This window comes from Columba livia, chromosome 1, assembly GCF_036013475.1.
Source record: "Columba livia isolate bColLiv1 breed racing homer chromosome 1, bColLiv1.pat.W.v2, whole genome shotgun sequence".
Classification (NCBI taxonomy): Eukaryota; Metazoa; Chordata; class Aves; order Columbiformes; family Columbidae; genus Columba; species Columba livia.
In genome coordinates, this window is record NC_088602.1 from 178,137,283 (window position 1) to 178,207,541 (window position 70,259).

The following is a 70,259-nucleotide window of genomic DNA, read 5'->3' on the forward strand; positions in this document are numbered from 1 at the left end:
AGGGCCCACTGGCCTCTGCGTCCCGCCTCCAGAGGAGCCGGGGAAGGCTGCAAGAGCCCACACGTGCGCCCGCCGTGCTGCGAGGCGGCCCGTCGGCTGCCCCTCGGGGCGGGCAGGGGGCCCGGGGGGCCGCCGCAGCGCCCTGGCAGCAACCGGGCGCAACGCCAGCGCAACCCCGCCCCAGCCCGCCATCCTGCACCCCCAGCCCCACAGGACCACGCCGGCTGCCCCAGGACTGCGGCGGGGCGGGCGGGGGTTAGGCTGTCACATGGCAGGGGGAGGGGGCTGCGGCGGGGCGGGCCGCGCTCGGGGCTCCCCCGGCCGGGTGGAGGCGGGCTGAGGCGGCGGAAAGTTTGCCGAGTGGCTGGCGGCGGGCGGCGCTGCGAGCCCCCCCGTCCCGCTTTCTCTCGTTACTTTTTGCTACACCCCCCCCCCTTTCCACCCCCTTCCCCCCTTGGCGGCGGCTTCGGGGCATGAGCTGGACCCGCCACCCGCGCTGAGAGGCGGGAGGTCGCGTCGCGCCCGGCTCTGTCAGTGAGGGAGCGCCCGGGACGGGAGCGCGGCAGCGGCTCCGAGCCCGCCATGCCCCTCCAGCCCCGCGCGGCGCCCGCCGCCGTTCTAGCACTGCTGCTCCTGCCGCTGCTGCTGGGGGCCCGCGCCGCCGCCCCCTGCCCCGCGCCCTGCCGCTGCGCCGGGCACCTCGTCGCCTGCAGCCGCCTGGAGCTCAGCCGGCTGCCCGAGCGGCTGCCGCGGGGGGCGGTGCAGCTGTGAGTATCGGGGCGGCGGGCAGTACGGGGGGCTGGGGGTGCCGGCCTGCGCCCATCCGCCATCTTCTGTCCCTGGGGGCCGAGGTGCCCGCCGGAGGCCGCGGGCCGGACCGCCGGCGCGTTTTGGGGAGGGAAACGCGGGTTTCGTGGCGGTAGCGAGGCGGGCGGTGCGTGGGGCGGGAGGGGCAGCGCCGGGGGCCGGCGGCCGAGCTGTCAGCGAGCGCGGGGGCGGCGGCGGCCGCAGCGTCCCTGGGGCGGGCTGCGGGCCCGGAGTGACGGCGATACCGGCCGGGCCGAAAGCGGGCCCGAGACCGCTGCTCGGCGTTCCAACAGGTGGAGGGAGAAAGTTCCGATGACTTACTGGAAAACGTGCGATAATCGTCAAGTTAATACTGATTCGTGTGTCGGGAAAACCTGTTCTCGGTTTTGTGTAGTTCTTGTCTTGATTCCCTGATGGTTTTGGGTTTAATGGTTTCGTTAACACCGGAGCTTGCCCCACTCGGGCCGGTGGCACGGATTCACTGGATCCGTAATAACGCGTACCGAAATGCCATCTGTAGAAAATTTCTTTCAGTGACAAACTTTTATGGACAAAGCATAAATTATGGATCTTTCTAAAAGCCTGAAAATAGTTGAGGGACTTTTCACATTTGTTTTTAATCCCTTGTCACTTAAAGATCTTCTGTATTAGTCGTATTAATTTTCTGTTACATTTCCAAAGCAGATTGAGATAAGGACTTTAAAGTAAACAGGAAGACTTTCAATTAGTTGTGGCTAATTCTGTTCAATTGCCTCGTCTGGAGGTCATGCTGCTTTACTCATGAAATGTGGATGGTTGTATTGACACCATATGGAACTGAACACAAGCATGGCTCTGGGAGGTGAATATTTGCAGGAGTGGTATAGGAAAGTGTGAGGGAAAAGAAACTTTTTTTAATGCGATTGAAGCATAAGAATCAAATATCGAATCTGCTTTACATTCAACAACTGGCTTTGCTTCCTATTAAATTCCATCCCTTCTGTTCTTTTGAACTATTTCAGTTCTCTAACTTAAGTTTTCTGACAAGACCTAAGGCTTTTTTGACACTAAGCTAAGCTTCAGAGCCTAGTTTCTTAGTTTAGCTTACTTTAGTGCTGTTAAGTTAAAATTCAGGTGTGACAGCATGCTAAACAAAAAACAAGGGTAGAAATCTTAGAACTTTCATTTTAAGAGCTGCTTTTCAAAGCAGCTCTAAATTAGCAGTAATCAAAATTTGTCTTTTCCACTTAAGTTACTGAGAGACAATAAAACACATTGCAGTGCTTTTTTTGTTAGCACAGGGGAGGTTTTTCTAATTAGAATTCCCTTGGTAGTGTAAATTGTCCTTATGTAAGTTCACATTCCTTTAAAAGTGTGAGAAAATAAGTTCCACTTGAATAAATAAGCTTTGGTCTGTTGTAAGAGGCCCTGCTGTGATTACTCATTGGACAGCTGTGTCACTCGCTCTTAAACTCACAGGAGTACAGCTTTGTAGGTGTCACCAAACCATGTGGTCTGGTCGCTTTTGTGTAAATATTCCTTTTGTTTGTGTCAAATGCCTCAGAAGTACCCTGCTCTTTCTTCCTTCCCCTCTTAATAAGAGGACAAGGAAGAGTGTGGGTTGTCTGTCTCCAGCTGCCCCAGTACTTGGAGCTGGGATTGCGCAGTCTGCAAGATTATAAGGCGTTTCAGTTTTACATATACAAAAAAGGCTTGAATAGCCTGGATTATTGTTGCAACAAGCTGTGCAGTTACAAATTGTAAAAGACTGTTTATGAATTTTATTGGTATATGTTTGCTGTGTTTTCTGATGAAGTCCATGGCAGATATAGCCAAAGGCTAGTAGTTTAATTGTAGGCTTTCCAACCCTCTTTAGAAAACAACAGCTATTACACCATGTTACTAACATATGCAGGCGAGGTCTCCCAAGCAGAAGGGAAGCTCTTGTCCCTAAGAAGGTCTAGGCCTGCATTAGGCTTCACACCTTCTGCCCATATGTCTGCTCACCCGTATGGAGAATGGGTCAGATGAAGATGGCTTTCTGAAGCTCCATTTTACACTTGCATTCCTTTTGTGTTCAAATCCCCTGGTGAAATAAAATGAGGGTGTCTAATGTGGAAAGGCTGAGTGACCTCAGAGTGGAAAGGAGGGAAATAAGAAAATGAGCCAACGAACTGAGTTGTGTCCCCTTCTTCTTAGTGGCAAGTGTGAGGGTACTGTTTTGTATGGAAATGGCTTCAGAGGATGGAGTGTAAACAGGGTATAATTGCCAGCTTTACTGTGATTTTAGCCAAAAATACCGTCTTCTGTAACCCTGACTTTATGGAAGATAACATTCCGCTGAAAACTGTTGAACATTTGTAATGCCTTTGTGTACAGATAGTTTTGAAGTTGGATTTCAGTTTCATTCTAGGATGTGTGTTCTGAGATTGGAAGAATGTGCGCCGGTTCGAGCTGGTGTAGCAGAGCTGGAGGCGGAGGGAGGGAGTGTGTTGAGCATGGGCCAGTGCCCTGTGTGTGTGCAGGCTCTGGTGGCACTGCCGTACGCCTCGCCAGGTTCACCAAGGAATGCTAAAACTGCTGGTCAGGGAGGAGGGAAAGTCTGAAAAATGGTTTTCACTTGTGTTTGTGTTACATCTTTAGTATTTACATTTTATAAATCCTCTAGTTCTCTACCAGAATTGCCAGAGAAAAAGGGCCGTATGGTTTTCACAGCTGTTTTTCAATATTTTCCAGACTAAAACTTGAACGTAGCAAGCTGATTTATGAGTCACTTTGGATCAGTGTCTTAAAACAGCTACAGCCTGGCTTTTTGTTTTTCGGCTCTCCTGATTTCTGCTGAATTAGCAGCTCTATAGGCCCCAGTGGGACTGATTAAGAAGCTGTTGCTGGATTTGCATTTTAAAATTTGACTTGGGGCTCAGGTTTCTGAGTTCTCTAAGGAAGAAGATGATAATTGTGACTAAGTGTTGTGAATTAAGTTTGAGTCTGAAAGTTATATTTATAAAATGTGTGAAGAAACGCTCTCCCTCTCCCTTTATGCATTAGACCTTCCTTTGAGTTTTTTATCACACAGACATTGATGTTCAGAGTTATGTTTCAGCTTTCTATGGCAGAGACTTGTGAGTTATGAAAGATGGCCATACAAACATAATGGAATATAGAAAATAGTTTCTTTCATAAAACAGGTTCTTAAAGGGCCTCTAAAACTATGGTATGCTTTTTCAAGTGTAGGCAATTCTACTTAAACACTCAATCACTTTTATTATAAATCTGAGGAACAGGTATACATACTTTTTATTGTTATAAAGAATTTCTTAGTATAAATCTGGTTTCTGAGTGTGTTCGCTGTTTTATCTTTCATGGCTTTTGAAATTCTAGTGGCAAAAGTAGTCACAGAGGAGATTCTCTCCCCACTTGTAACATGGTTTTAACAGACAAGGCAAATTCAGAATTGGAAGATGCATAGTAACAATCTTGGTGTTTTAATGTTGTCATTTGCATTGCTGTGAAGGAAGAACAACGATTCATTTTCAAAACTTTTATTCATACTTGTTTTAAAAGATGTTGAGAAATGCATTGGACTGAAATGTGCTTGTAGCTTTGCAACAGGGGTGATAGATTTTTATATTTAAAAAATGCCTCAGATCCAGTGTTTGTAAGTTTCAGAAACTTCTATAGGTTTAAGTTTCACTTAGGGTATTAGTAAAAGACAAATATTTTAACTGTTGGTTTGCTTCCAAACACTCTGATTTAATTTAAAAATGTAACTTGCAAGACTTTTTTCCTGAAGCTTCTCATGCCAGTAGTACTGAAATAAGGTTTAATAAAATATTTATGATTCATATTTTATCTAACAATTGGTAGACAAGTGTGCTTACAGCTGTGTGAAACAGGCGATTCAGTATTGTCTAGAAGGGGTTTTTTGTTGTTTTGCTTTCGGATTTTTTTTGCAACTTGTGTTTGGCAAGCTGCTGTAAATAAACCAGGAATGAGGAATTTGTACGTATGTATATACTTTTTACAGTAGGTGCTACGTGGAAAATCTGAGCGTATCTTTAGCGTTAAAAAACAAATACAAAAAAAAATGGTTTGAAACCTGGTGTAAGTTGTTACGCTCACGGTTGCCTTGATGGACTCCAGATGGATGTGAGCTTGAGCTATGAGTGAAAGTGTCTGGCTCCAGTGTGGTGATCATGCACAGCAGTGGTTGTAATTGTAGGATTTTTATAGTTTAAGGACTCTGCCAGATTTTTTTTTTTTTTTTTTTTTTTTTAACGTGTTATAACTTCAGCAGAACAAATCTGCTCACGTCTGTTACTGTCTGGTAGGTCCTTTAGGCAAACGTGTTTTAAATAAACCTTTTGCAGGGTTTTTAGATGAAATGAAGAAATGCAGGTTTTTAGCACTAATGTTGAAAGCTCTTTGTTGAAGTAATTACTGATTCCTAAGTCTTGTCTGAAGCATGAAGAACAGTAACATATTAGGCACTAACAGCCATAACTTCACTGAATTTTGGCTGTTTATTTGCATAGTTCTTATAATCCCTACAGACTAAAGCCAAATATTGAATTATGTTTAAGGGTAAAAATTGTCTCTACCCTGTCTGCTTTAAAGGACCAAGTTAGGTTTTCGTCTAGATCTTTGTAACAGTGTATTTTTTCAGTATTTACATTTAAGAATGCAGTATGAGGGTTTCAATTCTATGCAGCTAATGTCTTCAGATGTTAAACAAAGGGATTTTTCTCCAGTCTACAGCCAGACTAATGTTTGCACTAGATTTTTAAGCAGTGAAAGATGCAGCCCTCTAACTCAAGTGTGGTTAACCTCATTTACAGGAGGGCTCAAAATCATAATGCTGAAACTAACATTTGTGGGTTTTTGAAAATGTTAACACTGTATTGGTTTTCCATCTTTAAGAGAAAAATCTATAGGGGTTTAGACACTTGGAAGAATGTGTGGATATATATTAAGTGCTTGAGTCCAGAGTTGAGTCTTGGAAAACATCCCCTCCGTGGCTACCTGAAGATGTTGGAGTGTGTTCCCTTCTTCTCAGTGGCTCCCCCCAAGCCTCAACCCCCTTTTAAGTGTTGGAAGGTGCCTTTTGCACCTGTGAGTTTGCCCTGTGCAGGCTTCTGGGCAGCCCTGGCTTGGGAAGCGTGGTGCCCATCTCCTCCCTGTGCGTCGCCCTGAGCTGGCGCTGGTTGTGCCGCAGCTGTCCAGCCTGCTGAACCTGATCTGAGAACACCTTGTAACGGAGCACTGGTGGTACCCCTCGTAATGTCCATACCTGCCTGGGATTATTTTTAGTCATTGTTGTTTTTTTTTTTTTAACTGCAGTCCAAGGCAGGACAAAAGGAATGATGGTATTGACATGGCAATATTAGAGAAGTACTGCATAAAGCACCAAACATCTGGGGGAGGCTAAAACATGGTTTTACCATCCCTGTGTGCTGTTGAAGAAGCCTGGGTGCCTGGCTGGGTTGCAGTGTTATGCCCGTGTCCAAGGATTTGCAATGGTGGGTGCAGAGGAACTAGAGTGTTCTGGATCTGCAGTTCTTCAAGGTTTAGTTGCAGAACAGAACATGTAGCGCAGACCTTGAACCTGGCTTGATTAAGCCAGTTCTGGTGTGTGTGCAGCACAGATACACTGATCATCAGGCTTCTTCACTTCCAGAACTGTAGATGAAGAGTAGACATGTCCATGGCAGTCAGCCATGTTTGGCGTGCTCAATATAGGTGGCTGTACTGAGTCATCTAGAAAAAGTAAGCCATCCCGGAGTTTCCTCGTGGATTCAACTTGAAATATACTTCATGCCCATGTGGCTGGATAACTGTTCTGTGCTTAGTTAGCACAGGGAAAAGTGTCAGAAAGTGTGAGAAATTTCTTTGCTGTTACCCGATGCCACAGAAGCTCACCACTGACACATGCCAATGTAGTTTTTTTGTGTGTCTGCATTGCAAATACTCGCTGGAGTGAGTTGAAGAACTCCTTATAAATAGTGCAGTTTTTGGTTGTTGGCTTGGATAAGCCCAGTGTTACAATATCTAGCAAGTGTTTTGCAGGTGGCTGAATCGGTGCAGGTGAGGTGGTGACAGGCTGCAGTACCGGAGCAGGAAGGCCCACACTGTGGTGGGTATTTGGCCAAGAAGAGAGAGGTCTTGAACAGGGCTGGCCAAGGTGACAAGATCGGTTGTGAATGTGTACCACTTGTGCGGATCTCCATAGACATACGTATAAGTTTGAGTTTCTGTGTTTAACTTCTCTGCCTTCTATTGTATTGTCATTCCTTTATTTCTGTGATGTTTCCAGCACTTCTCAGGCTACGCAAAAGTTTCTTAAGACTCTATTTTATGGTGCTCTCAAATGTTTGAGAGGAGATATGGTGTCAGTAGGGAAAATAGTTTCTTGACAGTGATCAAGCTAATGTGTTGCATTCTTAATACCCTGGATTGTTTTGTTGCAAAGACATGAACAAGATTTCTTATAAACTGCATCAATATATATTTGGGGTCTTCATTACAGAGTGGCACAAGCAAAGTGCTTGAGCTATGTTTTCAGGTGTGACTAAGTGCAGTATTAATGTGACTAGTATCCAGACGTCTTGAAACTCAGAATAGAATTAGGCCTTCCTGTGTCTGTTTTCTTCTGATATTACTTGTTGAAGAGCCTCATTAGATTTGGTTATGCAGGAATGGAGTCCTGAATTGTGTGAAAGCATGAAAATAGAACCGAGTTTTATGGATGGTCCTCACTGTGTGCTTATGATCTGTCTGTTGCTTTAGAGAAGTGAGAAGAGTAAATGATACAAATATTATGATTGACTCAAAGAATGAGACAATATTGAGTATTGGTTTATGAATTTTCCTTGTAAGCAAGAGGTTGCTTTAGCCAGATCTTTTGTTGTGAAGGAGTAGGGGAGAGGGGTTGTTGTTGGTGTATATGAGTCAAAATCTTAAAATGTTTTTCATAGATCTTACACACACATCAGTGGACATTTCTAAATTGTTCAGAGGTATAGGAAATTCTTTGACACTGCTGGCAGTGATCAAGGTATTTACACTTAGTTTCTAACTCCTTTGAGTAGACAAGGTATAACTAAGTTTACTAATACAAAAACCAAACAAACTTTTTATGTACTTGGAAACAAATGATAACATCATTTGGATTGAAATTGTATTGCTTTACCCAATATTTTATGGCAAAACTGACAGGCTGTTTATTTTTCTAACCTCATAGGGACTTAAGTCACAACAAATTATCTTCAATCAACGCCAGTCTCCTGGATCACCTTCATAGTCTTCGGGAAGTGTAAGTTAATTTGCCTTAATTAACAAAGGAAAAAAAAAAATATCAACACCTCAAACCAAAAACCCAATGAGAAAAAAACCAACCAGTGTTTGTGTATGTGAATTGCATAGCTATTTCTCTAGGGGTAATTAGTTGAAAAAACAAAGATGTTTGCTGTTCTGATATTTTTTTACATTAAGTGAAACTGGAATTATTTTTGAATTTTTGGGGTGACACTGCTCAGCAATTTAGCAGACCCAGTGCACATACTTCTGATGAACATCAAAGCTGACTCTTTTTTTTTTTAATATTAATAGGAAGTTGAACAACAATGAACTGGAGATTATTCCGAATCTGGGGCCAGTCTCTGCAAATATAACTCTTCTGTCTTTGTAAGTAGATCTTACTCTTGTCCCTAGTTAGTGGAACTAACTCTATAGGGTTTGTGGAAATATGTGCATTACGGAGATTAAAGTGAAATAATTGGAAATAGAGCAGCTTGTGGTTAGGAAGTTGATTATGTCATATTATTTAGCAGGTTGTTTAAAATGTGTATAATTGAGCTTAATCCTTGTAGTTTTTATGCTTCCCTCAGATACAAAGACTGCATTAGAATTAATTTATGTTGTGGTAGTGCCCAGAAGCCTCAGCCCTTTTGAGCTAGGCACTGTACAAACATTAGTAAATGTTATACAAACTTGCACAATGCAGACTTTAAAATAAGAGTTAAACTCTGTCATTATGCATCTTGGATGAAATCCAACTTGTGTTAAATCATGGCAGAATTCTCTTATTTTCAGTGGACAGCATGGGGAAATCCCCTGGAGATGCAGCTTCAGAAGTATCTACGTTGGAAGATTTTTTGCCAATAGCTTTAAAATGTCTTTCTGAGCCCATTTTTATGGATGGCATGATTTTTTTTACAGCTGCAGTTAATACATATAATTGTGACACGTTATTATTTTGATGTTCATTGTTTTGTTTGGAATAAATCAGTAAGTTGCTTGATATGGCGTCCGTAATACGGGCATAAAGTTGTAAAAGGCAAATAAGGCCTGTAACCAAAACAGTTGATTTTAAAGGAAGTTTTTTTCTCCAGGTTTTCACTTGAAATCAGTTTGATTTTTTTTTTCCTGTTATTTAATTTCTCTAAAATGCTGAAGAACTGCTAACAAAAATAGTTACTACCATACTGTTAATTGGAAAAAAGAAAATACGTGTTTGGGATTTGGCTTTTATCAATGGGAATCTAAAGTGTCTAAAGCTAGTAATATGTAGCCCTCTGGCCAAATCCTGCCCTTGAATACAAATTGAAAGTTACCTGTATTGAAGAAGCCCTGAAGGGTTAAAACAATACAGTAAACTTTGGAAAGCTGTTCAGTTAATTAAATTGATCACTATTCAATTGCTTACATCTGGTGATTTATAGGGGTTTGTTTTTACTCTAGGCCCAGGTCAGCTAAGTCAGCTGGTGCAGCCGCTGTGTCTGGACTGCTCTGTTTGAATAAGAACTAAGTGACATTTGATACTGATGTGGTTCCTTACAGATCAAAATCAGAAAAGAATGAAAGAAAAAGCAGATGGTGTCTGACAAATAAGGGTCGCATTTAAGCATATCTTGTATTTTTTATTAATGGTGACTTTATTTTTACACTGGCATAGTATTCTGTAGTTTAAACTTCTAATTGATCTAAAATATATATATATATATATATATATATATATATATATATTACCTCGCTAAGGTTCTCTTTACTACAGAGTTGGAAATATTGACATAGTAAAGTGGTTTATATCTTCTTACCTTATTTCTGATTAATATAAAGTTGAGAATTTTTCTTAGCATCTCTAGTCCTTCTCATGGAAACTTTAACTAGTTTAGATGAACCTAAAATCATCACTTTGCAGCTGTACTAAGATTCTTGTATTCCTTTGAGAGAATACATGAAAATCAGTTGCTGCCGGATTGGTTGTTCCCTGTCCTTAGGTCACTAGCTTGGTTCATTTACTCAGGTGGTCAAACATGGAAAACCTTTGTTAGATCAGTGCTCTGCACTATGTGTACTGACACTCTGACATTTAAAAAGGAGAGGCGGGGGGAGAAGATTTCTAAAAGCTGTTACCATACTACCAGTGCAGTTAAGGTTGGTCTGGTTGGGTGCTAGCTTGTTCTTGTTCTAATTTCCATCATTTCTGTGTGGTGTGGGGAGATTATTGAATATAAGTGTGTTCCAGCTGAGATTTTAATATCTATTCTATGACCACAGCAGAGATTTTTTGAGATTAATATGGTAGAAATAATTTATTAAGTAATTGAAAGGTTTTAAGTTATGAATGTCAGTGTATAATAGTTAAGACAATGGTTTGCTCCATATCAAAACAGATGTACATGGAACATAAAATTTGAGAGTGGTGTTTCATTGTTCAAAAAATAAAGCATCTTGTTTCTTTTGCAAAAGTTTCTCTTTAAAATGTCTTACAGGCTGGAAGTTGTTTATGTATTTATGTTAAATCTCATTTTTTAAAAAAAGGATATAAATAAAGAGGAATAAACATACATGCCATGTCTGGCATAAAAATATATGTAATATAGTGGTAACATAGATGGACAAATATTCAATCCAATGATAATTTTTTTTAGAAGTAAAAAAATACATTCACTTATTTTTTCTGTGTTGGATGTTATTTGGAGGGGTTGAATTAAACTGAATTAATATGTATCTTAAGTCATGTGGGGAGAACACATATGGAACAATTGGAATATAATTTTTAGCATAGTCTTCAAAGAAAAACTGTGCTTAAAACATCTGATGGCTTTATTCAGAATTTTGAACTTTTATATGAAAGAAGCTTGTGGAGCCTTTCCAAAACAAGCCACTGTTTCCTTGTTGAGTCTTTGTTCTGACTTTCAAGTAATACCAAAAAAGAGGGTGCTAACATTCTGAAACTTGATTTGATTAAATTTCTTATGATGTACATATACGTTGGTTCGTTACTGTCTGTTGAAAAGCCAGGTGTTTTTTCCAGGGAGTCTTTAAGGAATGCTGTGGAAGTGGTGCCCTCCTTGCTTGCCAAAATGATCATTGTTGAAGAAACTCTCTCCTTGCAAAATGCTTTTTACTTTTGTCTCTCAGCTCTGGAGCCTTAGAATTGTACTTGTTTTGCAAGAATTTTCTTTCTCTGCAAAGGAAATTGCCCTGCTAGTATGTCTACAGTGAATAATAGTGTAGGTATCTCCATACAGTGCTGCATGTCTAAATTCTTTGAGCAGTGTAAACAAGCGTGGGTGGAGTATCATGTTAGTGTAGTTTCCATTTCTGGAGCTGCCTCATTTCTAACTATCTAATTGATATATATCTAGCTTAGTTATTTACATACTGTTGAATTATGCAGGGTAAACATACCCAGAGCAAGAGATGTTCCCAGTGTCACGGTCGTGGTCTGCCAGTAACGTGAAGCAACGATGCCAGCGTTTTGTTTTGATGGGTGCCAGTTGAGACTTGAACACCATGGGAGAGAAATTATCAGGCAGGTACACACCCCCTCCACCATGCAAAGACCTTGAGTCTGTGAAGGAGTGTACAGGCACATGCAGGTACACTCTTGCTAGATGGGTGGAGATGCATCTACGTTTTTATTCATGTGATGATTATGTATCTTGTCAGATGGCATAGGGCAGCTTCTGAGCCTCCTGGGAATCACGACACTGCTGTGAACTAAATGGGTGGTAGTTGGGGCTGAATTTGGTCCAGAGGCCTTAAGTTGTGAAGCTGTGATGAATTGCCTGACACTGACAGATATAATACATTCCAGAGGGAGCAAAGAGTAGCGTTCATCTTTCCTAACCTTAATTCTTGAAAGTCTGGCATCGTAAGTATGAGTTACTAACTGTAGATCCTGTTCAGGATGAGAGGAGAAAAGGCACTCTCTGAAGTGATTTCTCTCCCTACTCTCGACTTTCCTACTGAAGCCCATCTAGGTACCTATTTTAAACTAACTTTTAGATGTTTCAAGTTAGGTTCCTTTTGAAATGTCTAGCCAATGTGGGCATGCCTATCTTACAGTGACGCTACTTGTAAAGGTCTGGTAGCATCTTTCAGCATGTTTGACCATTTAAGTCATTTATTTGAAACTGAAATTGCAGGGTGTTCTTTGTGCTCAGCCACCCAGCACTTCTGTGAGAGAAGGCAAGAAGAGAGCAGTTTATCAAGGCAGAAAGAGAGTTCAGCCATCTGGCAGAGATTGCCACTTCTCTTGTCAGCACAGTAGTTCGAGGCTGGGTTCCCCAAGTGCTGGACAACATCAGCTTTTGAAGACAATACTGGATTTAACAACTGTTTTCCACAAATATATTATGTGCAGATTCCACACACGGTAATGTAGCTGCATTTATCCCTAAAAGTAGAATGTTAGATGTTTTTTAATTTGCATTCCTGACGTGCTTGTAAAAACAGTTAAATTAGTGTAGAATTGCTTTTGGTGGTTGTGGTAGAAAATTCTGCGGTTGTTGGAGAATAAACAAGTTACTTTTCGTTGTTTCTAGATAGGCGGATTGCTTTTGTGTTAGGTAAGGAAATGGACACTAATGCCCTCATACCAGGAGATCAGGCAAAGGTTCTGGGTTTGCTTCCCATTCTAATGGCATTCCTTATGCAACATGTACCAGTCCTCTCCTATTTATCATGAAAATCTGCTAGAATCTATGATGTTGATACATGAGAAGAAAACTAGTATTGCCTTTTCAGGTCTGTCATTGCTGTAAAGTTTTGTACCTAGTCTGAATCCAGAAATAGGTTGAAACCAAGTAATATAGGTACAGTAGCCTTGTGTAGAAGTCCTGCGTGGTGTTTAACTGTCAACTACCATTTGCATAGCGATTTTCCTTTAAAATTCTTCAGAAAACATTAACTACTTTTGTGTAATTAGTGCTTTGTAAGGAAGAAAGACACTGATTTGCAAATGGTGCAACATTATTTAAGGTTTTGTTTAAGGATGTACAGTTTAAATAAGAAACCTATCCTACCTTACTTGCAGAATTTTTAAAAATACAGAATTGTAGGCACCATCTGACATTATTGGTGCACTGCATCCTTGAGTGCTGTGGCAAATGGAAGGCAACAGTGACTATAAAGAGACAGAACAGCTTTGAATATTGATGTATCCTTCCTCCCCAACTAAATTTTACTGTTCGTATCAAAATATATTGGTGGAACTAGAATTCATAATAAAAAACATGTTTCTTATTACCTACATCCAGGATATGTTATATAGTAATCATCTTGCTGTCTGTAGGGACTAGAAAAGCTGTACGTGCCAAAGTGTCTAGTGCGTATTGTGAGATGCTAATGTTAGTTTAGGCTAGCTTTAAACAACGGAGTGTTTTAAATAAACTTGTGGTTTTACATTTTATTGAACAGAAATTACTTCGTTTAAAAGCTCTAGTACATATGGTGCAGGTAATTTAGATGGAAGTATCATTGTAGCTTATGTTGTGAAGACTGATCATGTTAGTCTAGAAAACAAACAAATAACTCGGTCCTACTAAATCCAGAGTAGAAAATACAAAGTTCATGGTGCTGAACTAAAAGGAGGATGGATGAATGATTCACAATCCAGTGATGCTTTTCAGGTTTTACACTGAGGTTTCCACTTCACTTTTTTCAGACTGTGAAATCTTCTGTTCGTAAGAGACATAGAATATGGACCAAGGTTTTACTCTGCTGTGCTGATGGGACCCTCCAACCCCATCGGAACAGGAAGCCTTTAAAGCAGTAAAAATGAGGAGTGGCCATTCACTTTTGAGTTCTGCGATGATGAAAAATGTTGCCAGTGTTGAGGAGGATTCTTGAAACGTTCCCAGTTGTTTGTTAGGTGCGGGACTGAATCCACAACTCACTTTTCTGAAGGCTTTCTACAGCCTTCGGTTTTTAATGTCTTCCTGTCAGTATATGCTGAGTTTAGATGCATCATCTTTGAAGGCACATGTCTTGTGTCCTGGATGTTTAAAAAGATAAATGAACAAAAAGTATTAAGAAAAAAGATTGGTCAGGAGATAAAAAACGTGGCAAAAGGACTGTAAAATAGCTAGTCTTAAGGGACTGCAGGGGTCACAAGTTTTCATAGTAAGCAAAATTGTTTCAACTTTAAATGTAGCTTTCTGATGAGCCCCTGCAAAATGACTCTGACTACTTGTTTATGTTTACTTGATTATTAATCTCAGACCTTTGGTGTTCAGTGAACACTTCTGTAAAAGCAAACCTAAAAGCTGGAAGTGAATTGCTATATGGAAAAAGTACAAAGTGATTCTCTTCAAAGGCAAAAAAAACCCCAAAACTAAAACAAAAAAAACACTCAACATTACTTAAACCGTCAACAATTATTTATTTTTTTTAAAAATATTATTTCACCGAAAACAAACAAAAACCCAGGGAATGCCTGTAAAGTTTTTTCAGGTCCAGATGGTAGTGCGTGCTCCGAATGGGAGGTTCTGCTTGCTGCTCATCTAACCCGCACAGATGCAGCAGGGAATTTGTTGGCGGTCAGCAGGTTTTATCATGAATAAGCTCTGAAAATTTAAAATTAAGTTATCAGAAGAGCCCAAGTTTAGCTTTGTGTCTTCCTATATTAGCTTCTTCCTGCTACCCTGCTTAGTTTCTCATTAATCCTGATTTCAGTCATCAGTAAAATCTCTTCAGTGGACAGCATGCTTTGCTCCAATCTGAATAAAATCCTGGTGATGAAAGACATGGTTATGACACGGTTATTTATTGAGATTGATAAAGCGTTGTGTTATCAGGCAGTGGAGACAGAGCTAGCTCTGATGTGATATAAACCTTTAGTATATGGAGCTTATGATACTGCAGTGTCATTTCATTATCTTTACTTATAGGGCTTTAGGGTGAATGGGATTGTTCATCCTACTTAAATTAAATATGTAATCTGAAAAGGGATTTTTCTTCTAGCTCTTAAAACTAAGTAAACTAACTCTTAAATTGAAATGGCTTGTCATAGATCTTTGCTAAACAAGATGCTGAGCTTGTGAATAAAGATTTCTAAATTCATCTATATTTTAAAGCAGCTTCATTCTAGCTTCTATTCTCATTACCAGGAAGAAAAAAAGTAGTCTGACCTTCTTTATGTGGGAGGGGGGGAATAATAAAGCATAAGAGTCACTGATTTTTTTCATTCTTGGTTTAAAAAATACCTTTGTTGCCAAAAAGATACTCTTCCAAAATTTGAGCGTGCACTTCTGCATCCTGGCTTTGATTAGTCAACATACAGCGTAAATGCCTATTTAACTTTATGCACAAAAGTAGTTGCTGGAGAGAAGTGGTGATTAATCTCTTATACTACTTAGAGGGGATTTATAATGGGCATCCCAGATCATGCTTCAGATAGTCATCTTGAGAAATAAAATTCAACTAATTGAAGCAAATGTGTAAAATAGGTCATACATTTGTCCCAGCTGGCAATGTGGAAACAAGAGTGGTAGTTTGCACTGTGTGGTAGTATTTTAATGAGGAAAACTCCTGTGAAGGGCTTTCTGTAATGATGAAAGGTTTTTTTCATAATCTTTGTTCACAAGATTGTTTGGAAGGGTGGGTATGAGAGATCTGCCTCTTTGTCATCTCACAGTTGGCTGGGAATGGAGGCTGTTTGTAATATCTAGGAGAACACTGTCTCAGTTTGCATTTGGAAAGCTGCAGTCACAAGAAAGAAGTTTAGACTCCACTCCTGAAAATGAAAGCTTACATTCAGTTGGAGTGGAAGCCTTTCCCTTCTACGCTTGCCAGAGAAAGTGGTATTGTGTGTTTATAAAGCTAGCATACTAAACTAAAGTCTGGCTCCCAATATTAAGAAAATGTTGGTCAAATATTTTACATCCTTGTCATCTCTTCAGCTACCACTTTATTATGGGAAGGATTAAGATTTGGATGCTGCCTGGAGGAGTTTGTTTTGAAGAAGGATTGAAAGAAAGGATAGAGGAATGCCAGACTGGGCTTCAGGCATAAGGCTACTTTGGAAAAAGTCCCAAAAATGAGAGTGGTGGTAAACCATGTGTCATTTGGGCTGAAGTTGTGAGCAAAATGCTAGAGCAAAGAAACTTACTGGAATTAGTTCTTGCAGTCTCCGACATTTGGTGCGGAGACTAAGAGGAAGTAAATGAAAGAATTTGAAAAGGAACCTGTCTTAGTCAGACTTGCAGACATGGAAACTAGATTTTTTTTATGGCAGCAATCTAGGCTGAATGATGGGAAAGGGAAGAAGTGTGTAGAAACCAAGAGTTTGTTGCAGCAAAAATACACTGAGAGCCTAGACAAATGCTTTTGCAATGAGAATGGAAAATGCAAATTTTATGAGCTATTTGCAGTGGAAAAAAATTGCATGATTTCTGATCAACAGTGTTAAAGAAAAAGGTGCATTTAAAAGAATCAGTAATGGATCAGAAAAATAGAGAAAACTTCCTGTGTGACAAAATGGAAGAATGGTAGGAGATTTTACCAAGGAGGAGGTGCCAAGTTGTAGGACATGCAGTAGAGAGAGTGAGGGAAGTGAGAATGAAGTTAAGAACTCAGGCATAAGTATGGGGTGATATCTTAAAGAAGTGGTAGGTGGTTATTGCAGTAGAGCAGTAAAATGCAATGACTCAGTGCCTTGAGTGAAATAGAAGTAGATAGAACTTTCCTGAATTCCTAATCTCAGTTGTTAGTACTAGATCTAGAAAGAGGTTGTGGTTTGAAGTGCCTGGACTGTGCCTTCCAAAAGGGAAGGTTGGCTCTGTGACAATAAAGGGTAGGTGTTTTTACTTAACAAGTCCATGTATAAGATTAGAAATACGATTTATAATGTTGGAGGGTGTTATATGCTGGATTTAACCTAGGTCATACTTACGAGATACATTCTACATCTTTCTCTTCACCTTTTTCCAGTTCATATTTGGTTTGGGAATTAATAAAACTTTGGTCTCAAGTTTTGGACAGAGTATCAGTCGCCTGCAGAGTTCTGAGTTTTCATTTTCAACTTTATGCCTGTATACCACAAGAAGCACGAAGTATAAGAGCAGAGACTTGCTGACATCTGGCTTCAAAAAGCAATGACAGGCATGGATTACAGAATGAAGGAGACCTTCAAAGGAAAGAACAACTGCTTGCAGCAAGGGATGTGAGAAGCCTGTGTGTGAAGGAAGCAACAAACTTGTAGACCTACCAGTATGACTGGAAGGGAGCCATAATCCTGGCTCTCTCTATTTTTGGCATCTTCATCTTGGAGAAAAACAGTTTCACTTGAAATATTTCTGTACCTAAGAGTGGCAAAGATGAGCAAAAAAAAATGGAGGTTCTTAATTCAGTGCAGTTGGATGTCTAATGGTGAGAAAAGCATGTAGTCCCATTAATATAATGGGATTTTTGTAAGGGTAGTGTGCAGCTTGAAACCATAATTACAATATTCATAATGACGTAATTGTTCATTACAGTCTGACTAATTTTAATAGTCAAATAAATAGAAGTTGAAGAAAAAAAATCTTTTTTCTCTCTTCTTATAGGAGTTACCAAGACATTTTTTTTCTGGTATATGCTCTTCAAAGTTGTCTAGCTTTATCATAAAAGTGCCAAAACATGAGTCTTCCAGCACTTCCTGAGGAAGTTTATTACAGTCTTGATCTTTCATCTTCAGTATCTATTATTTTTTTAAAAATTTTTTCCTCAAATTTTCTTTCTCTCAGTGTCTTGATGTTGTTTCTTACAAGAGCTCCAAAAGTCCAAAGGAGTTTGTGAGGGCAGGAAGAGGACTGCAAGAAACAATAGATGATATGCCAGAAGTCGTATTACTTCAGTGGGTGAGTGGAGGGAGGAACAGGTGAAGCAACCACAAATATTTGAGCAAATGTGAAAAGAGAGGCTGTGAGCTGTAGTGGCACATGCTCAGATGTGGACAGTCATGTTGGCTTTGCCCGTGCTCTGGCATGGCTGCCTCCAAGCCAGCTCTAATCTGGAAGCCATGTAAACACAAGATGGTTAAACTAAACATCTGTGAACCCCGGCGTCTTGGCTTCAGCACTGCTCAGAAAGAGATGTCTAGCCCTAGCAGAGTGCTTTTTTTCTCCTTACATATCCTCTTAGTCTTCAGCAAGAGACTTCACTATGATTTCGTTTGTCTACTTGTGAGGCAAATTCAGGACAGCCAGCCTCTCAGGGCTTAGTTCAGGGGCAGGAGATACTGTCCTAGTCCAGAATCACACAGATGTTAAGACAGTTATTTTGCATCTAAAGACTTCGGAGAACACGCTGCACAGACACAGGTCTCCAAAATTCTTTCTAGACATCTTGTTTTTTAATGGATTGTTCCACTTCTAGACTCCTATACATGATCCTTTTCAGGATCATGGTGTAAGATAAGATTAAGAGGTTCTCAGAACACAGCAGATCAAGATCTACCTGAAAGAAGGAGTTACGCTGGAGAAGAAAATGCAAGAATTTTGTTGTTGTTGTTTTTGTTGTTTTGTTTTTGTTTTGTTTTGTTCTGTTTTTTGAGTGCGCTGAGATTTTTGAATAGAAACAAAAGATAGGACTTGAAGTCCTAATCTGTTTTGGAGTTGGGATTTCCATGTTACAGGACCAGAGTTAAAGCTTGCATAGGTATTTCTCTTAGGTAGAAAACATAGCTCATTGACAATCTTTATCAAGAGATACTTAGTCATACTATCTCAGATCTTTAATTTTTTTTTTATTCTCCCCCAGCACATAAGAGCTATTATGTCTAAATGGTGTTAACTAGATTATTAACAAAATTAATATGGAAGTTGCTGTGGTTTATATTTCCCCAGAGGCACGGAAGGTACAAGTCAATAACATCAGACGTGTTGTAGCTGTTGCTAATACAGAATGAATCTTGAGAACATGATTGATAGAGCTATTATAGATGTTTTGGCCTAGTGGTGTGGTTAAAGCCATGAACGCTGAGAGGGAAAGCTAAGGGTTCTCATACCCATAATGGAAAACTGATATTCTCTCTTAAGCTGGTATTCACACAGGCTTATGTAAAAATAATTAAAGCAGTCTGCATGCACTCTTGGGTTGTTGGGGTTTTTTGCTGCAAGTCAGGGTGTAGACGCTCAAGTTGCAAAAGGCATGTTCAGATTCATGGATGTATTTTTGGTGGTTTTATCTGTGTTCCTTGATGCTCCTGCTGCTTTTGCCATAACAGGAGAAGTTGTAAGGAAGCTGCCATGTATTGCTGTTCCTCACACATGAAGAAATTGAGATCAAATTGCTGTAGGTCTGCTTCTGTGAGAACTTGATGTGCTGGTTCTCTTGTTGCAGGAGGTCTCTGTTGCTCTGATTTCCCCTTGAGAGTCTGTGAAATGAAACCAATGCACTGTGTGCAGCTCCTTTTGTCTGAGCACAGTAATAACAACACTTTGCTGGAAAGTTGTTTTTTTGGGGGGGAATTTTTTGTTTGCTTTGGTTGGTTGTTTGTGTTTTTTCTTTTCTCCACAGTGAACAAACTTGTATGTCATTGTGCCAACACAGAGGATAGTTTGGTTTTGCCTTGACAATTAGATGGTGATTTGGTGGTTATGAGGAAGCCAGTACATTGTTTTTATTTGATTTACTTAAGTGATGATTGTGAAGAAAAATCAAATTAGCATTGAAGTTTCTCATTTTAACTGAAATTATGCCTTAAAGTAGAACTGCATAGTCTTCCAGATGTGAATTATAGCACTTAAATTTTTTTGAAGGGAAAACTGGACTAGAACATTGGAGCAATAAGGAGCGAACCATTCAGGTATTTTGTATTTGAGTAGCTTCTACAAATATGAGTAACCAGGAAGGTGCAGTGAGGACTGGTTTGATTTGATTTCCGTTGTGAGATGGAATAGGATTGGATGTGTAACTCTGTTACAGTGAACAAAAGAAGTTACTTTCTCCGCACAATATGACCTTACCATCTCGAAAAAAGAAAAATGTTCCCCGAAACAAACAAGCTGAAGTTTTTTTGTTTGTTATTGCTATAACCTGGTCTGTGTCAGGTAATTTGCCAGTTAGTTTAAGTGCTAATCTAAAGGCTGCGTAAGAGTTTTATTCGGTTCCATTAGGTCCAACCAAACTTTGTAATACAGGGGCTATTATCCTGCCAGTTGTGAGGAATTTCTGTTTTAAGGAGCAGTGCTGACACAAAGACAGCACTGTGCGAGCCCTCTCTATAACTGAGCACTTTCACACTGCAATTTAGGAGGCGTGCAGTTCAGGAAATTGCTGGCTTCTGCTGGAGCACACTTTTACTGCAAGGAAAATTTTATTCGTCACTCAAGTAATTGGCAGTTTTAATACCTTGTTAGTAATTACCTTATAAACAAACTAATGCATAAAGGCAAAGCTCTATGACCTGTTATCTAACTCACAGTGTTATTTGGCCAGTGGAACTGACACATGGCGGTGGTGTTTGTTGTTGTTTTTTATTAAAGTAATTTGTTTTCATTTATTATAAATACTTACAGCTAAGAGTTAAAGAAATGCAGTGTACCTCTACCAGACAGCCTGAGGAATGAAACATGATACAAGCACAGCGTTGGAGGGGCTGCAGGATCACTTACCCATTCCCACATGTGGTCAGAAGGCCCATTAATCTAACTCCTGGTTCAGTTTTTGAGTCAGGACTTTTTTTTTGTCTCGAGCACTAATCCCCCCACACTCCTTCAGTGTAGGAGGGTTCTCCATGCTATCCAAAATGTGTGGCTTACTATTTGATCCAGAGCAAGTATTTTCAATAAAGGCAAACACCTTCCAGAATCAACATTCTTGTTGATAGTTTTACTGAAATTGCCTTTGCCTGCAATCTCTAGAAGCTGCAGAGAGCTCATAAATTTTGATTATTCATCATACTAGGTACAGAATGTACCACAGCCAGAACTGACTTGAATTTCCCAAGGTAACACGGATCGTTTTGGGCTACGTTCATTTAACTGGTCATGATGGGTTTTCCCCTGTGTACGATTAGTCCTAAACGAATAACCCTATTAATGTTGCTGATGTGCATGTATGATTCTATGCATGCAACTGGGATGGGAAAAACTGGTAGGTTGCTGGGTATGAACATGAAACATGATCTCTGAAGAAACTACATTTCATTGGAAGTGAAAGAAGGGGTGTTCCTTACAGTAGACTAGGATACCCGTGTCTTTAAGCAGTTCCAGTGTTTTTGTTGTGGACTTGGGTGTGATACTTAGCTGAAGCTTTACGAGACAAGAAGTATAGAACATCTGGAATAAGCAGAAATTTTATTCTTTGCTAACTCACAAGAAAAATCTCTTGGATGAAATACTAGGTCTAATTGCAAAATTCTAGAATGTCTTCCTGAGGAGGTGCGCTATCATACACAATTTCTAATCTAGCTCTGTTTTTCTGGAAATTCTGTCTGATTTTCACACTACAGGAGTCTTCAAAAAATGAAACACTTTATCTAGATACTATGATGTTTATTTGGTTAAAACAAAACAACTCTAATCTCATTTCATTACAATACTGTGAAATACTGTTCAATGCAAATAGTGGGTATTTCTGCTGTTCAGAAGTAGATGATCATAGAGTTTCACATCTTGTTTTGAAAGCCATGAATTGCAGTAATTGGATTATAATGTAATTTTTTTCATCCTGTGTGCTCAGAACATGTTCTAAGAAATGGTGATCAACATATTGACTTAGAGCATTCCAATTTGTGATTTGGGATGACTAGAAATGAAAATTGTGTCTAGATAAACACTTCATTGGTTTTCTTTAATTATAAATTATTTTCAAGTGGGGGAATTAAGAACTAACTCTCATCAGAGTCCTGTGTAGTTAACAAGTGTTTACTCTGGAAATGACAGTCTTTTGACCGCTGCCCTTAAATTTCAGGACTAGCAACAAGATTGCCAACATCTTGTCTGAACATCTGAAGCCATTTCAGAGTCTAGAAACTTTGGACCTGAGCAACAACAACATATCAGAGCTAAAAATATCATCTTTTCCATCATTACAGCTCAAGTATCTGTAAGTAAACATACTTTATTTCTTTCAGGTTACTTTCAGAAAACTTGTTGGAAAACTTATATGGGCTGCTGTTTATTAAGGTACTAAATCGTCTTTCAATTAGGCATGCATTAAATATTTATTCCTACTTTCAACTGTTGAGTTTAGCATAAGGTACTAACTTGAATACATGAGTTGTTGCAATGAGATGTTTTAGTTTATAAAAAGTGAAGGTCATTATCTTGAGATTATCTTTTGGGAGAAATAATTATGTAATGAAATGAACTGATGTTTCCCATGGCCGGGCTAATGTTGAGTTATGTGGTGTTTGGTGGACTTCTTTCAATCTACCTTAATTCTTATTCAGTAATACTACAATGCCTGACCTACACTGAATGAGAAGAAAGTAATGGGGTTGCGATGTGCTATCTTCTGCCAATAATACACTACTGCAGAGTGGAGCAAAATGTTGGTGGTGAAACACTATTTGACCATAGACTGATCTGTCAAGAGCTCTAATTAATATGATAAATGAAATTCCATATATCAAGGAGTAGGCAGCACAAGAGCTTTGTGTTTCACTACTTGGTATTGAGAATTTATTAAATAACTGTAAATTTAACCTTCTAGACGTTGTTTCAACAGGTACATTAACAGTAACCGAATAACCTCCATGGAGCCTGGTACCTTTGACAATTTGTCTACTACACTTCAAGTATTGAAACTGAACAGGAACAAAATTTCAGCAATCCCTCAAAAGATGTTTAAACTCTCCCATCTGCAGCACCTGTAAGTGCAACCTACAATTGACTAATTGTTTTCAGATTTTCCAAAGCACTGGCAGTGCTTGAACTTTAGCCTTTAATTTAACCAGAGGCAGAGTGAGACAGACACAAAAAACATATTACTACAACCCTTACTAACTGCAGCTTTGTACTGAACAAAACTAGTCTTATATATTGGTGAGATGTGAATTGTCTTTGTGTTTAAAATCATGTTTGCCTATTAAAAGAAAAAGTCTGGAGAAGGGGTAGTAGCAACATTCCTGCTAAAAAGCATTGGAAAAATGCTAATTGAAGTAAACTTACATAGTTCACTACAGCAGTCACTTATTTTGTGCTTTCATGGTGAAATGAGGAGAATTAATGTGCTTTTGAAAGATATGACAATAAGCAATATGCTTGAGTAAAAAGACCATCATCTTTACTGATACAATGCTGTCTTTAAATGTTTTACTGAATAAATAAAGTCATTTAGTATAGAAAATGCTGGAGAAATCTCTTTTTCAGGTATTGGGGTTTTTTTGGTGTCTTTTTTGGAAAACATAAAGAGTGCAGAAAGTTGACAAGATAATTATTTAATAAATATTAATAATTATTTTCCATATTAGATAATTAAGTAGAAATTATGAACTCTCTCAGATTAACCTTGAAAGTGAAAGGTCGTAAGAAAAATGAAGTCTTAGGATGCTTTACACATCTGGAAGCAGTGTCTATGTATTTTATATATAGAAATGTAGGAAGAGTTTGACTCAAGCTCCAGTAGAAGAGTGTGAGAACAGTCCTGCAAAGCTCAGGGTTTGTTGACAGTCTTAGCAGACTTTCGGATCTTCAGATTCAGCTGAAATGTTGGAAGTTGATGATATTCTTGCGTAAGGAAATTCTAGTCTTTCACAATTTAATCAGTAGGCTGACTTAGTTATGTTAGGTAGCTAATCTGCAATGAAGGCCAATAATTTGTGTTGCCACCTGAAAGAAGTATTCAGAGGGGAGGCAGAGGAGAACTGAAGGCTGTTCTTACTGAATGTTCTTCACTGCTTATGCACATTTAAACACAGGAGGAGTAGGGTTCTCTGTTAGGTATCTGCTACCAGGTACGGTTCATGTTAGGCTGCCAGAGAGGAAAGCTGAAACTCTGAAAAATAATTGTGGTATAACTACAAAGAGAGAATTATTTAGGCCTTTACTTCATATGGCGAAGTAAGTTTTAGAGGAGAGGATCCTTCTTAGTTTCGTAGGCTGCAGGCTGATAGATCTGAGACCTTTGTGAAGCGGCAGATGATTATGCATTGTATGAGGGCCTTTTCTTGGTTATTGTCTAATCCTGTCTCTTCATACTATATATCGGTTGTTGCTAATAAATAAACTTTTAATTTGGCAAATGATGGGTAGTTTAAAATTCACTGTTATAAAAACAGTTAACTTTGTGGCTGTGTGAGGCTAGTAGGCCTCCCTTTTCATGTAGCTTGGAAAGTCAGAAAGCTGCTTGAGGTTGGTGCAGGGTTTGGAGTTAAAAAGTATCAAAGCCAGGGAAGTGTTGTGGAGAGCAATGGACACGTTCCTGTGTAACCTCATCTAGGTGTTCCTGCTCCAGCAGGAGGACTGGACTAGCTGATCTTTCGAGGTCCCTTCCAATCCCTGACATTCTGTGATTCTGTGAAAATATTGAGTACTGCTGTCACTGCAGCTTGCACTCTTGTCTAGTTGTGCCTTACAACTCCCTTCCCAGATACACACAGGTCCCAGCTTCTGACCTACAAGAGGGTGTGTAGTGGCAGAAGGGGCGAGTGCCAAAACCAGTTCAGAAAGAGGGAAGGAACTATTTGTAACTAGTTGTGGAGAATGAGAGAGGAATGTGTAACGAATGTTTGGCTCTGGACTAAGAAAGAAGGATCATCCAGGATGTTTATTTTTGCCTAGTTATCACAATTGAAAGTTTTAACTTTTTGTTTCAGGCTGATTATTGATTGCAATTACAAGCTAACCTAGTGGCTCTAATGCTGGATAAACACAAGGAACTTACTTTCACTTTTGAATTTGTGAATTGGATTAACCGTGACATTCTAGGTCTACAGGGATTCTTTAAATCTGAAAATCAAGGAACTACCAAGTACTTGTCCTCAGTTTCAGAAATGCAGAACAATATTAATATGGTTAAACATAATGTATTACAGTACATTACAGTTTGATTTTTATTACATCTTGTCTCTGTTTTATGGGCAAGAAAAGCATTTAAAAAAGGTTTGTTTCCGGAGAGGAAAGAACGGTTGTTGGCATGCAGGTAAACTTACTCTGCTGTAACTGTAAATGTTATTGATGCAGGGAGCTGAGTCGCAACAAAATTAAAAAAATAGATGGGCTTACCTTCCAAGGACTTCCAGCTTTGAAATCATTAAAACTGCAGAGAAATGGAGTTACTAGACTCATGGATGGTGCTTTCTGGGGATTGACCAACATGGAAGTCTTGTAAGTATCAGCCTTTTTCTGAGAGATTCTGCTGCTAACATATTAAGTAGAATTGCACAAAATGAAGATAATTTCTTGGTAAAGTTTAAAGATGTTTTTGAATTAAATTGTGGTTTGAAGAGCAGCAGGCAGTCATTGGTGACGGTGTGTTACAGGACAGCACATTCTGAATGCATGCATACAACTCTAAATGTAAATAGAGGCTGCAGCTCTCTGGCCAGTATCATGAAGTCAGGTGTGGAGCCCTGGCAAAGTGTGCACACTGCTGAGTTTCTGAACCTTATGTCTTTTATCTGTTTGTGTGTGTTTGTAGGCAGCTGGACCATAACAACTTAACAGAGGTAACTAAAGGCTGGCTTTATGGCTTGCTGATGCTGCAGCAACTCCATCTCAGCCAAAATGCCATCAGCAGGATCAGTCCTGATGCCTGGGAATTTTGCCAAAAACTCAGTGAGCTGTGAGTAGCTTTTATTTTATTCCAGTTTTGAACGCTGGGTATGTGCCAAAGCATGAGCTTCTTACCACTCATGTGTGAATTTTTCATAACAAAGTTTCCAAGGTGACAATAACTTTTTTGTATGTGAGACAGTTATATTTTGTTGAAAGAAGTTGAAACCAACCATGTCTGCTTCATTTCACTGTGGCAGTTGTATTAAAGCTGTAACACAGTCATTTTCAAATGAAAGCAATTCATTCTGCACTAATTCGTGAATTGTTGGAAATTATATACAAGCTTTGTGGTCAAAAATGGTGTAGATTTTGTGATAGTTGTAAGGGGGAAAAATTTCTCCCCCCTGAAAATTCACTTTGTTGAACTGAGTAATAAGTGCTGCAGCATAAACATTCAAATACATTTTTTCCTTGAATTTGCAGAGATTTGACGTTCAATCACTTAGCAAGGTTAGATGATTCAAGCTTCGTTGGTTTAAGCATGCTGGTTGGACTGTACATTGGAAACAACAAAGTAAATTACATTGCTGATTGTGCCTTCCGGGGACTTTCCAGTCTACAGACTTTGTAAGTTGACAAACTCAATTTTTAAGGTCAAAAACCTTGTGAAAAACCCTCAGTGTTTATAGATTTTTTTTTTTTTTCTTAAGAAACCTTTTGTTAACTTCCCCAGATCAGCATATTTTTCTTACAGTAGGATTTTTTTTTCAGAAGAGTTGGGAGAGGGTGGGCTTCCTCTTTCATTAAGGCTGTGCACAATGGATAGTGGTAATTATGATAGGAAATTTCAGTAGCATTGTTATGTGAAAGGCATGTCACCATTTGAAGGCAGCAAGCAGCACTACTACCCGCAGCTTTAGGGATCTGGATCATAGTTGTGTCTTAACTGAATCAACATTTTCCCTCATGATAGAAATAAGAAGACAAAACACAAAACTGTGTGTTACTATGGATGCTGATGCTTGTCGTGACTGGGCAATTGCTTTAAGCATTCAAGCGAAATAGCATTTCTTGAAGGAAAAGAAAGAAGTAAACTAATATGAATATATTCCAGTTCATTAAAATCTTCTGGTTATCTACTATCGACCCATCTGTTCACCAGATGAATGAAATGGTTGCGTTTCCCTGTAGGCTTCGAAAAGGGTGCTAACACTTTACTTTCAGGGGTTTGCTCACATACTCACACTTAGGGCATCTAGCAAAGATGCAGTTTGGATGTGTGTATGGTCTGTTTTTTAAGCATATGGGGAAAGAAAGATCATAAAAAGAGGAAATCAGAGACTTGGGAAGTGTCTAGGAGCTAAGTATTAGATTTTTTTCCTACTAGGATTCTTTACTGACACACTGTTCTCTTCACAAATCTCTAATCTCTTTATGCTTCACAGGTAATTAAGCTAGTGTTGTGGATGTTGTACAATATAAAAATGATTCACGTGTTAATAAATCTCTCTGTGTTGGTGTGTGAGTGTATTTTGTTTTGAAGAAGGAACCGCTGATCCCTTCCTATGACGTTTCTCCTCTTATGACAGTCCTGTATCTGAATACTCTTGTAGGGGAATGTGGGATTTGTTTCCTAATGATTCTTAAAGTTGTTAGGTTTGTGATCTGTTTAATTATCAGTGGCAAAAGTACTAATAGTCTACAAAATCTCTTAGTAAAAACTGAAGTGAAATAGCTAATCATGAAAAGTTTATCTCAAAGATAAATGAAAAACAACCTACCAGAAAGCTATTTTAGAAATTGTTTTAAATAATACATGCTCTTGAAGAAGTATGTACCTTGATCTTTTTAATGGCTCATGTGGATTGATTTCTCCTCCCCCCTTAAACAGGGATCTGAAAAACAATGAAATATCATGGACAATTGAAGATATGAATGGTGCCTTCTCTGGCCTAGATAAACTTAGGAAGCTGTGAGTATTACTACAAGATTTGTGTCTCCTCATCTCTTAAAAAAATTAGCTTAAAATATGTGTGTTTCAAGGGACAAGCCCAATACCTAATGGTATTATATTTTCTATAGCCAAGGTGTTTTTTTTTTCTCCCTTAACTTTTTGTTCTCTATAAAATGTTCCTGTTCTATAAAAGAAACTCTTGATTTGTCAAGTCAGGCTAATCTGAACTGTTTTAAATATTACTACTATTTATGTAAACATTTTTCAAATAATAAAGTTTTTCCCATAATAGGAAGTAATAAGTGCATTATATGACAAAGACATAGTGACAGGGATAGTCTTTGATAAAGTAATGCAGCAGTCAGTGGAAATGGCGTCATTGCATTGAAATTTTTGGATATACATTAATGAAATAAAAAGATGCGTACGTGTATACATTAGAATAATCGATATCACTGAACTGTACACATTAAATGTCTTCTAAAATAATTGTAAAATCTAGATGTTTACTCAAGGGGAATAAATGAGCATCTTCTAGAGGTCAGGCATTTTGCTGCATTGGAGAAGGCTGAGTGGTCAGTACTAGTCACAGTTTAGAAATAAAGGCCAAATATACAATTGTTCAGCTCAAAAAATACTTCCATTCTGTTGCATCTTTTTGTATCATGTACTTATGTATTTCAGGATACTCCAAGGAAACAGGATTAGATCCATTACGAAGAAAGCATTTTCTGGTTTGGATGCACTTGAACACCTGTAAGTAGTAGAAATTAACATTTAACCCAACATGGGAAAAACTGAATTTTGATACTAATTGAAATAAATATAGGACTAACAAACTTTAATTATGACTTCGAATGAAATACAGTTACCCTGGTTTCTACTGTGACCTTGAGAATGTTCTTGTATTTTAGAGTTACGCTGAAGATAAATTTTGGAATTAATTATAGGAAGTGTTATTTATTAAGCATGCTATAAATCTCCTTAATCCTGTCTCTTTAGTTTTTTGAGCTAGAGGATCCTTTGTATATTATTAAGGTAGCAAAATGTTCATGGAGTCTTAACTATGTTCAGTTTAGTAAATTCCTCTTTCCTACTCTGATGTTATTCTTCTGTTCTTCTTTGTTTTCCTAGAGATCTAAGTAACAATGCGATTATGTCAGTTCAAGGAAATGCATTTTCACAAATGAAGAAACTCAAAGAATTGTAAGTTTTTGTCTAAAGACATCACCTCTATTAAATATATATATCCATATAAATAAAAGCCTTGTAAGATGTTGCCTGTTGTCGTGATAAACTCCCACTGTAGTCGCTCTGAAGTCATGTAAAAAGGGTATGTCAGTGTGTTGGTTTTTTCTTTTATTTTTTTATGTGATTACTGTATTTAAGGGAGATAGCGTAGGATAGGAGGCATTCATTTTCTGCCGCATTTGCTGTGTAGAGTGCTTATTTTAAATTGGCTAATCTCTAATAGGTATTAGATAAGGGAGACTTTGATGTAATGTGCTATAAGATCAGCAGTGCTATCACTGAGCTAAAGCTTACTGGACCAGTGAAATGCAGTGCTGTAATTCTTTTGGAAAGACCTGGTTGTCAGTGCTTGTAATTGGGTCCTTCTATCCTGTAGTAGCAAAGGGGCAGATCTTCGGAGAAGTCATGAAGCGGTCACTGGGAAGAATGTGTTCTTCTAGTGAGTTTTGGGGTTTTTTTGGTCCTCTTACCATCTTTTTCTGTTGATCAGTGTAGAACAACACTGTCACTGTTCCCTGTGTTTTGAGCACAGCTAATTCTTACTTTTGCTTATGTCTTGTCTGCTCTATTGGTATCAGCTTTCTCTAGTCAGATCTGTTGTCCTGAGCTGCTCTGTGGATAATCTGTCAACAAATGGAAGAATAACAAAAAGATGCTCCTCTCATTATTTAGCACCACATCCAGCTGTGTCTCTAAAACCTCTGGTACCAGGGACTCCCATCACATCCCTGGGGAGGTTGTTCCAGTGTATGATTATTCATATTACAAAATATTTCTTTCTTGTATCTAGACAATATTTGGCTCCTCTGAATTCAGTTTGTCACCCATATCCTGGTGTAGCTGCAGCTACTCTAGGGAGCAGCAGCCATGCTTCTACCCATAGCCAGGGGTTTCCTGCCTTTCCTCTTCCTTGAGTTGAATCTAGTTTTGTCACTTGATTAGTTTGTTGAACTCACCCAGCTGCTGGGCATTTGCTAGATTTGGCCCACGAGAAACAGTGGGAGCACAGTACTGACACTTAGGGATTGATATAGATTATTTGAAGAGTGATTAAATGTGATGGAATGACAGTCTAACGCTGCTCCATGAGGTGTAAGATGCTACAAGATCTCAGACTCTGAATATCTCCGTGAAATAACTATTCAAGATTCATTGTTGTTTTTTGTTTTGTTTTGGGTTTGTTTGTTTTGTTTTCTGTATTTTTCTTGAAACACCTGGAAGACATCCATTATGTCTGAGGAAGATGTAGACAGAGGGAAGAAAGTACTTCCCCAGAAGTAAGATTCTATGGTGTAAGTTCTTATCTAGTAATTTTATTCTGAGGTCCCTGGAGAGTAAATCTGAAAATAATATGACATATACTCACTGTATCAGGGTAGCAAAAACTGCTGTGGTTTCTCTGCCTCCTAAGAATAACAGGAATGCCCCTAGAATTTCATTGAAAGATGACCTGTTTCATCTAAATGTGAAGTGAGGAGCTGTCAGTGTTAGTATGGAAAAAAAAAGACCACAGAGACACTCTTCCTTTCTTCAAGAAAAAAAATCAAGAATTGCTATGTCTTCATTTATCTTTAAAGTGGTTTCTCTCCCTGGTTCCATAAATTATTTTTACTTTTCCTTCAAAAACAGATAAAATTTGAAGTGAGGAATTACATTACTCACTGTGTTTTTTAATGTTTTTAAGGGCGATTCTGAGTTTTCAGCCAAAACTGAGAACCCTTCCGACTTCAGCTCCTGGTTCTAGATGCTTCACAGAATATACCTTTGCTTTGCTGTTTTTTTTTTTTCCTCCCTTCTGTGAATGTAGCTATTCACATAGGTTAGGTAGGCTGGTAACCAGTTCTATGCTTGTTATTTCAACACATGACTATCCTTCATCTTGCCACTCCCCTTTTCAAATATCCTCCCCAACATAAATTCTGACTGAAATGGAAATGAGTGAATGAAATTATCTCAGAATTTTTATGTGAGCTTCCAGGGCACCTCCCTTCTGCACTCTTCTGTGTGCCCATTCTGTGTGTCCTATTGCTGACTGTAGTTTGGTACCCAAGACACTACAAACATGCCTGATTGCCTGGACTCATATTTGTAGCAGAAGCTGGGAGTTCAGGATGACATGTCTGCTTTGTAGAATGTAAGACTCAAGACAATGGTGTCACCTCATCTGAGCTAAATAACATTGCTGTCTTTCTCTTGTGATATGTGTATTCAGCCTAAAAACTTAGTTTTGTTATTTATGTGTGCTCATATAGATCTCTGTTATAAAGAGAAGGAACAAGCAAACAACCTTTGAATGTAATTGCTTTTTCTTAGGCACTTAAACACGTCGAGTCTCCTGTGTGACTGCCAGTTAAAATGGCTGCCACAGTGGATGTCAGAGAACAACTTTCAGAGCTTTGTAAATGCCAGTTGTGCCCATCCGCAGCTGCTAAAAGGGAGGAGTATTTTTGCTGTCAGCCTGGATGGGTTTGTCTGTGGTGAGTATAGCCTCTGTTCCTCACTCCACAGAACAAATTTTGTTGAATGCATTGATTTTTGTTCTGGTCTCTTTGGTATGTTTTAGTTTCTCTAACAAAATGGGGAAGATTTAATATTTGTTAACAGTTCTTTCTCTGTTCCCAAACTGTGACGTAGATGCTCAAAGCTTGTGGTTTTGTACAAGATGGGGATTGACAGTTTTCTGACTTCTGTTTCATGCGCAGTTTGCTTACATTGTGCATAGCATAGTGTGCAAAGGAAATCTCAATAGTTTGTGGTGGTAAATGTACGTTCCTCTAGATTGAAAAGTTGGTTATTGTTTAGATTAACAGTCATTTTAAAGTGAGACATATTTTGGCAATCTTAAGATGCAGTTCTTGGGTTTGATTATTTGTAAGTTATTTTCATACTTTGTTAGTCTTGGGGTTATTCTAGAGCTGAGAAAATTTGAAGGTAAAATAGCCATATTGGCTTCAGCTCTGACCTTTTAATGTGTGTTTGTTGTCTATTTTAAAAATTATTTGGACCATGTAAGTTATTGCCTGTATGTAAACTATATTTTAAAACATCCTATTACCACAGTTATGCTACTGATATCTTGTATTTCAGTACACCAGACGGTAAATGCTAGTGAAATATTTTTACTTTAAGACATGAGGATTTGAGGTGATAGCATCCAACTTAAAAATGGAATTTCTCTGTGTGTTTAGGAACATTCATTATCACCTATATGTTCTCTATTTAAAGCAAAGCGAAACTAACCTTTCAGAGTAAAGATGTGTGTTTTGAGTAATATGATACATTAAATGGGAACTTTGAAATTATCAGGAAATTAAAAGCTAACTGGATTTTGCATACTTTTGTTATATAGATTTTATTTTTCTTATAAAGAAAATTCAAACTTTCTATTCTTTGGTGATAAAACGGTAACCATATTTGTCTTCTCCCTCTCATAGGAAATATGACCGCATAATTTTTACTGTTGCCACTCATACCCTTTTTTCAGTGGGAAAGCAGGCACAGAACATAGAATAGTGTACAAAAAAATAGTTTTCTCCCTTCCCATTAGCACTCAGATGTTCAATATATTAATGTTCAATAATGCGTGGATGGTACATAATCTAGCTGCTGCTGAAAAAGGGAAGTTGACACAGTGCCGGAAATTACAGATTACTCAATAGCTAATGGAGTGTATATGAAGTATACATCCTCATTTATGAGAAGCCTGTCCTGACAAGAAATTAAATTGGGGGATTTAAAAATATGTGTCTTATTTGTTAAACCACAAGGGACTTTTAGCTTCTGAATGCTATTTGTAATGAATTAATTAAAAACCCTTTAAGATATATTAGCAAAAGGGACGTACTGAGAGTAAGCTGTTGTGTTTAATACATAAAGTAATTGCCATGCAGAAGCAACTAGAATCTCTTAATACAATCAATGAATATTTTACTGTTTATTAAATCTTTAAAGTGTGCTATTACTAGACATTTGGGCATGCACACCTTGCCTTGTAAGTTTATAATGGCCACTTTTGCTTTTATAGAATTTTCAAGAGGAGTTTTAAGTCTTGTCTGAAATTTAAAACAAAAAGTTACATATAATTTATATGGGTATATAAATCCTCCAAATCATGCCAAGTTACATTTTTCAAAACAGCTAGGAGGTAGCAGGGAGTCATCCTAATTTGTTAAAGGCAAGCACATGTTAGGCAAGGGTTCCGTATCTCTTAAACTAAAAAAAAAAAAAATAAAAACAGAAAATCTGTGTAATTTCTGCTTCCTAATATCATGTCTTCCAAGCTGAAACAAATCATGAGACACTTCCGTACTAAAGGTAACTGTGGAAGAAAAATAGAGTAGATACTCTTTTGACCTGTATTAATTATTTCAAGTTAACATAGTGATGCTAAAAGAGCACCATCTAGGTGATGAGTAGCTTGTTTTCTGTTACATAGTAGTCAAGTGGCTTCTATAAAATGAGAAATATATTTCTCAAAAAGATTGCATGCCTCTGTGTGTATATGTGTTTATGTATCTGTGACACATGTATTCAAATACACCCTCCATTTATTCTGACAAAACACATTGCCAGTCTTATCCTAGAGCATTCTTCTGTATTCTGTAGTATCTGCTTATTTGAATGGCTTTTTCATCCTCCCTTCCTGCCACATAATTAAGATTTTAAAATATTTTATTATTGTATTGATAGTACAGCTAAAAAAGAATGAAGTGTGTCTGTCTTTTCACAAGGCTAATTTATTTACGAATGTTCTACTTAGTTATCCCTGTGCAAAGTCAGTGATAGCATCAACTCAGTTTGCCACAGAGGATTGGGTATGAAACATAAAAACCAAATGTCCTGGGAGATTCTGAAGGGCCCCTGCTTAGTGTCCCAGATGGGGGATCTGTGTTGCCCTGTGGCAGGAGCGCAGCTCCAGACTTGCAAGTGTTCTGCAGGCAGCTCAAGTTCAGGCTGTCTGCACGTCTCATTTTCTTTTGTAACACACAGCATAGAGGTTCTTCAAGGAAATAAGGCTTTGACCCTGGTATGTTGTTCCCAAACAAATGAGACTGAAGGAAGCAAAGCGGCTGGGTAAAACCTGACTCTGCAGTGCAGGCAGGGCTGGAAGTAAAGGAGTGTTTGAGGCACAGGGCTTTTCCCATAATCCCTCTCAAGTTTGGGCCTCTGTCTTTGTCAGGAGGTACGAGACATCTTGAAAGCTGGGAATAGGATAACGCTTTTGGATTTGATAGTGGAAGCATTTAATTGCCTACTCTGTTTGTACATGCAACCACAGAATGTTAGGGATCGGAAGGGACCTCGAAAGATCCATCTAGTCCAAACCCCCAACTGGAGCAGGAACACCTAGATGAGGTTACGCAGGAACGTGTCCAGGCGGGTTTTGAATGTCTCCAGAGAAGGAGACTCCACAACCTCCCTGGGCAGCCTGTTCCAGTGCTCTGTCACCCTCACTGAGGAGAAGTTTCTTCTCATATTTAAGTGGAACCTCCTGTGTTCCATTTTGTACAGAGTTAACAGAATAAATAGTTCAGAAGGCAACTAATTCTGTAAACTCACAAAGTGGCACTTTGCAGGTAACTTTCCAATAGTAAAGGGACCTTTAGAAACAAATGTGTTGAAATTCTTGTGTTCTGCCTGGTTAAGGGATCTTCAGCACTGCTGTGTTAGTAAGGTGGATAAAACAGCCACAAATCACTGGAACAGTGACTTTTGTATGTACTTGTTTTTTGTGGGTTTGGGGAATACCCTCGACTTTAACTTTCAGTTTTCAATGGCAGAAGAAAGATGCTTTCAATAAAGAAAAACTCACAGCAGCCTGAGGTGTTATGAAGATGAAGGGTAGGTTTCATGACTGACATTCAGAATAGTTCTTAGGGATGTCAGGGGGTAGTTCTCCCCTCTTCAGTGCTGCTGTTGAACAAACTGTGCACACAGTCTGCTTTTAAATGTGCTTGCTCTTCAATAAGAGATGACTTGGCACAATAAACTCATAAATATGGCATCTTTAAATTCCCTAAGGCTAACAAAATTTAAAACAAAAGCATTCTGTATCCATTTTATAAATATTAATACTTATCTGACTCTTCTATCAAATCTATAAAACAAGGCTTACAAACTCTTCCTAGAAAGAGTCCTCAGGCCTCACATATATTTTTTTTTTTGTCTTTCTCTGTGTCACTTTTTCTCCCTTCTGTGCAGATGATTTTCCTAAACCACAGATCACTGTCCAGCCAGAAACCCAGTCAGCAATCAAAGGCTCAAATTTGAGTTTTGTATGTTCAGCAGCCAGCAGCAGTGATTCCCCAATGACATTTGCGTGGAAGAAAGACAATGAATTACTGCAAGATGCTGAAATGGAGAATTATGCACACCTTCGGGCACAGGGTGGTGAAGTGATGGAGTACACCACCATCCTGCGACTGCGCAATGTTGAATTCAGTAATGAAGGGAAATACCAGTGTGTTATTTCAAATCATTTTGGTTCATCATACTCTGTCAAAGCCAAACTTACAGTAAACAGTAAGTATGTTACTTTTCGCTTGTGGACTTGTAGAATGTTTTTAATCAAGATAGGTAAACACAGTTTTTTTTTCCATTCTCATCATCTGTGTCTTTTAGAAAATCCCTCAATAAATTGAGATTATTTCTTAAAATGTAGCTAGTTCCAACATCGCCATTCAGTTTTACATCTGGCCCCACTGTGCTGAACCATAGTATAGGAAAAAAACAAATAACAAACCCAGTTCATAGTAAATCTGACAAATCTAGGTAACAAGATGGGAAAACATTAATCTTTTATTCACAGGTGAAGTGTATACTCTGTTTCAAGGTACTAGGGAAAGGTCATGTAGGAGGGTGTAAGAAGAAATGAGATTTTGATCTAAACGGTCTCGCAGCTCCCTCCCTTTCCCTTTGCTGCCCACCGATAAATTTAGGTTGTATGCTTCACCTGCATCTTTAGCCCAAGAAGAGTATTAAGAAAATGCTGTGCAAAAAAAAAAAAATTCATGTATTCATTTTTGCTGTCACTAACTTTTCTTTAGTGCTGCCTTCCTTTACGAAGATCCCCATGGACTTAACCATTCGTGCCGGGGCAATGGCACGTTTGGAATGTGCTGCAGTTGGGCATCCTGTTCCACAGATTGCTTGGCAGAAAGATGGTGGAACAGATTTTCCTGCAGCACGCAAGAGACGCATGCATGTCATGCCCGAAGATGATGTATTCTTTATTGTTGACGTAAAGATCGAGGATACAGGTGTTTATAGCTGTACAGCTCAAAACACTGCTGGAAGCATTTCAGCTAACGCAACGTTAACAGTACTAGGTAAGACATTGGCAATCCTTAGTGGCATAATCTCCTTAAAGAATGAAACTATTGCTGAGCACTTTTAAAATCGACAGCTGATTAAAAGTGGCATTATTACAAAAGTGCTGTATAGACATATAAATTTTCTGAAATAATTTGTATTGATGCGTATAGATCAGAAATATGTACACCAGCACACAATCGCTGTTATGATACAAAATGATAAAAGTTGTGTTTCTCAGTATATACATAACGTCTGATACAGTGGGAGGAGAGGGGGTGGAAAAGAGTACTGTTATTTTTGTTTAGAGAGAGGAGGTTTTGTTTAACTTATAATTTCATGACTTTTTTAGCCATTTTTAATGTAGTTCTCTCCAACCTTGAGCATGAGTTTGGCCATTTTACCTTCCAAGGTCATCAAGCGTCTAGGTCTGATCAGTTGACAAGTAAACTACAGGCTCATAAGTTCAAATTCCTTGAGCGTGTTTTTCCTGAGAATGAGAGTAAGCTTCATTAGGCCTTACTGATGCATTCAGTTTAGCTATTCCTCTTGAGCTGTGAAGGACAAGGACATATTCCTGTTCTTTCAAGGTCATTTAGAATATAAGGCTTATGCTTTCTTTTCAGAAACACCATCATTTTTGCGGCCTTTGTTGGATCGAACTGTAACAAAGGGGGAAACTGCGGTCTTGCAGTGTATTGCTGGTGGTAGCCCTCCACCTCGACTGAACTGGACTAAGGATGACAGCCCTCTCGTGGTAACAGAAAGACATTTCTTTGCTGCAGGCAATCAGTTACTAATTATTGTGGATACTGATGTAGAAGATGCTGGAAAGTACACTTGTGAAATGTCTAATACACTTGGAACAGAGAGAGGCAACATCCGTCTCAATGTAATTCCTACTCCCACCTGTGATTCTCCTCCAAACATTGCCCCATCACTTGATGATGATGGATGGGCCACAGTTGGCATTGTGATCATAGCTGTGGTTTGCTGTGTGGTGGGCACTTCCTTGGTGTGGGTGGTCATCATCTACCACACCAGAAGAAGAAATGAAGATTGCAGCATTACAAATACAGGTGTGTAAACTGAGGGTTTGCCTTGGAAAGGAAAAAAAATGTTTGTGGTTGCTTTGCAATGACTTTATTGTAGGAACATTTGTATGCTTTGACTCAGCGTCAGAAGAATGAATTGCTTGTTACCTTCAGCACTTTGCTGACAAGTTTAAAAATGCTTCTGCAAACTCTGAAGTATGCTGATGGCTTTTGTGTGTATTTTCCTTCCCAACAGATGAAACAAATTTGCCTGCTGACATTCCAAGTTACCTGTCATCTCAGGGGACACTGGCTGAAAGGCAGGATGGATATGGTTCATCTGAAAATGGCAGTCATCATCAGTTCCTCACATCTTCCATGGGAGGGTATTTTTTGCAGCAGAGGGACAGTAATGGTAGGTATAAAATGTTAAGCAGATATTCCACGTTGCTTGAGTAGCTGCAGTTTGGCTATTGTCTTTCTAACTAATAGAAATAACATTAAAGAATCATCTTCACTGAAGTTGAAGAGAAGATGTGGTATTTATTGCTTGGGATTGCTTCAATGGGATAATAATAGAAACTTGATTCTGTTTATCCAAATCACATTATGGTTTTGCTTAAATCGTGAAGTTTTTGTCCCCTCTCAAGGGTAAATTTAAACTAATGATCACATTTCCAAAACAAGAGTGTCCAAGAGGAATTGCAACAGCATGTCTTCCTCTGTGATATTTTGAAAAGGATGCTTTTGATGGAATGTAGGTATGGCTGGTAATACCATTGTAACTTTAGCGTAGTATAACTGATTAAACTTTGCTGATGGAAAAGTCATTAGGGTCAGAGTCAATAAAGGATTTAAGGTGACTGTAGGTTAAAAGCTGCAGTACTCAATATTTGTACATCTGGCCCCTGAGAATCCAGAACATACCTGGGTTAGGGAGGAAAAGGCACCTTCAGGCTTTTTGGGCCAGGTGGGAATGGAGCAGTGGTGAGACAGTTCTGTAGTTGCAGAGTAGTGAGAAGAGCAGCTTCTTTGTGGAGCAGGAAGCACAGACCATGTCTGTAGCTTTCTGGAACCACTAAGCTGAAAGTCAGTATAGCTGTTCAAGCAGCTTGTGACTCCCTCAGACTCTTCCACCCAGGACTTTCTCATGAGCACTCTGTGCTCCAAAACGTGTCTGTGTGACAGAGCGCGAGTCTGGCTGCCAATGCTTTAGAGGAAGGAAGCCCCTGGTTCTCATTCCTGTGGTTAGGTCTGTTTCTGTCATCCAGGGACTGTATGAAAAAGCAAAGTGTGACATACATTCTCTGTCGAGTTAATTAATTGAATACTTGCTAGTATTAGAGTTCTTGTCAAAAGGTTAGGTTAAACTTAAGTTCTAAATACACTGTGAAATTTAGTTGAACAGTTGGTGTTCTTAAAAGAACAAAACCTAAGAAACTGTAAGCTGAAATGTAATAAAAGACCAGATGCTGACACGTCAATTTTATTTTTAAGGCATTTGCCATCTAGATAATGGCAGCGAAACAGACTTGGAGGGTGTTGCAGATCCATTCCTCTGCCATTATCTGGGGACTTCAGGGACTTTGTATTTAAAAGGAAGCACATATGGCTCTGAGGCCTTTGAAGCATACAGCGCAGGTAAGTTGGAGTAGGGGGGGAGTTTTAGTCCGGATTTGATTTTGTGCTATGATGAATCTATATAAAAACAATTTTTCATTTTCCTTAGGTTGCAGCTCTGACCAAAGAACAGCATGCCTGGACCCTTATGAATCTGGATATTTAAAGAAAAAAGAATGCTATCAATATTCACCTTCACTGGAAGATCCCTTTGACCATTGTGCTGGCATTACTGGGAGGCAGGCTACAAGTAGCAAATTGAATAATACCATTTATACTCAAAATGAAGGAACTGGACTAAAAAGCAAAAATCTGAACTTAGATACATTTGATCTAAACAGAAGTTTGGAACCTTCATCTGTTATCAGTAACAGCACTTTCATGGGTATGTTCTACCTGTTGGTTTTCATTCAAGCTGCTGGTGTCCTTGCTGTCTTACTGCCTACTTCCAACACTAAACAAAACTGATTTTTCAGCTCTTTCTTTTCCAGTCTAACAACAGGTAATTCTGTAGTAGTGTTTAGATGCTCATATAGCTAGTGTTGGGGAAAAAAATAACTTTATGAAGTTTTGCATGGGTTTCTTTATTCAAGTGTCCATGAATTTCATAAGATAATACAGCATGTGCAATGTAAGTACTTTAGAAAAGAGGAGAGAAGATACAGGAGGTAGCTGAAGAAAGTCCCTTTGAGAGTTGTCCTCGACCTTTTGCATGTTTTCTTGTCTTCTAGTTTTGTTTTCCCCTCTTCCTCCCTGAGCACCTTGTTATACTGCAGTATCTATTTTTTTAAGGCTCACAAAACTGAACTGTATATGTAGGCTCGCTCTCTGCTGCAGTGCATGAGGACAATTGGATGCGCTAGAACTCAGGGTGTCTTCTGGATCCTACTGGGAGTTAGCCAAGAGATGGCCCCTATCCTGTGTTGCAAAAGGAGCAGCTTGGAGCTTGGTCAGAAGCAGAACTGACGTACAGGGAAGGAGTCCTCGGATTAAACATGGTAGTCCAGTGAGGTGGTTCCCGTTCAGGTGTAACTGTGAGCCGCCTTCTTCTTCTCAGGAAACTGGACTTGTAAGGACTATTAGATAAAATATCCCAGATGCTTAAAGTTCAGGAACAGGAAAAACTGCTTAATGAGCATATTTAGATCACCAGGAGATCTTAATAACTCATGCTTATATAAAAATCTCTTCAGTGGTGTGAGTTTTGCCTTTAACCTTAATATAGCTGGCAGATTCCCATAAATGTTAGGATAGTTACTTAAATGCACCTTAATAAACTTTAGGCACACCAGAAGTTTTGCCTGACGGGCAAAGGGTGTGTAAGGTTCCAGGAGGGCTCAGGGCAGGTGGGGAGACTTGAACTCCAGTGTATGAGGATATGTAACACAGCGAGCCAGAACTGTTTACCCTTCAAAGTATGGCACTATGGAAAAATGTGATCTCTACCCCATCTTTGTCCTCTTTCCTCATGAAGTGTATGACGAAAGAGTTCCTGAAGCTTAATTCAGGGTTTACAGTTTTAATCCAGATTGCAGGGAGAGGTGGAGGGAAGGATAAAAGTGTTGCTTTAATTTTAAAGGTGCCTAAATTTGGGGTGTTGGGTTGGTTGGTTGAAAATTCACATAAGCCTACATACTGCTTTCATCCCTGCGATATCTGAGCACCAGGTGCAGCCCTGGTACTGTGGATTGTCTCCCCATTGGTGTGTCAGTGTGGTTGATCAAGGTCTTGGTCTGCTGGCTCTGCAAGGGGACCTGGGAGAATGTGCATCACTGGGCTCTTTGTTCTCAGGGGGTGGGGAGGGAAGGAGCCATATGTTTGGACTTTAAAACATTGCAGATGCCATGACGTCTGTCAGAGGCCCTGGAACTACACATGGCCTCCTGGCTGCCTGCCGCTATTGCTGTGCTGGGACTGTGCAGATAGGGCTTTACCACATGTCTCCTGCAGAAAGTAGTTCTACTGTATGTGGGTACACCGAGGAGTTAACAGAAGCTTGAGGGCTCATGTTCCCCTTTCTGTCCTAAAAATTTAGGCAGAGCTACTTTTCCTGTCAGTTCTCTGATCTACTGCCCCACCCAAGTTGCATCATAATTGCCTTGGATGCTTCATAATCGTTAGCATTCTTCACACAAAGAGCCTATGGTTAGATCTTGAAGGTGGTGGCTGTGGAAGAAGTCTTCATAGATTTCCTGTCTTTAGTTCTGAATTTGCTTCTCCAGCATCATTGCCTTCAAATTCAACCCTCCTTTTGCTTCTGCAGTCACAATTGAAGACAGCTGGCTTTAACATCATTGTTGATACATGAGCCAGAAAGTTCACAGCTTGGAATTTTTTTTTAAGACAGGATTCATTTGTAGCTCTGGTGCTGTGAGGATCATCCTTTCATGTTGTGGTAGGAGCAAAATTGCTCTGCAAATTGCTGATGCAAATATGGACCTTGTCTAAATACATTTTTAATATTCTCAGTCTTACTTGAAACCTCTGCTTCTAGCAAGTAAGCAAAACTAAAAGTTCGGCTTTTTTGGGTGCAAAGCTTATTAATGATTGTAGCGTTACTTTATTAATAAAAACTGAGTTTTTCAAAATCAGCCCGTGGCACATTCTCCTCTGAAAAGAAGTGTTTTGAGTATCACATACAGAAACTGTGAGTTGCAACAGCCATATCTTTCTTCAGTGAAAAAAGCGAAGGCCCTTCTTGCAGAGGTGTTGACACTAACACCTTCCCAATGGTGAAGAGTGACAGGCACACCGATTATTTTCTGGCTAGCAAATCCAAATAATTATTAACAAAGATTTAACAGAAATGCCAAATTCTCTTTGGGCTACGTCTGTTCTAGCCAGTTGTGGGCAGAGATGAACAGGTGTGAGTGGAGAATTTGGCTGGTGGGAACCTTTATTAGAAATGGGAGATGCTAGCCAGAAAACGATTGTTTTAGCATTCAGATTGCACAGTGGGGGGATGTCAGATAACCCTACATGTTTTGTTTATTTATTTTTGCTGAACTGCATGGCAGATACATGTGCCAGTCATTCAGTGAAGAACAAAATAGGGACACTGTTGTGACTTTCGCATTAGAAAGCGTCTTAAAATGTGTTTGCAGTTTGGTTGTGTGCTTACCTCCTCCCTAACCACCCTCCCCAAATTAAAATGGGCATAGGAGTAGTCATGAAATCAAAAGTAATGGAGTTGTGTGTGGCTATACATTTACTTTGGAAATGTTTTTGATGTCTCAGATAGCAGAATCTTGCTTGTGATCACGCGGATATTTTCTTTTAAAGGGTAAAATAGCAGTTAAATAAAATCTCACCTTGGTGAACTTTCGCTTGTGTTGATCCTTGGCTTGCATTTTAATGTGCAGCACTTAGTGAGACACAAAAATGTGATCATCAGTAATTCTCTACTTACTTACTCATTTGTTGTCTTTCAGGAACATTTGGAAAGCCTTTATGGAGGCCTCAGCTGGACTCTCTTTCAAGTTGTAAACAGACAGCAAATTGCCAGCCAAAAACCTCCCATAATAATCCTCATGCCTCGCTGGACTTTGATGCAGAGGCAGATGAAGATGGAAAGGAAAGGACAGTTTCTAGAGGAGAAAACAGCATTTATACTTACAAACAGTCCTTTGAAAACTTTAGGACTTCTACTTTCCAATCCTGTGATTTGGATACATAGCTCCTTTTGGACCTGCCACTGGTTTTTGGAACCAAAGAAATACTTTGACATGCTACTACCTCAGTGTTGAATTTTATTTAAAAAGGGAATAAGGAAAGGAAGAATGAAAGAAAGAAACCACATCATGCTATGAATACAGAAGAAGCAAATGCATTGTTATTCAAATACAGCATAATTGCCAAAATGTTCTACATTTTTGTACAGGGAAACATTCCTCATAAAAATACTATATTTCTAATTATTTTATAGCTTTGTTTAATGCAAATAATATCTTTTGTAAATTAATGGTGTAAATAATACAGCTTATGTATTTCTATGTCAGACTTCATTTTATTGAAATGAGCAGTAAGCATTCTAATTTTGTACTGTTACTTGTACCTTTTTACAAATGGAAACTCCATGCTGTTTGCAGGTATCATGCATCTTATTTGCACATGACTTAATAAAATATGCTGCTGTGTGGTCTCTGACCCACATTAGTGTATGAAGAATGAAAAGCATGAATTATGTTTGTAGATAATGTTGCATATGTAGATGCCTTCTGTTCCATTTTTTCATCTTTCTTTGACTAAAACTCATATCTTTAGATCTACTGTGTTAAACATGTTCAGCTTCTAAGAGTGGGTGTGGTCATGCCACAGCTACTGGTAAAGTGGGTTGAAGATATTTGTGCCAAAGTAAGTTTGCAAATCTTGCACTGTCTGAATTCCTGCTACCACATGTGTGTGCACACGTTCTCAGTTTTCATGCCCACAAGTCTGTAGCACCAACAGTCTTCCCACACCTGTGTGTAAACAGTGTGCATACACCTGGACGAGGATATTTGCACAGTAGATGCACAAATCTGTATCATGCTGTGTAGCAGAAGAAAACAAAAGGCACTGGATGTCTGCCTGCTAGCATCACTCTTTACTTAGTGGCCTAGTGTTAGGTGTTTACCAAATATGCAGTGAATGCCCAAGTCTTTGCTTTCCCATACCTTTTGTCCCTCATTTTTTGTTTCCGTAGCCACTTCCACGCCCAGCATGAGAAGGTTAATCCAAGTATAAGATAATGTGTTCTTTGGTTTAACTCATGCTTCTGTTCCTTACTCAGCTGCCCTTTTCTGGTTGTAGGTGAGATCTGTGCTTTATTCAGTTACTCAGTCAAATTGTAAATTCTTGCTGGATGAAATTTGCAGTAATGAGCGCAATGCCTTTAACCATGCAAAGTCCATGAAAGAGGGTTGCTTACCATAAAATGGTAATTAAAAGTAAGTGAACACACTCTATTTTGTTTTTCTGTGTACAGATGCCTACTATTTTAAAAAGCTGTGAATCCTGTTGTCGTGACTGCATTAAAACAGCAAGACTCCAAAATGGTTAATAGAATATTACAGGAGATCAGCTTTTTACATCTGTCTACTTTGAAGGTGCAAACTTACATGGTTGCCAAATAGTTTCTTTTAAGCTAAATTAAAAGCAGCTGTTAGAGTAGGTCATCACAGACATCACGGCTAAAGCCAGAGCAAAGGTTTCGCTGCCTGGTGGAGTTGAGCTACGGGCTTTTTGTTGTTTGTAGCCAGAAACCTGGTACCCAGATTGCGATGCAATTTCCCTTTAATTTAGGCGCCAGTATTAGAGACAGGAAGTTAATCCACCCTTAGTTGCTGGTGGTCTAAGCGTAGAGAATGGATTTTGCGTGCCTGAGCTGATCATATTGCCAGATTTTCTGACTCTTATTGTTAATTTGTCTTCATTGCTGCCAGATGTGCTGATGTGGTGACAGACATTGATATGGGTATTTGATTATAATTAAGTGCATTTTGAAAGAGATTAATTTTTCCTGAGTTAAGCACATGCTATAAGTCAGTAAGGCAAAAAAATCTTATATTTGCTTCACTGGACAACTCTCCTTTTTCTTCTCCCCACTGACCCTGGCTTTTTTAGGGGAGGAGAGCTGGGTGCCATGGTAGCTTGTGTTTTTAACCAGATACTGCTTTTTATTAAAAAAAAAACCCAAAACAAATGGTAAGTACATGTTTCATTCTAGTATTAATGTTTGTGATTAAGACTCTATGTTAAAGTCATCATGAAAAACAAGCTTGAAATTTGTTTTCTGTAGCAGGGGAAGATTTGGAACTGTGGCAATGTCGTTTTATTCCATTTTCATCTTCTTCCTTAAATACTTTTTTTTGGATTTGCTGTTGGAGAGTATAAAGATCCTCATCTTCCAAGGACACGGATCTCTGACCCCGAATGTTTATTTGGGTTCAGTGACTGAATTTTAGAGACTTCCCATGAAGTTTCATGTAGAATCCTAAAAATGAGAGTGACCAGAATTTTATTTGATGCCTTAAATACCTAGAAATGGAAATGAATGCTCCCAAGCCCTCTTTTTTTTTTCTTTTCTTTTTTTTTCCAGTGTGATTTTCATGTTTAGTAAATTGTTTGTGCTTAAGTACAGTGGTGATCTGTAAATTGCAAGATACTTGCAATGTCTCAGTAGCTTTAAGACCAATGATGTAACCAGACATCTATTTTAAAAGCATGCAAGTGTTTCCCTAGTTCTCTTTGCCCCACGCTTTCTTTTTTTTTTAATTATTTTCTTTTTCCTTTCTCCCTCTGAAGATCCAGGCATGAGGGAGCTGGTAGTTTGGTATTTACACAACTGAAAGCTAAATCATAAGTTAATGTGATGGGGAAATAGTTTGCAGCCAAGACTGAATAAAGCTTATACCGCATCTCAGAGTCACAGAATGAGAAACAAGTGTTGCTGAATGGCAGAACAGACTTTGTGGTTTTAGGACCAATAGCAACTGGAATCTTGTCATGGGCTCACTTAAAGCTTATAAAATGTTTTTTAAAGGTAGTATTCTCTTAATGCTTTACACAACAAAATGTTTTAGTCAATGAACTCATACAAACAGTTAACAAGGTATAGTTTCTGCAAGGCCTGGATAATAATTTTAGACAAATAAATGGAGTTATCTGTTTACCAGGATCTCTCTGGAGCAAATGATACCTGACTGAAAACTTAAATGGTGTGTCTGAGATGATGCTGGGGAGTACCTGTGACCATATGCCACTGTTTCAAACACACAAAACCACAGCATTTCAGGACCAAATGCTTTAATTTGGAATTATTTTTACTTGGCTGTAAATGGATTTTGACAGTACCACAATGGCAAGGAGTTAGGCCCAAACTTTCTGCTGAAGATTATTACTACTTTTCCAACTGAAGACTCATTAGCATCACCAAACATTTTTTATTTCAGTCCTGTGGGTCTCTTGAACACTTAGGTCTTATTCCTTGAACTGCTTCAAAGAAGTTTAAAACTAGGACTTAAGATTCAAGATCTATTAAACATTTGTGAATATTTATCTTGCAAGTATTTGTGTTCTGTCAACCTTACAAGGCAGGATGATAATCAGGGGTTGTATTTTGTTTCAATTGTAAATGTAAGAATCTTTACTTTCTACTTTGAACCCTTCTTGTTGCAGATGTAACATGTCTCAGAGAATTATTTTGCCTCAATGAAGTCTTCACCCTTTTCTTCTAGCTTTGTGTATTGCTGTATTGTTGCAGAGAAGGTGTCTGACCAGTTGCATGTTAGTTTAGCAGCTATGTGAAATTCTTGTTTTAACAAAGTAAAGGGGAGGCTAAATGGGCTGCAGCCCATTTCATGAAGGAAAAAAAAACATTGTATGACAAGGTGCAGTTCTTTAACATATGGTTTTAATGGGATGAAGACCTTACCAGACACCTTCCCTTATTATATTTTAGGGAAGCGTTACAGCAGGGAATAAAAGTCATAGTGTCTTTGCTCGCTTACCTGTGGAGAAAAGTGCTTCTCACAGCTGTTGTGCCGAAGTGTTAGGGTTCAGTAGTTCCACTGAAACAACATGTGTCCACGCTTGCCGAAAGGCACAGGAGCCCCCTCCTGTTTCCCGTGCAGCTCATTACTGCTCCCATGTCCTTTGGGAACTCTCCTTGGTAACCCACACTGCTCTGTTTCCAGTTTCTGTGCTTGCCCTGACACTGTGGTTACAGGCTGGGACTAATGTGCTCAGTTTACAGAGCAGGGCACAGTTGAAGGCACTAAGTCAGCAGTGGTGGAGCGCTGGAGGGGAAGCGTGAGGAGACAGGCTGGCCACAGCTTTAGAAACCTCTTGGTATGAATATGCAGTATGTGCATAATTGAGGAGACATAAAATATTTATGATACGATACATACATTCCTGTACTCTTCACAATACTAATTCCACTTATCCTCTGTCCTCTAAAATGCCAGAAGCAGCTATGCACTAAAGAACATGCCATCTGGGGAGTTATGTTTTAATGCATCTAAAAATCTCCTTTCCTGGTAGACAAGAAACAAGATACATTTGTTATTCTGTGTTTGTGTTCAAGGCTAAATACTGCTGGTGCAATGCATAGTTTCCCAGAGCTGAGTGGTCCATGGGGTCTGCTCTGTCAGAATGCTTGTGATCAATGTGACTCAAGAATGCCGTAGGACAACAGGATCTGACAGTGAAGTTGGTAGTAATTTAAGTTCACTGCTTGTAAAACAAATTTAGGCTTTGTGAATCAAATCCAGGATTTTATTTCCCACACAACAGAGAACAGAAACATAAATTACTCTGAATTATGGACTACTGATAGTACTTCAGCCTGATCACTTTTCCTCAGCCATCAACAAGTGCTTTTGTGTTATTCAGCTTGGCTGTTGACCATGGGCTGTTCACCAACAAATACAATATAGGAGTTTGTAATCTGAGCATCTGTATATAGTATGTCCTGAAATGAATAGTGGCTAATTTTAAACCTGGTGAATTTCAAATATGATGGCACTGGAAATCAAGATTTTACTTACTTGACAAAGGTAGTAAGATCCCCTGAATATATGTCAGACTTTGAGATTTTATAGGCCTTTATTTAGAAAGACTTGTATACAACATCGTCTAAAGACCACCTAATTTACTATGGCAGTGTGCGTCCTACTTACTTGCAGCACTTCCTGTGTAGATCTGCATGGAGAAACTGTGACTTGTGATTTGGGTCCGCTGCTGGATAATAAAAATTCAGGTATTGATTATACAGCCATTTGAAATAACATGTTGGACAGGGAGGCTTCAGGTTCTTTCATGGCAAAATGGCTCAAAAATTGCATCAGTTCCTATCCAGTTAAAGATTCTATGGCACTAATCCTGGTGTCCAGTAGACTTACTTTAGAAATCAACTGAGACTGTAGTGGAGAAATTAACATTCATGTCCTTAGGTTTTGTTTATGCCTCTGTGTTCCATTTTGCGTTGCTGTAACAAGGAGAATTCATGGCTCTGTCCTCTGTTCATCAACAAACGATGGCATTTTGCACCGATTTTTCTTAGATGTGCCAGTACTTAACAGCCATATCTAAATCTGTCCTACTGCTAACGTGCTGGCATGCCACGTGTAAGGGGAGTTGTCAGAGCTACTGTCAGTCAGAGCTGCAGAGATACTGTGAAATGAATGCAGGGGAGGAAGGTTGGAGTTCCTGTCGTATTGTAAAGTGGTTTTGAATGTTCCAAAGGGGTAACCTGTGAGCTTTTAATGTTTACTCCTTGTAACACGGTTCAATAAACTCATCAAGGAGTTAGAGCTGCCACTTTGTCAGTCTCTAAATGGGGCAGCTCTGCCATTTTTTGCAGGACGTGGATTATGATGGAGCTGGAGATACTTGGTGAGATACTTGTCGATGCTGAGTCCAGATATGGCAGAATTGTTGCTAACAAAGAGCTGTCCAGGTGGCAGGTGCCTCTGAAAAGATGCGCACATTTTCCCCAGAAATTTTAGAGGAGTTTTTGAAACTGCTTTTCAATCTCATTCTGATTCCAGACTTCTGGAAATAACCAGAAAGACTTGGTTCTTCATTTGGCATCAGGAGGTCCCTCAGGTTGTTGCACACAGAAAGATTTTGCAGACTATTGATTGACATATTTGAAAACCAGAGAGCTCACACACAAAAAATATTTGATACACTGATACCACATAATAATTGTAACATGTCTCCAAATGAGGCTTTCATTCAATAGTTTAGCAGCTGTGGCTGACTAGCACACCAATGAAGAAGCTGCTATTTGAGTTAGTGGTAGAAGACATATATAAAACAAGCCAGCTCTTATAGCTGAAACTAGCTACTCTCCTGACTTAAAATAACCCATACTTGCACTGCTGCCTGCTGCAGGTCTGTACGCCAACAGCATTAAGAAAGCACAAGTGCTACAGCAGCCAACTGCCCAGAGCCTGGTTCTGCCACATGCTGATCGTGTTCTTTATTAGTGTAAACTTCTTTCTCTATTAACCTTCCCTCAGGAAAGGGGAAACATGGCCTCCATCGTAATTAGCTTACACAGCCTTCTATGTAACCTAAAGAATAGAAAGTGTCAGGGGCACTTGCAGCAGCCTCATAGGTATTTGCTGTAAGAAGGGAAAAGTTAATCTGCTCTCAGATTTTGGCAAGGGAACAAAACCCTATATGTGAAATAGTACTTAAAATGAATTACATTTCACATAACTGTGACCACACAGTACGTAATGTAGTAAAATGATCGCAATGATGGAAAATATGACTTATCAGAAAGCTGTATTGACTTAATGAATAAAATTATGCTTTAATGTAAACCAAGGTTCTTAAGAGCCTCATTTTAAAAATGTGTTTGTTTATTGGTCTGTAGCTTCCAACAACCGTGTTATTTCAACTACCAGCACACACACTCTAGCAGTTTTATCTGAAATAGCATTTTCACTCAAAGTAGGTTTACAAAAAAGAAAATATGAAATTAAAAAGAAGCTCTGTAATGCTGAGCTACTGAATTTGTTTTACTAAATTGCTTAAATCAGAACATTAAAAGAAAAAATCAAAAAAAATTGAAATGCTTTTATTTTTCACTTCAAACTTACTTGTTGTTGCAAAATATTTTTCATTTATGTTTTTAAGTTCTCATTTTTCCATTCAGAACAGGAACACAGAATGCAGAGCCCTTTGGGTTATCAGGGCAACACAGCCCAGGCACAGGGGCTGGTGTGGGCAGAACTGTTTCTTGTTCTGTCCCCACTGCACATGCCTCTTCCCAAATCCACTTGATCTGACTTTAGCAGGTCCATGCAAATTGATTCTCATTGCTGCCAGAGGCCTTCTGACTCAACAAGTTCCTATAGTTTTAAAGAGCCAGGCTTAATATTTTTCTGTGTGATTAGAAATGTGCTGGGCTTTGTACACTTTGAGAACTGTAGGAAGCGGATCCCTGCGCTTTCTGCGTCACCCAGGTTGGTTTTGGTTCCGAACAAGCACAGGCTGGACCCTCCAGAGGTGCTGCCACGCGTGCTGTGGGCAGGGGAGCTGCAGGGACGGGGGTGACTCCCACCTGGGGGTGCGCCTTCCTCCAGCAGATCTCAAACAGCACTTCAGCTTCAGGACCCGTGTCAGCACCACCCAAAGCATCACTCCTGTTGAACAGAAGTGCAAACAAAAGGCTGCATCACACAGTCATCTCTCAGCAAGGCAGCTGTGTAAACTCCATAAAGTCTATAATGTTTGATCAACTCAATTTACTTAAAAAAAACCCCAAAAACTAAAACTTAAACAGCACCATGTTGCAGGATGATGAAAATCATGCTCAGCATTCCCAAATATATCAGCTATCTTCCTTGCTTTCTGCAACATCATAGAGTCTTGCAGAGAAAATGTTCAATAAGCAAACAGAAAAGCAAGTTATTGCAGGTGTGGAGGCTGAGGAGAGTAATCTAGGAAAGGCATTCCTAACTCTTTCCTCCACCCTTAACTTTCCACTTCTTTGATAGTGTTGGACCTCTTTTCTCCTTAAAACATTCTTAAATGGAAAAATAGGGATTTGTTCATATAGTTCATAGCAATTACAAAGTAAGTATTAAATAAATTGGGTGGGATTTTTTTTAATGAGGTCTTTCACAAAGGAGTTTTTAGCCTATGTGGGCTTCCTGTTCAAACTTCATTTTTTCCTCAGGAAAAAAAAAAAGTTAAAAAAAAAAATAAATAAAAAGGTCTGCTTTTTAAAGGCCAGGTGTTTTATATAGCTAAGTTAAAACAAGCATAGAAACCCCGTGGTTATTCTCCTGTCTGAAAAGTAATGCAGTTTTTTCTTCCCTCCTTTTAGTAACATTTAACATAGACTTTAAAACACATTGTTTATTTCTAATGTTTTCTGTTTGTGAATCTTCCATTACCATTAGTTTCTTTGAAACACGGGATTCAAAACTGGACATTGGTTTCCTCCTCTTCCTCAAATATTCTTACAGATGTTGCTGTAAATCAATTATGGGGCTGGCATTGCATTTGGCTGCCTGATAAATGTGCCATAATAAGGCAGCTCAGTAAAATGTGGAATTTCTGAGGTACTGCTTGTAACTTTTTCAATGCTGTTCTAAATTACCAGCCAAGTTAGCGCAGGTGGAAACGAAGTCATAAATAAAGCGTTCATGTGTGTGCATGCACGTGTATACATAGAAGGTGGGGAGTAGAGAGGTTGCATTCTTCCTAAAGAGTTCCCTAGGTGCTTAACGGCTTCCATGATTTAATTTGGCTACTTGAAGTGAATTAAAAAAAGAAATCCCTTCATTAAAATAAAAATAATCTTGCTAACCAAGTTTTAGAGAGAGAATGTGTGTGCAAATTGAAGCAAGTTGGTTGTTGCTGCTGTGGGTAGGAGCCAGCCCTGGTAGGCCATGCCAAGCTTCACAGCAGCGCCTCGGATAATGATGAAAGAGCCATTTCAGTCCCCAGCGTGAGCTTCTGCTTTTCAGAGGGCTCAGCTGAGCTGCCCTTCATCTTTGAGAGAAATCAGGAGTTAGCTGGAGCGCTATGCTGATGGCTTGTAGTTCCGTGCAAGGGTGGGAATGTGCAATGTCTCAAAATATTTTGCTTTCCTGTTACCTTGTGAGATTGATTCCGAGAGGCAAAACATTTGGGCATTTCCTTTTTCCTTTTGTCCACTTAAAGGGCATGTTTAGCAGTACAACTAATTCGACTGAATGGTCCATGCTGAAGAGATGCCCCCCCCACCATCCAGCCTGCCTGGCCATGACCATCCTGCCCCCGTGTGGGAACCGGCCTTCACCTGAACACATGCGGAGCCTGACAAGGAGTTAGACCATCCTTACCCCAAAAATAAATAGTTTCTGGCTGTTTCTTTTGAACCCATGAGTGTAAGACTACTCAGGAGCTGTTACACAATAGCTGAGAGCAAAACATTTGGAGGAATTGTAAAGAGAATTTGATGAGCTGGTTCTGCTCAACTATCTGGGAGGAAATTCAGGCTCCGGGAACACTGATTTTATGAATATCACTTCTTTTCACAATCAATGCTAGGAATTATTACTGCTAAACAACCAAATAATAAGCTCAGACTAAGAACCTCTTTCTTAGCTGTTATTTCACTCATCACTAGAGAAACATGATTTGGAACAGAATACCAAGTTACGGTACACAGCATTTATAGTCCACAGATACAGTGACTAACATTGAGCTGCACACAAAGCTGGCATTAAAAGAATGTTTATTTTCACAGTCACGGGCTTTAAAATCGGATATTACTGAAGGTAAAAGTGAGTATTTGGCTTTATCAAGGTTTTCATGCTCTTTCTGTCTTTAGCTGCTTGGAAACAAGCAATTTCTTAAATATGGTAATGTATGTATATCGTATTTTCACTTTTAAAATTTATTTCAAATACAGTGTACCCACTTATGTACAACAGTATCATCAACTGAGAAGGATTATTAGACTTTAAAACTTGCAGAACAGATCAGCTAACCTAAATGGAAGACTAAACAGTAAGTATTCTAATCTTTTCTGCTATCTACTGTATTGTTTTTCAGTGTTTATACTGGCATTTCCCAAACAGAACGCACTTAAACCTAGGTTCTCTGATCCATCACAGTGTTTGATTAAAGCAAAAATTTATAATTTTATTCTCAACAGACTTCAAAATCAGCCTAGTTTAAAAAGTTATTATTATCCTGCATGTTGCAAAATGACATACTTAAAGACTTGGTCCTATATAACTTACAACCATTTGTTCCAAACACCGGCCAAAAATAGTATAACTTACCTGAAGCGGTAGTTCCTTGTTACTACTGCTGTTCCTGGTGCCTCTTTTGTGTCAGTGCCAAGAGCCCACGCAAGACAAGCTCCCACTTGGTGAGGCTCCTGCCTTGGACCTCCAGCTTGCCCAGAGAAGGCAAGGGCTAAAAAATGGATGTGGTGGTGTGTGATGGCTTGTTTGTTTTTTTCAGGAGCTTGGGGTGTGAAGTCGCAATAAATGCAGAGGGGAGAAAATACAGGAAAAGGGAAAGAGAGTGACCAGGGCAGAGAGTGTATGGGAGGAATATAAGAAGTGGGCCATATAGATGTGAATGGACTGGGAGGAACAGGGTTGATCAGCTGCCAAAAAAAACTGAGAAAGTCTGAACAAAACAGCATAAAGAGTCTGACTGGCTCCTCCCTGCAGCTGTCCCTGTATGCTGGAGTTTAGGCTGGGAGGAAGAACAGAACGTTGGACATTTGTCCTACTGCCACAAGGAGGGTTTACTCTGCACATTCTGAGCTCTTTTGAACAAAGTTAAGTCAAACTGCTCTGCCATAGATAATTATAAAAAACACTCTCACTGTCTTGTATTAGCACCACCCAACCCACATGCCTGAAAGACTCTCATTTATTCATGTGCACCACGAAGAGGCCATGCTGTGCTGTCTGGTGACTTTAGTGGAGGTTTTAACTTCTACAAGTGGATATAAGTGTTAATTAGGGCTTGGGTTCCTCCTGGTTCATTTTAACTGATGGAGAGCTGGGTCTCTAGCCTCTGGTAAATGTCTTGATTTCCTCTGGACTTAGTGGATCAGTAATAGGCTTCTCAGGAGATGCCTCTCCCCACATCTTAGAAACCCATCTGAGGAGGACCTGCCCTGCTGTTCAAGACTGCCCACACCTCTGGTGACAGCTGTAGACATCCAGATTAAATTGAAAGCCTAACTTCGTTATATAGGGGTAGGTGATTAAATCTTCTTCTGTAACAATATTTGTTCCTCACTAGGAATGAGAAAAAAGAGCACAGTTCAGCTGACTTCAGAAAGCCCCAAATGGGTTTATAAAAGCTTCAAACAAGAAAACAGATGTTTAATTGCAAGCTGTGGTGCATCTGATGCTGAATCCAAGATTATTATCCTGATAACCTTTTCTGCCAACTTTAAATGCTGATAATGGGAATGGAGGACTACCGACAGTCAGAGTTTCACCCATTTTGCCCCTACTATGACAAATAAATTATTGCAGAAAATGTTCCTCTGTAGAATCTATCAGAGTTTTCCTCCAGTCAACTTAGAAAGGTCTCCTAAAACCTGCTTGCTCACAAAAGTGGGAATCTATTTCTGATTTTTAGCTCAATTTTACTCAGGACAGGCATTTGCTGTTTGAATAACATTTTTCAGTTTCTGAAACTAGATGGAACCATATCCAATATTTAGACTCCAATGTTATTAAAAAGATAAGCATATTCCTTCTCAGCCTTTTTCTTGCTGGGCTAAAGAAGTCAAATTTCTGTACTTCCCTTTGAATATGACTTGTCTTTTCCTTAATCAATTTAGTACCCTTTTTTTTTTTTGTCATTTCTTTCTTCTAAATCTATGAATCCAAATCATCAATGGCAATCATTTGAAAAAATATATATATATATTCTGAACATTGAGTTACATACTGAACCCTAGGAGAAAACCAAAATGAATCTAGTTGTATCCTTGATGTTTGATTAAAGCCCCCTTGTGGCGTCCACCAAACCTTTGATACAGCCCTAACAAATTCTGCAGACCTACCAAAGCTGCTGTAGTTGGAGGAAGAAATTAATTTCTGTTGAACAGAATCTCAAAAAGATACTGGCTTGTTCTGAAACAGGTCATGTTACACTGCATGCCAGTTGGTCTTCTTTGAAGTTAATGGTAATATTCTTATTTACATTAAGATTTTATTAATGTTCTAGTAGTTAAATATAGGACAACTGGAGGGGCTGGTAACAGTGCAATGGAACACTGGGTTTAGATCTTTCTGTTACAATGATCTAATCTCTCATTAATGCAACGAGCAATTATTTGGCACTTACAACTAGTGGAAATAAATCAATTTGATCAACATTCAAAATGTGTCACTTCTCACAAACCTGAATTTTGGTGAAAAACAAGAACATACTCTTGACACTTTAGCTTGTTTGATCTCCATCCAGTTCACACTGAATATTAGTTGTTTAAAGCAGACAAAAAAATTTAATTACACTGTACCAATTTAACATTCTAGCCTTAAATCTGAAACGATATATACAGATGACAGTGAAAGGAAAAAAAGCAAAATCTCAACTTTCCCAAGAAAGTAACTAACTAACTAAACAAATAAAGTAATATTCAGGCCACATACATGTCCAATGTTGTTGCTGCAATAGCTCCTGCATGTAAATTCAATAATGCAACTAAACATCTGAGCTGCAGACTATCCAGAGGTTCAGAAACCTTTCTCTCCATATAGCCAGTGAGTGTCCAGATGACATTTTTTACCTTAAACTTGCATGTTGTTGGAATTTTTCTCCTGGTGCTTCTGTTGCCTGAAAGTAAGGCATCTATATAACCAGCCAGCCTTTCTTCAGTGATAACAGTGAGAAGGAACTACTGATACTCCCCTAGACCTTTCCTAGAACTGGCATTTCCAGGAGGAGAAGTGGCTGATCAATCTCTCTCCCTTCACAGGGAATATTCATGACCACAGAGAATGGATATATATCTGCTAGATGGTAAAGCTGGGTGAAATCAATCCCAAAACAAGCAGTAGATGGTTGAAAATGCCCTGAAGCTAGCACCTACCCGATGTAGTCTGAGAGATGCCTTAGCCTGAATCCCAGTTGTGTTTGGCAGAAAAGATTTCTTTTTCTAATGTATTTTCCCACAGTTAAAGTCCCTCCCTTCAAAACCTAATGGTCTTGTTTCTCTTGTTTATCTCCCTTTTCCTTTAAACTGAGATGCATATAAAAGAAACGTGGTTTTTCTCTCAGCATTTATAATCACCTGAATTATAAACCTCGGGTGGAAATCATTGCCACTCTGCCATGCTCAGATATTTATTAAATGCCTCTTTGTTTCAGTGTCCTGACACGAAGCCAAGGCCAAGCATGTGAAAGCAGGTTATTCTTTGAAAGTGTTATTCCTTTGGTAAGCAGAGGCAGCTTCACCGCTGCCTGCAGAACATTCCTTATTTCCAGGTTATTTTACCCCTCAGGTCCAGCTTTGTGTACCAGATGCTGCTTTTTTTCTGTCATTCTCACACTAGTCATGATTTTGCAAATAGGGCAGATGGCTTTGCTCTGCAGCTGTGGGATTAATCCACTTTAGCTCAATAGGTGCTTACTTCTAGCTTTTGGCTTTGGTTTGATTTTTGCTTTTGTGTATTTGGTGAAGGGTTTTGTCCTTACATATTGTGTGGGTAGCATCATCTAAAGGGAATTAGTTTTCTCACAACACAATGCTTAGTTTCCTATTAATACAGTCTTATTTGAAAAGGTTGTTTAAACCCCTCATCAGCTGAGCACAAAACAACCTAGAAATACAAGAAATTGTACAAACTGAGAAAAAAGTTGTTGTTGTTGTTTTGTTTTGTTTTAATTCATCCTGTCATTCCTCAAACACTTGACAAGAGTGCTTTAAGGGAAGCATTGTCACCCTTGTCTTGCAGAGGCTGGCTGAGCACATGGTCCAGATGGCCCTTTGGAAGTGCCTGTTTCTGTAATGACAATGAAATGTGCTTGGGCCAGAGACATAGAATCTTAGAATTATTTTGGTTGGAAAGGACCTTTAAGATCATCAAGTCCAACCATTAACATTTTGGGTTAGCAAGAATTGCCCCTAAGCTTTTCCTTTGTGTTGCTCTTCTTACACATGATGGAGAGAATACATTATCACTAGCATACATTCAGAAATGTTGTATTTGTGTATTAGGTTCTAACAGCTAGAATTTAATTATTAAACTGGATGGAACTATAAACTCTCTGTTTAAGCACACAAATGTGAACACAGCCACAATTTTTATCACACACTCCCCAAAGACCTAATATATTCACTCTGATTATGAATCCTGAGAGGTGAGCCCAAAGAACATGAAGCAGTATTGTATTTAATTTACTGTTTTGTTATAAAATGTTCCACTACGCAGGAATTTATTTTGTAAGTTTTAATGGGAAAATGATGTTTTGCTGCTGGAAAACTCTTATAACTTTATACTACCATTCAGATAAATAAATAAAAGGTAAGGTGTTTCTTAAGAAAGAAAACAGAGAGAGATATTAACATATTAAGTGGAAGTATTGTTCTGTATCAACAAAATCCTGAAAAAAATGTCGATCTTTCGAAATAACTGCAGGCTGAAAAACAGTAATTTTATTTTACTTTCTTTTTTCTTATGTTTGAATCTTTCCATTTTATTTTCGCTTGGTGAAATTTTAAGGTGTTTCCCAAGCAGTGTCCTCAAGTTTTCAGAAATGTCTAAACATCACTATCAGTTTGTGCGATGAAATAGAAATCGCTGATTTTCTGATACATAAAAAGCCAGTCTTTCATGTATCAGAAAGATTTACTCCTAGCATAGGTAAACTTGCACAGCAAAATGAGATTTCCAGTTTAGGACCCTGCAGGAGGATGAGAGTAACATCTTAACATCTCAGTTTCCCTGGTTGAGGTCGATCTCTTTTTTGGAGTTAATCCACCCGTTCCTCCTAGGATGAAATTCAGTTGTGTTACTGGGGACAACTGTGAGGCTGTTCCCAGTGGTCAGCTGCGGAAAGACTAGCACTGTTTCCACCACAGAGCCTTCTCACATGCCTTCAAATCAAGGTCTGGGGCTTACAACATGCCCTCGGTATCACAGCCTACAACCAGTGGCTTGATAGGCTGTAACGCAGTCCTTACATGATTTTTGTGGCATTATAGCTGGAAAACAAACAAACAAACAAACAAACAAAAAGCAACCAACCAAAAAAACACACACACACAACACACACAAAAAACCCCCACAAACAAACAAAAACCCCAAACAAAAATAAAAACAAAACATCAAACACAAGCAAAGAAAGGGAGAAAGAGAGAAAGAAAGGGAAAAAGGGAGAAAGAGAGAAAAAATGATGGAATGAGAGAAACAGAGAAATAAAGAGAGAAAGAAAGAAAAAGAAGAAAAGAAGGAAAGAAAGAGAGAAAGAAAGAGAAAAAGAAAGAGAGAAAGAAAGAAAAATAAATTTTTGAAAAAGTTCCAGAGATAATGATGTCATAAATTCACGGAATGTTGTCTCAAATTCACAGAGGTGCCAAATGGAGTCTGGAGATGTCCCAGGCTTACAGCTGTTCCGTACGGCTGCCGCCAGGGTTTTGTAGCAGAGCTTGTCCTGAGCAGCATGCACACAAGCCATCTTGTGTCACTTGATCTGGAGCCAGGCGTTGGTCCCTTGGGTGGATGGCTCTGTGTGGTGCAAAACAAGTACTGGCATCTCACAAGTGCAATTTAAATCTTTGGCTGGATGATCTCACAGCTTGATCTGGGTTAAATGCTGCAGCAGCATCAGTCTTCATGTGCAGGCAGGGGAGAAGAAAGAATAGCTCTGAGCTTTGATCAGTTTGGGATTATCTGTGGTTTGTTTGTTATCTGTTTGTTTCCACTTATTCAACAAGCCTCAGAAGAAATTATGTTATTATTCTTTATTTTTAATAAAGCTGTGGCTACGATCTTTGTTTCCATAGAAAAGACTTCTATTCACATATGAAATGAGAAAAGAGTGGGAGAGGGTTGCAAAAAATCTCTAGGGGCAAAAATAAAAAAGAGGAAAAAATACATCTACAGAACCCAGCATGTCAGCAAAGAAAAAAGGAGTTGTGGTGGTTTTGTTGTTGTTTTCTAATGATGAGGTTTGCTAAGAATGAGTCCAGATAAAATTGCAGCTGAAGTACTCTGAGCTGGCTTAATCAATCTCCAACTCAAGGGACGGAGGTTTTCCACTGGGATCTTATTCTACACTGTACAATATTTCTACAGTATGCCAGTATATCACAGTTATGCTCATGGGATGGTTTTCCATTCAGTTCCATTAGCACTAAATATCTTCTCATACTTTGCTCTGACTCTTGGCCAAATATGCTGGAAACATTAATGCTTCATATTTTAGGGGTGTGTCATGGTTTAACCCCGGTTGTCAACTAAGCCCCACACAGTTGCTTACTCACTTCCCTCAGGGGAATGGGGGAGAGAATTGGAAGTGTAAAAGTGAGAAAACTCACAGGTTGAGGCAGAGACAGGTTAATAGGTAAAGCCAAAGCTCCATGCACAAGCAAAGCAAAACAAGGAATTTGATCACTATTTCCCATCAGCAGGCAGGTGTTCAGCCATCTCCAGGAAAGCGGGGCTCTGTCACACTTAACGGTTACTTGGGAAGACAAATGCCATCACTCCAAAAGTCTCACCCTCCCTACTTCTTCCCCCAGCTTTATATGCTGAGTGTGACGCCATATGGTATGCAATATCCCTTTGGTCAGCTGGGTCAGCTGTCCCAGATGTGTCCCCTCCTGATTTCTTGTGCACCCCCAGCCCACTCACTGGTGGGGTGGTGTGAGGAACAAAAAAGGCCTTGACTCTGTGTAAACACTGCTCAGCAATAGCTAAAACATCCCTGTGTTATCAACATCGTTTTGGTCACAAGTCCAAAACACAGCTCTTTATCAACTACCATGAAGAAAATTAACTCTATCCCAGCCAAAACCAGTAGAGGGGGAAATTGTAGTATGAGACCAGAAGTGGAGAATGTTGTTAAATTTACCTGATACCATCCTTTAAAAACTATTTTTAAATGCCATTCTTGTTTAATACCATTGCATTTCTAATTTATCTACAAGACTTAAGTATGACATCTTGCCCTTGCTGAAATCAAGTAGCTTTAGATAGGTCAGGATTTAAACCAGGAACTTTTAAGAAAAAAAAAAGGCATTAAAATATAGAAAAGATTTTTGCAGTTAGACCTGTAAACCTTTTACCATATTCAGTGACAATGTAACCAGCACAATATGACTTTGATACTAGTTTGAATTTTGAATTCCAATCCTTTTAAAAATTGTCTTTTTTTTTTTTTTTTTTTTTTCCCCAGGAAAAAGAAAATAAATAAAAGGTCACAGTCTCAAAATTTGGAAATAGCCATAAAATCATCTAATCAGTGATCTTATGGGGAACATTTATTCAATACAAAACAAATCAGATTCACTGCAATAATTTCCTTCAAGAAATAATTTGACACACTCTCCAGTTAACTTAGAAATAATTTGACCAAAAAAAAAGCAAAACAAAATCATGTCTAGGGTAGAATCTTCTGTTTATACTTCCTTCCTTGTTAAAATCCTCAAAGTTAATTCTTATTGGTAGTAATTTGGTGTTAGTAGATAACCAACAATTTATTACTAGATTCATGCTATAACATTTCTCCAACTTGCAGAAACCTCTTTCTTTCATGCATAAAGCACTTTTTAATTTATCACCTCTTGAGAGCACTTAAGCAACTGTGATTCAATTAAACCAATGTTCAATGGCCGTGCCTGTGTTTCACACTTGGCTGATAAAAGAAAAAGGTGGGATACATTACAGCTATTGATTGACTATAGTTTATTTATGGTTTCAACCTACAAGTCTCTAACAATCACCTTAATTTTGTGTGTGTGTGAAAAATGCTGTGCTGATAAAAGAAAGCTACAAGTGCAATCCATACTGAGAAAGGAGAAACATGCTTTAACATTTTATCTGTTTATGTAGTGAATTTATAGCTTGTGACTTTGTTGGTTCTAGAGAGCAATTTTCCCTCCTTACATGCCTAACAAGGATGTCACGAGCACTAGTAGGGCAATCTTCCCTAAAATGAATGGCTCCCAATGCTACTTTAAGGGATTTTTATAGGGATTTAGTCTCTCATTTATTTCTGTGAGTTTGTCCAACTCCTGTGACAGTCTTTCTGGCAATAATTTAATTTAATTTCAGTTTTCCATCAGAGAATGGAAAAGAGTCTTTAAAAAATATGATGGTGGGGGAACTAAATCAGATAACTTCATACTGACTTGTCCAAGGTCATGTGGAAAGTTAGAGCTAAAAAGAACCCAAGTCCCTCATTTTTTTACATTGGGCTAGGCTGGATTTGAATCTGGAGGGAAGGGCACAAAATTTCAGAGGCACCAGCTGAGGGAATGAAGAACACAAAGATGGATAAAACTTGATCCTTTAAAATGCAAAAGGAAGAAAAAATAACATGATTGCACTGTTTTCACTCTGTATTTAATCTGCTGTATGGCACTCACAGGGAAGCTTTGAAATAAAGAGAGGAACTGAAGAGATAAAGTAGAAGAGTAGATATAGTGAAAGGTACTTGAGTTACTTACTCTGCTGTGTATTTCCCAGACTCATCTGAATAATAGTTCTTGAGGCTGCTATTTTGCAGGAGTTCACAAGAACAAGGCAAAAAGATGCTTGTGTTTGGCTTTTTATTAATTCATTTGTGCAAAATGCAGTTTTCAGGGACAATCTCTCGTAAGCACATCTGCTAAGATGTCTCCTTAGAATCTAAACACAACAGCTTACTGACATGAACATTTCTGCATGAGGCTCCTCTACTCACTAAAACCTCCTGCACAGCCCACAGAAGAGGTTGGGTGAATTTAAAGTGCACAAAACATTCTTTTAAAGATAGGTATAAAATTACCATGGAAACAATAAGTTGGAACTGGTGGAAATCTTTCATTTAAAACTGTACTAGGCATAGAATATATTTTTAAAACTTTAGATTGTCTTTTTTTTTTGTCAGAAATGATGATTTTTTTTTTTTTTTTCTGCTTTGTAAAGTATTTTCTCTAAAAACCCAAAGTAATTTTGTAGGATACATGTTCTTTTTGTTTTTAAGGAAGGCTTTTTTTTTTTTTTTCCAACAACTTGAACCAAGGGTTGGACTCGATGATCTCTGAGGTCTTTTCCAACCCAGTCGATTCTGTGATTCTGTGAAATTCTAGTTTGAAGAGTGGTAAGAATATACTATGCCTAGCCTGTTTTGGGGGTGATTACTCAAACTCCAAGAAAAGAAAACTCTGTTATTTCATGATCATGAGGTGACCTCCAACTGTCACGTTGCCCACGAGTCCTTCTGTTCACACACAACAGATTCAGTGTGGTGCCTTCCCTAGTTGGCTCCCTGACCAGCTGTGTCAGGAAGTTGTCTTCCATGCACTCCAGGAACCATTCTAGACTGTATTTGCTCTGCTGTATTTCCAGTAGACATCTGCAGACATCTAGTAAGTTCAAGTCACCCACGAAAACAAGGGTTAGTGATTGTGAGACTTCTTCCAGCTGCTTACAGAATATTTCATCTGCCTCTTCATCCTGATTGAGTGGTCTGTAACAGCCCTCCACCATGATATCTGACTTGTTGGCCTTCTGCTTGGTTCTTACACATAAACACTCAACACCATCATCACCATCTTTAAGCTCTAGACAATGAAAACACTCCCTAACACACAGAGCTACCCCACTAATTCTCCCTCTTTGCCGGTCTTCTGAAGAGTTTATACATGTCATACTATGTAGCATTCACATCCTGTGATACGCTGTCTCATAGCCTCTATCAGGAGACACTACCTAGCAGTCACCACAGAGCAGGTAAAGTTTGTATCCCACACTTGGCCAAGGTTCACTTGTACTTTTTCTGTGTGTTTGACTGCAGTTCCTTGTCAGGGCTTACCATCATGTTTGGAAGATAGCAATGATGCAGCAAGGGTGGGTCAGCAGTCAAGTGAAGGTGAGTCAGCAGGACCCTGGGGAAGGAGCAGTATTCTCCCAGAGATTTCTGGGAGGAATTTGTCTTGAAGCTGATGCAAGAATTAAATACTGAGTATGACTGTTTGTTTGGTTTGGTTTTTTAATTTATTTTCTCAATATTTTCATCACTGATGACAACCTTGGAAAGATGAATGTTTTCTTTGTTTTGTTGTTTCTTGTGTATTGTTGTTTGTTTTGTTTTGTTGTTTATTTGTTCATTGGGTTTTGGAGTTTTGTTCCTATCTAAGCTTCTCTTCTGTGGTGTTGCTGCTCTTCTTACTGTTCCCAATTTATTTCAGCTAGTTATTTGGATGGGCTTTTTGTTCTACTTTGTATTGAGCTGTTGCTTTCTGGCTGTGGCTTCCACCTCTAATTTTGTACATAATGAGCAAAATAGAAGAAAAACAAACACAATAGCAAAATATGTCATTATCTTTTGCATCTTTTCCATGGTTTTTGCACATCATTTGTAGTGCTGCCAAGAGCATCTGAGCCACAACTACCTTTGGGATTGTAATTCCTTTATGATCTATTTTCCTATTTATTTTGGTCTGAATGGTTTAGTAGTGCAGCTTGGAAAAGATACAGGAAAAGGTCTTTGGACTAAGTTTCTGTTGAATTAACGTGAGCCATTTCACATACCATTGGGTACTGGCATAATACGTTTTGGACTGGCAATTGGCCTTGAAAACATGAATCAAATTCATTTATTTTCTTTCTCAGCTCCTATCTTACTTGGGCAGCAAACACTCTTATCACAAGTCAATGCTGTACTAGCCACAGATTACACCTGAAGAAGGGTAATGGATACAAGAAGTTCATTCATCTATCTATCTTGCTATTTATCCTACATGTATTAATAGAACATATCTGCTACACAGAATTTACTATATTTAGTTTTCTCTCTTTTAGTCCTTGCATATGGTGATATAACTGTGTTTTTTTTCATGAGGAGAGGAAAGAGGGATATGATCTAAATGATTTATATGGAAAAAAAAAAATTTGGCCAAGAGGATGGTGTCGTGAATTGAAGGAAATCACGGCGAAAACTGCTAATTATACTTAACAACCTAAAGTACGTACAGAAGATCTCATCATAGCTCTCTTTGAAAGGCTGTATTTTGAAAGACACCTTCACAGTCAGGGACAGCAACAGTAGCTTTCAAATGGTCTCTAGCATACATATCTGTGCTGGAGAAATGTGTACCTAGCAGGGTATTCTAGTCTCCTTTTGCAGACTGCTACACAAAACAGCTGCTCCTAGAAAGAACCTAATCTCATCCCGATTCACAGATCTAAAATAAGTCAATGTGATTTAGTAATGCCTTTTTCTCTCCAACAACAGTAAAATGAATCTAGCTGAGTAACTCAGCCATACCTGCCTGCTTCACCAATGCAGCAAAATCCCACTTATAATTTATAGAAGTTGAAGTTTTGGACTGTTTTTTGATATTTTGATAGAGTTACATTCCAAAACGTGGCATGCCTCATGATGAAAAGAGTGCACATGTTGTGTAGCCAGGATCCTTAATAATTCTGCAGTGAATGAGAATCAAATATTGACCAGTATGTTTCAATACAGATATGAGATTTAATCATATGCTTGAGTGTGATCATCAAATATTTATGTGAGTGAATCAATAAAGATTATGAACAAAGGTAGCAAGATACACACAAAAATTATTTAAAAGAAAAAGTATCATTTTTTCTGATGGAGTTAAAATTAATAGTTAATGTATCAATGTATGTACACTTGTGGATATATCTTAGACACAGACTTGCATCTGTGACTCAACAGGTGGAAAGAACATTGTCAATAACTCAAAAATGTAAGGGCATTGGTTGCACTGTTCTTGACCATCTCAAGTGCTGAATTAAAATTCACTTTATTTAAATAACAATATTAAAAATATTGAACTGAAAATCCCTAATGTCTGTCTAGCTGCAGAATTTTTAGATAAAAGCAGCAATTGAGGTAGTAAAATCATAAAGCAGTGTAATATGAACCCATCAGTGCTGGAGAGTGAGATTAGAGCACACAGTCAGTGCAGCAAATCTCTTTGCCATCTGCTCCTTCAGCTTCTTGACCAGGTTGCAAGGCAGGCAGTATCCTCCCTTTTGTCCTATTAAAAGTGACATGCTGTCTTCTGCATCAACATATTTGGTGCAGTCCAAACTTCACACATTTTGAATCAAAATTAAATGGAGCTCACTTGGACCAGGTCATAGGAAGTTATCCTTCAAGGGTTGTCCATTGAAGTGTTAAATTCACTACTTGTAAACAAAGAGTAGGCAGTGCTAAACTAAGCCATAGGAATCAGTCCTAAATGAGCTAATCCGTGTACTGGAAGACAGTGGTGTGTTTTTTTTTTTTCTGTAGTGTTTGATCCCACTAAAGAAACTCTCATGCACCAAGTCCCTAAGGTAGTGCATTTAAAGTTGATATGGGTATTTCTCCTGCCTTGCCCTGCTCATGTGTAGCTGTGTCTTCAGTGGACTTACACAAATTACAGCAGAGGATGTTTATGTACATGTGTAATCACTGCAACAGAAACATGTTCCATGGAGAAAACTAAGGCAAAAAAGCAAGTAAAATAATTTAGCTGTAAATACTTTCCTATTTTTAACCTGTCTTTCTCTACCAAAATTAATTGCTTGATGATATTTTAAAAGTGAATTTTCTTGGCATTTCTATATACCCTCAGTGTGCCTACGTATGTTCTTTTAAAATATCATTTTCTTAAAAACCGTTATAATTTAAATGTTTTTTCAGTGTTTTGTTGAAATGTCACCAACATTTTTTATTTTTCAGAGCTGTATCATAGACCTAACATTACTTCATTATCAGGTTTTTATTGCTAAAGGTTACAGCCTTAGAACAAAGATTCTCATATCCTGGAAATAATAATTTTGAGGAAATTATATTTAATGACTCTGCGCTGTGACATACCTGAGAAAACATTTGGGAAATATGTATTTACAAAGTAACACTATTTAAACAAATCTGTATTATATTTAATCAATAACAGCAAAAGGAAGTTGATTTGTGAAATCCATTTGCCTGGCAGATTCTGTTCCTTTTTTTCTCTTTTTCTTATAATTGTCTTCTCAAATCAACAAGCACAAATGTCTTGTCTAAAGAACAGAGATGAAGAATCTAGGTGTATTCATCACTGGCTGAATATTATATTAAGAGGGTAAAAGAAAAAAGAGAACCTTACCTTTACAAAGATGAGTTCAAGGGATGACACTTTCCATTGACAGTATAGAGAACAGAAGTGGATGTGTGACTCTCACCCATGGAAGAGCAGAGACAGAGAGCTAAGTGAACATCTGGAATACAAGGCCTACATCAAGCCAATGGAACTATCTCAGCTGTGAGTACTTCATAGCTATCCTTCATTCTTTTATTAACTTCTTTGTTACTTTAATTGCATTGAGTATTGCTCCTTGCTGTGAAAAACACTGCTTCTTTCCTTGCTGGTATATCACTGTTTCCATGTTTGTTTGTTTGTTTGTTTGTTTGTTTGTTTTTGATTGCTTGTTTGTTTAAATTTCATGACGCATTATGATACTATAATTTATTTTTAAGTTACAAAATAGAGTAAAATTTTCAAAATTTTCAACTTGGGGCTTTAGTGGACTCTGTGCATTCATTGGATATTTCTTAGGGTAAGTAAATAAAAAAGGTTGTAAATCTCTGATGCACGAGGAAGATTATTTAAAATAGAACTATATAAAATACTTTCAGGGAAAAAAATAAAAGTCAGCTAGTGCACAATTGAATTAACTACCCTCAAAAGCTGTTATTAGCTGCAGATGTCCCCTGGTGTGGTATGCTTTTGTGGTGGCAATTCTTTCCCTTGTTGTCTCATTCCTCTCGATGCTAGCAGCGTTACTCCCTTCTGGCCTCGTAGGGTAGGATTTCCAGCTGCTAAAATGTAGTCAGTCTTTCTGACTCTTAATTGTCTCTATAAAGAAATCAGCCAAGCTAATTATTTGTATTCTAAAGGCACTTTCACCTTGCCTTCCACTTTCCAAAGGTGTATTCAGCATCGGCCAAATAAAGCAAAATTAATGATGCACTGTTAGAAAGTAACAGTTCAGCCGTTGTGCAGTGGTGCAAGTTCCTGGGGGAAGAGTAATTTGTATTTCCTTTATTTTTAAAAAGAGTAAGCACCCAAAGATTTAGCCTTTTTTTCTTTTTTCTTTTTTTTTTTTTTGTTATACATTACAGCAGCAGAAGACGCAAACAAGCAGTTTATGAAACATAGAGAGCAAAATTCATCCTGCTGCATTTCCATTAGACTTTCAGGCCAAGCTGCATGTTTTTTGTCAAAGACACTAAAGGTGGGGCTAGAATTCAATGTATGGTGTCATATTCTTTTCTATGCCAAAAAAGCACATTGTCTTTTTTAAGGTGAGCATTTCCAAAGGCCTCGTACAATGCTCAGAAATACAGAACACTTATGTATTCATTTGATGTCACAGGTTTTTCATTATATCCTTTTTGCCAAGTACTTAATGGTATAATATAATTTTAAAATATTTTAATTTTTATTATCATGAGTTGGAAATTCATTTTAATTTGCATACCTGTCAGTAAGGATATGTATGGACAGACCACCTTCAGCTCAATAAATGCAGATGTGTGTGTGTACATATGTACATACCAGAACAAAGTAAAACCAGTCTATATGCACTAAGTTTACTTGGGTCTTTGCACCAAGCCAGTGAAAGAAGGCAGCTGGGAAGGCCTGTGGCAGCCAAACGTAGAAATTGTAATAGAAGCAGATAAACTCTTGCAAAGTCAGCAACACCACTCTCCCAGTTGCATCTGTAGCACTAAGCACCACCAGCAAAGTAAGCTACAGTGCTTGGTGGATGAGCTCTTTGGCTGCCAGGCACGTTTTGTGTGTGGCTGTGAAACATAACAATCACTCCTTGGCTGAGGAAGAGTGGGTACCAATGCTAGTATGCTAGGAAAGAATGAACAGGTGAGAATATTAAAAACTCTGTTGTTTCTCTTCTCTCAGACACTGCTTTTTGCCATCCAGGAGCTGGGAACAAAGCTGATCTTCTGCTCAGTGTGGTCAGAGTTTCAGTTGCATGTGGTGGTCATTGAGCTCTGTAATTAATGTGGCTATGCTAAAACATCCAGCTGTTGGGTCCACATTTTGCCCTCAGATGCATGTGTGTGGCTTCCATGCTCTAATGGGAACAGTGTGTGCATAGCTGATGACAGAATCTGGCTCTGTGTACACATATTATACATATGTGTCTCTGTATATACCGGTGGTCAAAGGAAAAAAATAAATCTATTTTCCTTAATGATAATATTAATTAGCTTCCCATTTCCTTTCTGTACCAAATGTTCTCTTTCTCTGTAGAATCCCAGGATTTGGTGTGTAGCAGTCTTCTTTAGGAAACATGTGGGACATTTGGTGAGTATTTCAACCAAAGCAACGGGACCGATCCAGGCTTTTGTCCTAACCTCTAGCTGAACCACAGCCTGAACTGTTTGGAAATGTCAAAAGTAAAGAGAGAGAAAGAAAGAGGAGAGGATGACAGGAAAGCAAGAAGAGAAAGGGAGAGGAGAGGAGAGGAGAGGAGAGGAGAGGAGAGGAGAGGAGAGGAGAGGAGAGGAGAGGAGAGGAGAGGAGAGGAGAGGAGAGGAGAGGAGAGGAGAGGAGAGGAGAGGAGAGGAGAGGAGAGGAGAGGAGAGGAGAGGAGAGGAGAGGAGAGGAGAGGAGAGGAGAGGAGAGGAGAGGAGAGGAGAGGAGAGGAGGAGAGGACCAAATGTTCTGTTTGCATCTGAAACAGGAAATGGCAATACCAAAATATCCCAGAAAGGCTATTCTTGCTGTACTACTGACCCAGCCAAAACCAAGTGCTTCTGGAAGTCTTTCAAGAAATCCTGTCTGAGTTATTTCCAGTCTTGCTTCCAGACCAGAGAGGCTTGGATAAGGCATTCAAAAGTTTGAATGCTTATCAGCTGCTTCTTTCTTTTGTCTCTCCCCACCCAAATGAGAGCCTAGACTCATCATCAACTCTTCATGGATGTGGCATTTCCTTCTGCAGACATCTCTGGCTGGTTCTCCACTTATACAGGTCAGGCAGCTGAAAGAACTGAATTAATCAACTATGTTGTTATCTTTTCTAACCATAAAGCAAAGCACATTAAGACAGATAAGTTGTTATGCAACATCCTATCATGAGCAATAGTTGATGGTGATATTCCTCCCCTTTTTCCCTTTTGTGTACTGCAACATTTTGAACATCTGTGTGTATCCTCTTTGGCACAGTGATTGCATCTTGATCAGTAATATGACTAGCCGTTTGTCTATTGCAAAAGTGATGCTGCATTTCTCTCTGAAGCTGCCTCTGTATATCTGCTTGCAGCTGCACTTGTAGTTCAGGCAGCAGTTGTGACTGTTACTTTTACTCTATTTTTTCAGAGCAGAGATAAGGATACAAATTACTTGTTCTCTTTAAACTAAGGAAGAATTTGCCCTGACCTCATTCTTCACATGATCATCCATGTTTGTCTGGAATCTGGGACAGATGTGGCTCATTTCATATTCTAACTGAACTGCTGTTCTCATTCCTAATTATCTTAAGGAATTAAGTGTTGGACCTTAATTGGGAAAAAAAAAAAAGTCAGTTTGATTAAAAACCAGAAAAGAACACTGTATCTCTTCCATAGATATTCTTCTGCTTCTTAAAAAACAGGTTAGTCCTTTGCATTCTATGTTTGAGGTATGTCATCCATAACTAATCCTCATTATTCCTATAGCCTAACAAATCTTTCAATTTTCATTCCTACTTGGTAGGTCCTATCTCAGCCAAGACAAATCTTTTAAAGTAAATCTCTTACAGAAGTTTGTCTCAACATTATAACCATATTTGATTTTACTTCAAATTATTCAAATCCAACTTGTAGTTCTGCTTGGTTTGAAATACATAGTTGTGCATGGGTCATTGATTACATGTTCAAAAAGGACCACTGTGGTTAACTACCTTGACCTGGGACACAGCATATCAGGTTAGCCTGAATTAGATATTACTGTAGCTAGACCATGACCTTTAGAATAACCCCGCATCCCTTTTTTTTTTTCCTCACATAGGTATATGTAGACTAAGATAACTTCTTACCGTGATTTTATCTTTGATACAGTGATTAGGCTGCCTGGATATTTTTTTTTTTTTTTTTTTTTGCTATGAGTCATGTTTTCTTATAATCTAATTATTCTCACAAATCTTAGCTGAACTCTTTCTAAATATCAATCCTTCTTGAACTGCACACATAGGAATTTACTAGAGTATTCCAGTAATGTTTACTTTGGGACAAATACATAAGTGTTATTGACTCTTTACACTTGTTCATTACCCCCTTGTTACTAAATTCAAGGGTCATGTTATGCTTTTGAAACACAGGATCATACATTAAACTCATCTGAGTTCAGAGCAGGCCCATCACAATGGATCTTCCCAGAATAACTGTTTCCCATGTTGGTGTCTCCTCTCCTGTTAGTATCATTTATGTCCTTTATTGTTTAATCTCTCTCTTTTTTTTTGTTCAAATCAAAACACATACTGTTTGCAAGCTTCTAGCTTATCAAGTGATCAAGATTACCTTTTGTCACTAGCATTTCTTATTGTTTGCCCAGCTCTAACACTTCCTGATAACTGCAAACTTTGTTAATGACATTTTTATAATATATCTTCCAGGTCATTGATAAAACCTCATTAAAATATATTACCACTGCATTACCTATGGGATCACACT

The 70,259-nt window shown here is 38.8% G+C and overlaps 1 protein-coding gene across 1 annotated transcript; it reads left to right on the forward strand.

Annotated features, from left to right (window-relative positions):
• The first annotated feature begins 440 nt into the window (after positions 1–440).
• On the forward strand, positions 441–43,064 carry LRIG3 (leucine rich repeats and immunoglobulin like domains 3). Its single transcript, XM_065048593.1, has 19 exons — positions 441–767; positions 8,027–8,098; positions 8,395–8,469; positions 21,973–22,107; positions 22,732–22,875; positions 25,188–25,331; positions 25,645–25,788; positions 26,205–26,348; positions 27,613–27,693; positions 28,360–28,431; positions 28,810–28,881; positions 31,240–31,403; positions 35,128–35,448; positions 35,973–36,254; positions 36,864–37,316; positions 37,528–37,686; positions 38,769–38,912; positions 39,001–39,276; positions 42,323–43,064. Exons 1-19 carry the CDS (start codon positions 583–585, stop codon positions 42,565–42,567), a joined length of 3,312 nt encoding a protein of 1,103 aa, XP_064904665.1. The 5' UTR covers positions 441–582; the 3' UTR covers positions 42,568–43,064.
• Positions 43,065–70,259: the final 27,195 nt, after the last annotated feature.

Bases quoted from the DNA above. Each gene is read 5' to 3' on its own strand.
- LRIG3 (XM_065048593.1), top strand. From the start codon at position 583: ATGCCCCTCCAGCCCCGCGCGGCGCCCGCCGCCGTTCTAGCACTGCTG. The intron at 31,404-35,127 runs GTGAGTATAGCC...CCTTCTGTGCAG, and splicing joins CCTGGATGGGTTTGTCTGTG to ATGATTTTCCTAAACCACAG. The intron at 35,449-35,972 runs GTAAGTATGTTA...ACTTTTCTTTAG, and splicing joins AGCCAAACTTACAGTAAACA to TGCTGCCTTCCTTTACGAAG.